We start from the raw sequence: 55,855 nt of genomic DNA, 5'->3' as shown, positions 1-55,855 counted from the left end.
CTTCTGCTGGGTTTAGACTTTAGAGAGAGGGAGAGAGAGAGAGAGAGAGAGAGAGAGAGAGAGAGAGCCGGATCTTCGGGGGACGGCAGAGGCGGGGATGGGCCCATTGTCATGTGAGAAACCATAAAACTATAAAAGGAAGAAAGTTGAAAGTGTCGGTAGTTGCCATCCCCTTAATTAGTTTAAGCTGGTCGGCAGTCACTGTTAGATTTACATTTCACCTCTTGGTTATTTTATTATTTACTGTGTTCTTTCTTGGAAGTTGGTTCTTGGATGGAATAGGTATGTGTGTTGTTCCTCAGCTGGGATCAGGATCTATCCAGAATATATACACAAACTCTCAATCCACAACTTATTTTGTTATCCCATTTTTGATGGGTTTGTTTTAGTAACACGTATGTTTTACTGTTTCTCTGAAAAATTTATGTGATGTAGAAGAGGGTAGAAGAGGGTTGTATGGATCAGTCTTTATCCTACTTTGTCTTAGAAATGTAAACCAGTAGTTTCATACACTGAGATAGATGGGAACTGTGATGTTGAAGTTTGGTGCATTTAGTACTCTTTTTCACATTTTCTTCTTTTTTGTGTGTGATTTTGGATTATTTACTTTGATGTGTGGGATGACATGGGGAATGAACGAACTTCTAAAGTTTTGGTTTGAGTCTGGTTATAAGTGGCTATGATTCAGGGATTGGGATATGTAATTTAGGGGCATTATGTTTTATGCTTGATACCTGAATTGTGTGAATCATTTGTAATGTTTGCCTCGTTTCTCTGCAGATAGTTGATTTTCCAAACTATGAAGTATAATAAAGAAGCAAAACCGGGTGCGCCGGACAAAGGCTCCAGAGTTCTTCAATTGTCAGTACTGTTTTTCGTGCTATGCGGGTTCTCATTCTATCTTGGTGGAATCTTCTGCTCTGAGAAGAACAGATTTGAGGCTAATGATGTCAAACAGATCGCAGTTCAATCTGCTAAGGAGTCACTGGTGGCCCCTCTCCAGATAAAAGCTGCGTCCTTCCCTGAATGCAGTGCCGACTATCAAGACTACACTCCTTGCACAGATCCAAGGGTATGCCCCTCATTTAATTTAGGTGCTGCAGGCTTTTGTGTAATCTTTGTAATACTAGATGTGTTTCATACTGTGATGACAGTGATCTATGTTTATGTACAGAGATGGAGGAAGTATGGCGTTCATCGTCTTACCTTCATGGAACGCCACTGCCCTCCAGTATTTGAAAGGAATGAATGCCTTGTTCCACCTCCAGATGGATACAAGTCTCCAATCAAGTGGCCAAATAGCCGGGATAAATGTTGGTACAGGTAAATTTTCAATTTCAATCGACAATGTATTTGTAGATTCAACTTACAGTTCCAAAATTCTATTTGGTAAGTTTGTCTGTCTGACTTGATCTTATGGATCTGATTTCAGGAATGTGCCATATGACTGGATTAACAAGCAGAAATCTAATCAGAATTGGCTGAGAAAGGAAGGAGACAAGTTTCTTTTTCCTGGTGGGGGAACCATGTTTCCTAAAGGCGTTTCTGCATATGTTGATTTGATGCAAGATCTTATTCCAGAAATGAAAGACGGCACTATTCGAACTGCGATCGACACTGGTTGTGGGGTGAGTCCAAGTAACCATCTTTTAAAACTTCTGATTTTATCATGTTGTTATGAAAATAAAAATTGCGGGTGGGTGAACAGATACTGTGTTCAGTAATTACTTGGCACTCATGTGAGCATGATATATGGTCAAACATGTGAACTGAGTTCAATCTATAGCAATAATCTTCATTTTATTTTTATTCTGCGTTAACTGCAATCCTGCATACAAGCAACACTTCTGGTATTATAAGTATCAAGTAATTCTATTCTGAGAGGGTACATTAGTTAATCTGTTTAATTGATTAATATTTAGGTTGCAAGTTGGGGAGGCGATTTGCTAGATCGTGGGATTTTAACTGTTTCTCTTGCACCAAGAGATAATCATGAAGCTCAAGTTCAGTTTGCATTGGAACGTGGAATTCCAGCAGTCCTTGGCATCATTTCCACTCAGAGGCTTCCTTTCCCCTCAAAGTCATTTGATATGGCTCACTGTTCTAGATGCCTTATCCCATGGACGGAATTTGGTACTTTCTCTATCCAATTGCTATCAGAATCTTTCCATTCTAGGCAGTGATGTTAATATACAGAGATTTAGTGATCAACAATAAAATGTCAGCTCATACCAGCTGAGATGGCGTACATGGTTCTCTTGATTTTTTGAAAGTGATGCATTGCATTTTACCCAATATCTAAATATGAAACAGATACATGATAAGTGAACATAAGGGTTCTCAACTTGCTTTAAATTTATACTGAGTTATTTCTAATGTTAGTTGTGTGGAACTTTCATGTCAGTGTATATGCTCCTGACAGTTGAACTAGTATTAAATGTTATTATGCTTCTGCCAGGTGGGATTTACCTGCTAGAAGTTCATCGCATACTTCGTCCTGGAGGTTTCTGGGTCCTCTCTGGTCCGCCTGTCAACTATGAAAACCGCTGGCGTGGATGGAACACAACTATAGAAGATCAGAAAACAGATTACGAGAAGTTGCAAGATCTGCTAACTTCATTGTGCTTCAAATTGTACAACAAGAAGGATGACATTGCTGTTTGGCAGAAGTTGTCAGATAATAGTTGCTACGATAAGCTCTCTGAACCAGATACCTATCCTGGAAAGTGTGATGATAGCCTTGAACCAGATTCAGCATGGTACACTCCATTGCGCTCTTGTGTTGTTGTTCCAAACCCAAAGCACAAAAGGTCGTCTTTGGACAGCATTCCTAAATGGCCAGAGCGGTTGCATGTTGCACCAGAACGTATTTCTGATGTTCATGGTGGGAGTGCTAGTGCTCTGAAACATGATGATGGCAAGTGGAAAAAACGATTGCAGCACTACAAGAAGTTGCTTCCAGCACTTGGGACAGATAAGATCAGAAATGTTATGGACATGAACACTGTGTATGGAGGGCTTGCAGCAGCCTCAATTGATGATCCCTTGTGGGTCATGAATGTGGTCTCTTCCTATGCTGCAAATACACTGCCTGTGGTCTATGATCGGGGCCTTATTGGAACTTACCATGACTGGTAAGTTTAAATTTATTGATCATGGAAGCTTTGATGCGCATGAATAGCATACTTTTGATGTTCCTCATTTGGCCATCCAGCAGTCTTTTTGTATTGATTTCATGGTTTCTGGTTGGCAGGTGCGAAGCTTTCTCTACATATCCTCGCACTTATGATCTTCTCCATCTTGATGGCCTCTTTACTTCAGAAAGCCACAGGTACTGATCAGATTATCCAGTATATTTTCATTTGTCGGGAAGCTTTAGTTTTTCTGAAAAAGCTAAATGCTAGATAATTACTGTCGGCGTTCACTGTGAATACTGAATACAAAGTATAAGTGATTCTAATGCATTGTACATTCCACAGATGCGAAATGAAATATGTGCTCCTAGAGATGGACCGCATCCTGCGCCCCAATGGCTATGCAATAGTTAGGGAATCGAGCTACTTTGTGGATGCTGTCGCAACTATTGCTAAGGGGATGAGATGGGGATGTCGGAAGGAAGATACCGAGTATGGTATTGAGAAGGAGAAAATATTGATCTGCCAGAAAAAGCTCTGGTACTCATCTAACCAGAGTTCTAGATGATGAACATAGGAACCCAACAACCAAGTCAGTCTCTTGGAGGGTCGCCGGATATAGGGATAGAAGAAGCGGAAGAAGCAAGTTCAATACCATTCACATTCACAGATAAAAATTACTTCATTCTATAAGAAGCCATGGATACTCGATTAAAGTCTCGGTACCCAAATAAGCTGGTTAATTGACATACAGGGCTCTTCGTATAGATATATTCTTTTATAAGGTGTCGACATGTACTCGGTATAATGTTTTTTTTTAGCATCCCTCTCATTTTCTGGCCATTTGTTTCTTTGTCATGTCTGAGCTGTATCTAATGACATCTTGATGATTTGAAAATATGCAAGGGGTTTGGAAAGGTTGATCCTGACAGCTTTGTATTTTCCCTCATGAACTCTTCTTGCTGCTTCTGATTTACGTATTACTACTGTGCTAGCTTCTTTGTATCTTTGAGCTGATGTAACTTTGAACAACCAATTTATCATTCATTGTATCCATACAGCAAGTGAGCTTATATATGAACACAATTGACATAAATTTCAAGCAAATTTGTGAACCAGAACAACCAAGAAACACCCTCGGCCACTCGACCACTTCAGGCCATTTCTCTTCTACTATTCCATGAGGTCGTCTTAGCTTCCATCAAAAATATGCAAACGGATGCATTGTGACTTGAAAAAGAAATATCCAAATAAAACACGAAATGACTGAGAATAACAGAAAACTGTTTGGAGGCAGACAATTCAATAACACTAGGTAGTTTTAGATAATAAAGGTTACATAATGTCACGAGCTTACTCTTTTGTTATGCAACTCGTGCGGCCTTAGCAACTCCCTTATGCTAAATCAGCCTTAAACTCGCAAACGCCCTGCTAGAACAATTGAAAGGCAAAGAAGAATATATTGAAAGAGAACTTATATTGAACAAGAGAGAACTTACAAGTATGCTTGATAGCTTGCTTCTTGCTAGATTGCTTGATTGATGAAATGAGAGGGGTGCTTGCTATTTATAGGCCTCCTCATCCTACTTGATTAGTTCTAGAGATTTCTAGGACTATGTACAATGTAGAGAATTCTAGAGAACTCTCCATAAGTCTATACAAGTCTTCATGACTCTAAGATGATCCTTGAGTGTTCTAGAGAATTCTTGAGTGGTCTAGTTCTCCTAGCCTCTCCAAGGTTCTAGAGATTTCCGGAAATGTCCCAAGGCTTCTTGAGACTTCTAACACCTTCTAGGTTCTTCCAAAGAGTTCCGTCATATTCCGGATCCGTCTAGAATGCTCAAGGTAAAATTTTGCTTAAGTTTGGCGGGATGTGAAAAGGTGAAAAATAAACATAGCAATCAAATTGAATCCTAATGGAATCAACTCAAAATCCAAATTTGCTTACAATAGTAGATGTAACCAGCAAATTAACATGATCATATAATAATAGTCGATCAGCAGGGTTGCAAACATGATAGCAAATTCTACTGCCTACAACATGATAAATGTGCTTTGGGGAATAGGCCGGGGATTATTCCTTAAGTATTCCATTAATCCATTGCGTCTTCTTCTGTGATATCCCTATTGAAAAGTGTTTTGTTTTCTTTCGACGATTTGCTTTATTTCTAGGCGCTCAGCTTCATCTAACGCTTGCATGAGACGAGCCATCGCTCTATCTTCCATCGACATCGTTTCCGTCTGAGAGGTTTCAACACCACCTGCATATACAATATTGGTTGGTTCAAATTGCATCAAGTTTCAAACCATCAACATAACATATGGTCCATCAAGTTTTTACCCAGATGATGATGTTTATGACCATAATTAAGGGAAATTTAGGGTTTTTTTATTAGGGTTTGGGGAAGGGAAGTGGAATTTGAGGTCTGAAAACAGATCTTTAGAAACGCAGATAGAATTACGTACTGATTAAAAAAACAGCTTATAATTGACTCACCTTATTGTTGATCATTTGCAAGGTTCGACATATTCCCAACTTCTTCTTTTTCTCGAGCTAGTGATAGTTGGCGAGGTTGGAATTTGGAGACGATTATATACGTCGATATACTGAAGATTTCATTTCATATCTAGTAGTTATTCCTAATTGAAAAAGGGTTGCGTTTTGCATTGCATAATTTTTCAGTGAATGATATATAAATTGGTCGTCGGAATCAGACCGTGGGCTCTAACTAATTAATATAAAAGTCAAATAAGCATTATCTCCCAAGCCTCAATGTTCAGTCCCGAGTTTAACTTGCCGTGATTGGAACCGGAAATTCTTTTATGCACGGTGTGTAAGTACACTGTACAATTATAATCATTCAAATTAACTTATACATAGAGACCACCATGCATATATATTTTATTATCGAATCTAGTCATTCATATTGTATAAAAAAGAAAACAAGTACTACAAAGAAAAACCATGATTACAATCAATCAAACCTCTCTTCAAAGGAAAACCATGATTGATTACAATGAATATAAGATATTATGGGATACTTGATTGAATGCATATATAAAGGTTTTCTTATAAATAAATTGAAGATACACATGTTTGGCCTCCATGGTGTTGATGAAGATCCAAAGGAGTGGAGATCAAGTTAAGGGGAGCATGGAAATTATTTCCTAGTTGGACTAGGAAATTGCCTAGAATAGCCGGTATGTACCTCACGACAATAGGGTTGTTATTGATTCCTATTATGGGTAGAATTATCTATATTTGGGCATTTAGAAATTGATATAGAAAAGGAGTTTGTAATATAAGGTGTATTCCTTATTTATATGGATTTTTTCCTTTTCTATCTAAATGTGTTTTATGAAGGGAATTGGACTTAATTGGTGCTAGGGTTTAATAGTTGTGCCGTGAGGTATAGGAGTATATATATATATAGGCAGTGGCTTTGCCATTAGTAGGAGATCGGATCTGCATAAAGGCCAATTAAAGAAGTTTCCTTGTTAGACTTGGAATGCTTCACGGCTTGGTTAGATTACCATAATGTTGAGTTGTATTAGGAAAGTAGGTTTTCCTATCTTTATGTAGACTTGAGCCATGAAGAAAGAGGTTATATATATGCAGTAGGTTTGCAGCCTCCAAGGACACACACGGAAAGAGAAGAAACAAGGTGAAACCAAAGAGAAGAAATTTCACAAAAAGGAGAGCTTAGTGCTAGGAGATCTTAGTGACTCCATTGAAGACCTTAGTGGCAACATCAACGTTCTTAGTGAGGTTGATCATGCGTGTGACTACAACGTTCTGAGTGAGGTTATATCGACACTTGAAGCAACGATCTTAGTGAGGTTGTATCGACACTTGAAGCAACGATCTTAGTGAGGTTGTTTCATACTTGATTGTGACTATCAAGTAAGAAGTATTTTTACTTTTGAGAATAACATTATCATAGATTAAGGTGTAATCATTGTAATATCGTTTATTCAATAGAAAAGTAAATTTCTTCTACATATTCCGCTGCTATTACTCGTTATTGTTCTATCTTGTATTTTCAATTGGCATCAGAGCAGGTACTGGAGGTGTCCGGTAGATCTAGCTCAAGATGGAACGTCAATGATTGAATCAACCACCTTTGCTCGCGAGTATGGATTTCGCTCAATGAAATACTACTGTTAACTAAAGAGTTTAACAAATTTTTGAATGAGAAAAATAATAGGAATAAACAAAATAATCAGAATTCTAAGAGAAATTTTAATAATAAGATTTTTGAAAAACGTAGTGATAATTTCTCTCAAAGGAAGTATGAGTATGGAAGTAGTAGTAACAACAATAAGAAATGTTATACTTGTGGTGGTATTAGCCACATTGCTACTGATTGTGGAAACATAAAGACTGATTTAGGTAACAAGGCTTACAAGACATCTTGGAGTGACGATGATATAGCTCCACAAAAAGGGACAAAACATTTGCTCTTGTATATTCTTTCTCTTTAGATTATCCAGGTTCAGAAACTGAGAATCAAGAAGAAGATGAAGACAACAACTATGAAGATAATGAGATGTTTGAATACCGAGCAAGAGTTATAAAAGATGCAGAGAACATTTCTGAAAAGAATCTCTTGTTAAAACAACAAGTGGAGATGCTGAAAGGGAAAAAGTGAAATGGAAAAAGGAGAAACTAAACATGAGAAAGAAAAATGACTATGGTGATCAAGTGATTGAACGAAAACATCTTTTAGCCAAAATTCAAATGCTACAGGATGAGGTAACATAAAAGAATAATTTAATTGACTTATTAAACTCTAAACTTGGCAAGTTGCAGGTTTTGCTTGATGGAACGGATAACAAGGTTGAAAAGTTTCAACATAGTTCAAAATCACTATCTGATATTCTGAGTTCAGGAAAAAGCTACAACGATCGAACTGGACTTAGATATACTAGTAAGCGTAACTCAACTAGAAATCCTAATTTTTACACTAATTTTGTCTGTGAACAATCAGGTTCAAAGGAATGTGAGAAATACATTGGAGAACATGTAGAATCGGAAAATATTCAGACCTCATTCAAATCAAATGTTGTCAACTCAAATGATAGGTATGAGGAAGATATTAAAGATATTCGAAGTAAGTTGAAAGAACATAGCCAACTTTTACTTGATATCTCTCATTTTTTTGGTTTGTCTAAATCATATAAAGAAACTAAACATGATGCAAACGTGGTTATGAGATATTCAGGTAAGAAGGTTTGGAGGAAAAAGGATAATCATGATTCCATAGAAGCTTTTTGTAATTTGTACCATATTGATATAGATTATGAATCAAATGACATTGAGGCTACGTGTAATGTTTCTATTACTGCTTTATCTGCTAGACAGGAGGACACTTGGTATATTGATAGTGGTTGTTCTAGACACATGTGTGGTAACAAACATTGGTTTTCTGACTTAGAAGAATCGGGTGTGTCAGGTGCTGTTACTTTTGGAGACGGGAGGAAAGCAAAAATAAGAGGCAAAGGCTCAATCAGATCTCATAATCTTACCTGCTTAAATAATGTTCTTTATGTTGAAGGTTTATCTAATAATCTTATTAGTGTTAGTCAATTAGCTGATGAGTATGAAGATGTTTGGTTTAATAAATGTCATTGTGTTGTTTTTAATAAAGATGGTACAGTTGTGAATGGAGGGGATAGATCAGGAGATAACTGTTATCATGTTGCATCTAATTTGAAATCTAATAACTCAGAATCGTGTTTCGGACTAGTTCAGTTGAGGAAACCATGGAACTTTGGCATAAGCGTCTTGGTCATTTAAACTTTCAAGATCTGCTTAGACTATCTAGTATAAAATTAGTAAGGGGCTTACCTACATTAAGTGGTCGTACTAATGTTGTTTGTGGATGATGTAAAACAGGTAAACAAACTCGTGCAAATCATAAAGTTGTGAATGCTTCCTCCTCATCTCAACCTTTGGAGTTGTTACATATGGACTTAATGAGACCTTCTGCTACTGTAAGTATGGCAGGTAAGGGATATATCTTTGTTGTGGTTGATGATTATTCTCGATTTACATGGGTTGATTTTCTAAAGGATAAAAGTGAGACATTTGATTCTTTCGAAAAAATGAGTAAACAACTTATAGTGGAAAAACAACAAGATAATCTTCAAATTGCTAGAATTAGATCTGACAATGGAACTGAGTTTAAAAATTCTAAATTTTTTAAATATTGTCGAGATTACGGTGTGTTTCATGAGTTTTCAACTCTCATAACCCCTCAGCATAATGGAATAGCTGAACGTAAAAACAGATCTTTATTAGACATGGCAAGGATAATGTTACATTCAACTGGTTAAGTGAGAATTTCTGGGCTGAAGCAGTAAATACTGCATGCTATATTGGGAATCCAGTTCTTCTTTGCTCAGGTACAAAGAACACTCCATATGAACTATGAAAAGGTAAGAAACCCGATGTAAGTTACTTTCATGTTTTTGGAAATCCTTGTTATATTTTAAAAGACCGTGAACATCTAGCTAAATTTGCTCCAAGATCAGACTCATATATTTTTTTGGCTATTCTCTAGACAGTCGTGTCTATAGAGTGTATAATAAAGAAACTCAAACTGTTATAGATTCCATAAATGTATCTGTTAATGATAATTTTAATGAGTCCACTTTATCTGAAGAAAGTTTAACTAGTTCAAAAGATGAGAATGTGCAATCACAGGAAGCAGTCACAGAAGTGGATAAAAATCTACAACTTGCAGTAAATTATCAAACTGGATTCAAGCAGGTTAGAAAAGATCATTCATCAAATGATATCATTGGAGATACTGGCGAAGGCATGCGTACAAGGAGGAAGACTGTTGAGATTACTTCAGCCACAGAAGATGACTCTGGATGCTCCAACACAGAGATTATGGAAATCAACAAAGCTCTAGTAAGTTTTGTTAAAGAAAAAGTTAAAGAAACTAACAAATTAAAGTGTTTTGGATTTGTTTCTGTGATAGAACCTAAAAATATCAAGGAGGTGTTGCTAGATGATGATTGGATCAATACAATGCAAGAGGAACTCAATCAATTTGAAAAGAATGAGGTATGGATTCTTGTTCCTCGTCCTGAGAATACTAATGTTGTTAGTACTAAGTGGATTTTCAGGAATAAAAATGGATGAACATGGCACAATTACAAGAAATAAAGTTAGATTAGTTGCTCAAGGATATTCATAGGTCGAAGACTTGGACTTTGATGAAACCTTTGCCCCAGTGGCTCGACTTGAATCCATCAGACTTTTGTTAGCCATTGCATGTCAATGTAAGTTTAAGTTATTTCAAATGGATGTAAAAATTGCTTTTTTAAATGGCGAAGTACAGGAGGAAGTGTTTGTTGAACAACCTCCAGAATTCAAAGATATTCATCATCTTGATTACGTTTGGAAACTTAAAAAGGCTGTTTATGGTCTTAAACAGGCTCCTCGTGCCTGGTATGATAAACTCTCTACTTATCTTATTTCTCAAGGATATTTTCGAGGCACTGTAGACAAAACTCCCTTTGTTAAACATGTTGAACGTCATCTCATGGTTGCACAAATATATGTTGATGATATTGTTTTTGGGTCTACTTCTGATACTCTAGTAAAAGAATTCACTAGAATTATGACTAATGAGTTTGAAATGAGTATGTGTGGTGAACTTACTTACTTTTTGGGTCTGCAAATTAAACAAAATCATAATGGTATTTTTCTATCCCAATCAAAATATGCTGAAAATCTCATTAAGAAATTTGATATGACTGAGAAGAAATCTGTTAGTACACCTATGAGTACCACCACAAAGTTATGTCATGATCTTGATGGTAAGTCTGTTGACCAAACTAAATATCGTAGTATGATTGGTAGTTTGCTTTACCTTATTGCTAGTCGTCATGACATATCTTACAGTGTAGGTGTTTGTGCAAGGTTTCAGGCTAACCCAAAAGAATCACATTTGGAAGATGTTAAACGAATAATTCGTTATGTTTTCGGAAGTATAATCTGTGGTGTATTTTATACGTATGACACTAATGCTGAAATTGCAGGTTATTCTGATGCAGATTGGGGAGGTAATCTGCAAGATCGAAAGAGCACTAGTGGTGGTTGTTTCTTCGTTGGTAAGAATTTAGTTGCATGGCATAGTAAGAAACAAAACTGTATGTCACTATCTACTGCAGAAGCTGAATATGTTGTCGCAGGTAGTTGTTTTACTCAAATGCTTTGGATGAAGAATATGCTTAAGGATTATGGTATTCCCCAAGGAAAACTTGTGATTTTCTGTGATAATACAAGTGCTATTAATATTTCCAAAAATCATGTTCAACATACTAGGACTAAACACATTGATATACGCTATCATTTCATTTGTGAACTTGTTGATAAAAATATTCTATCATTAGAATTTGTTTCTACAAATTATCAATGGGCAAATTTGTTCATCAAACCATTGGATATAGAACGCTTTCTGACATTACGTAATGCCATTGGCATTTGCTCTCAATATTGATAAAGAACAGCTTTGGTAAGTACCTATGTCAAGGTAATAACATTTCCTTATCCTTGATCTTATCTTACTATAGATGAGTTACTGCATTTTACCTATTAATTCTTTAGGACTCTTGACATTGTTACTTTGGATCACATATCCAGTGTTCTCGGATAGTATTCATGATCATTAGCCTTTTTGTTTGATTCTCACGTACACATACTTCATAGTGGTGGACAAATTTGAGTTGAGTCACCTAATCAGGAGCCTGTGTAGTTGAATACATGTTATAGATTGTGATTGCATGCAAAAAAAAAAGTAAGGATTGTGTGCATGCAGTCTTAGGCCATGCTAGTTTTACATCTCCAGGAGTTGACTAACTACTTGACTCCTGGAGGAATGGACTGGTTTGGTCTCCCCGGAGGATATGATATTTTTAGGCCAGGCTAGCTCTCCTCTCTAGGGATTGACTAACTACTCGATACATGTTGAAATGGGCTGGTTTGGTCTCCACGGTGGTTGAAAAATTGTCTCCGCAATGTTCTGAGCATATATTATCATTATCAAAGAAAAAAAATATAATACAAATTATGGTGTTACAAGGTGATTTTATGGAGAGATAGGGGGGAGTGTCGTTTAAGTTGGCTTGCGCATTTAATCACTCCTCATTTTCAGTCCCATTTTGAAGTATATTTAAAGACACATCTTACTATTGGCTAATGATCATGCATATTACTCGAGGCTGCATGTTTGTGTGATTGATAAAGTGTATTGTCTTGCTCAATGAGAATGTTCAGGTCATTGTTGTAACTCTTACTATAGTTGTATGTTATGCTTGGACTTGTCTAAAGTTATCTTGATATCGTGTACTCTGTACTTCCTTCAGTGTCATGTTGAGAGCTCAATGCGTGTAAGGTCCTAAATTGCTTCTGTTTCATAGAGTGGTCTGCTTATTTGATTTTTAGTTTCCAATTCTATGTATTACTAGAATCATACTTGTCTATGCATGCAAGTGGTTGTTGTGTTCACGTTGTTTTTTTTAATGTTTTGCCTACATACCGGTAGATACCGTGCATTGTTGATCATTTTATTATGGAAAGTTTTCTGATGGTATTGGTGGAACTCATTGGTTTTTGGACTTCTTTTTGCATGTATGTGTATTTCTTTTTGCCCTCATGCATCTATTACAAGATTAACTTGTGTATCAATTTCGTTCTCATGATTAGTATGATTGATATTTTGGCAAGTTCTCTAGGGTAATTTTTTTGTTTCATGGTTAGTTAAGCTTCCTTCTTGCCATATGCATGTGTATGATTCATCTCTATGGAAAGCTTATATTCCGTCTCTACATTGGTTCCCTCTATTTTCGTCCATCTTTTGGCTGGGTGTACTACATTGTGTGCTTCACCACTTGCATTCTCTACCGTGTGCATCTAGGTTTGCATGGTGCATGCATTGGCTACTCAGAAAAATCCTCTTGCATCATCTCGACTTGATCTTCTTATCTTCTTATCGATGATTGAGTTTATAAGATTTTCTCTTCTTTTCCACGGCATGTAAGAACTGCATGTAAGTTGATTGGTTTCCTTTCCTTTTGCAGCTAGGGTCCTTTTTGGTTTTCCTCTTTCCCTTTTCGCATTAGGGTTCATGCATTAGTGCCTCTATATATAGATATCTACTGTGTACTTGCTACCGCATCTTACTCTCTCCTTTGTGGTCTTCACGGTTTGTGTCAAGTGTGCAGGCATATCTACCATGAGTGGAACAAGAAGTTCCTACAGTGAGATGGAGGCAGCTCTCCGTGCTGCTGCCGAGGAGGACAGTGTTACTCGTCTTGTGACTCTTGCCGACATCAATCAAGCTCTTGGACGTGTAGGAGTGCAGTTTCAAACCCAAATCGATCGAGTTCAACTCATGCATGCAACTGGTCACGACAATGTCACTCGCCATCTTCATCGCCTCGAGGTTGTTGTGCAGTTGCTAGTCGATCTAGGCACGGAGACTCAATCCATGGTGGCTACTCGAAGTCCTTTTGGCTATGGCTCGTCCTCATCTTCCTTGCACTCCGATGCCATGTTTCCTCATCCTCTTCTAACAGAGGGGAGTCCATTATGGGATGCCATCTTTCAGGAACAAGAGCGTCGTGCCGAGCGGACCATGATTGCAACTCGGATGGCGTGGTTGGCTGATCATGAATGTCTTCAAGGACCTCAACCTCCTTCTCAAGAATCCCTTCTGGTGTTAGTTGTTGATGCTGCTCATCCTTCCCCTCCGACATCCAATGGTCATGCTGTTCAGAATGGAGAGATCGTTCCCCATGAATGGACAAATTACAACTCCATAGGTGGTCGTAGGCGGAGTGCTCGGCGAGGACGTGGCCACCGTGGTGGTCATGCCTAGGATGCTCTTTTGATCAAGACCTCTCCTCCTTTGGCTTCATCACCTTAGGGGGAGACATCAAGTCCCTAGTCCCTATTTAAGCTTTAACATGTTTTACTTTGCTAAGAACTATTTTCAATTAGTTTGGTTTTGCTATGCACAAACTATGTTTGGTTATTCATGTTTATTTGCATTCTAAAGTTTTTAATGATTTTTGTCTATTAGAACCTATGATCTTGTCACTTGATCTCTTGAAAAGGATGATAATTGATTCTTGATGACAAGTGACCTATTTTCATGTTTGAATATAGTGGGAGGTTCAACATGTTCGTTTTAAGTTTTTTTTATTAAACTTGTACTTATGATGTTCTTTGTGAGTGTGTAGGTACTTGATGGTGAAAGGTGCATGGAATGCGAAAGGGGGAGATTGAAGGTACACATGTTTGGCCTCAATGGTGTTAATGAAGATCCAAAGGAGTGAAGATCAAGTTAAGGGGGAGCATGGAAATTATTTCCTAGTTGGACTAGGAAATTGCCTAGAATAGCCGGTATGTACCTCACGGCAATAGGGTTGTTATTGATTCCTATTATGGGTAGAATTATCTATATTTAGGCATTTAGAAATTGATATAGAAAAGGGATTTGTAATATAAGGTGTATTCCATATTTATATGGATTTTTTCCTTTTCTATCTAAAGGTGTTTTAGGAAGGGAATTGGACTTAATTGGTGCTAGGGTTTAATAGTTGTGCCGTGAGGTATATGAGTATATATATATATATATATATATATATATATATATATATATATATATATATATATATATATATATATATATATATATAGGCAGTGGCTTTGCCATTAATAGGAGATCGGATCTGCATAAAGGCCAATTAAAGAAGTTTCCTTGTTAGACTTGGAATGCTTCACGGCTTGGTTAGATTACCATAATGCTGAGTTGTATTAGGAAAGTAGGTTTTCCTATCTTTATGTGGACTTGAGCCGTGAAGAAGGAGGTGATATATATGCAGTAGGTTTACAGCCTCCAAGGACACACACGGATAGAGAAGAAACAAGGTGAAACCAAAGAGAAGAAATTTCAAAAAAAAAAAGGAGAGCTTAGTGCTAGGAGATCTTAGTGACTCCATTGAAGACCTTAGTGACAACATCAACGTTCTTAGTGAGGTTGATCATGCGTGAGACTACAACGTTCTTAGTAAGGTTGTATCGACACTTGAAGCAACGATCTTAGTGAGGTTGTTTTATACTTGATTGTGACTATCAAGTAAGAAGTATTTTTACTTTTGAGAATAACATTATCATAGATTAAGGTGTAATCATTGTAATATCGTTTATTCAATAGAAAAGTAAATTTCTTCTATATATTCCGTTGCTATTACTCGTTATTGTTCTATCTTTTATTTTTCATAAATAAAAATGATAATTTTCCCAATTATCTTATATATTATTTTCTCCATAATAAATTATGAGTTAATTTAAAATACATGCGGCGATGTAGACACATCGAATGTAAAGCAAAACATAGTCGGATGCACCAACACATTTGAAAAATGAATAACTAATGTGCACAAACACATCAAAAATGTTGAAAGGGAATCATGTAATTAGATGGCAAACCATCACTTGTGCACTACATGTCACAAAACCATTGAAAATGTAAAAATAATCGTAACTAGAGCCGTGACTGAACCGATAACCAATGAGGCAATGATCAAGGTGAAAGTGGCATAAATATGGAATGCCCATGAAAGTTGAACCGTGCGAAACAGATTAAGTAAATCTTGAGCAATCTCAATGTCGCAATCCCAAAATACTTAAGTTGTTATTATTTATTTTTGTCATTTTGTGATGTTCGTTCAATTTGTAAAAATTGAAACTTTGCTAATTTATCTTTTATTAATAAAACAACAAGAAGATTTAGTTGAAGGAAAATACCATTAGTGTGTTTTCGTTAAAACAAATAAAGGAATGAGTTAATAGCGTTTATGGTCAACGGATGTAACAAATCAATCACCATTATGTAGCCTTAATTACCATTGTAATTATCATTTATTTCTATTGTAATCCTGACCCCTATATAAAGGGATTATCAATGAGATGAAAAGATCATTTCCTATTTTCCCTATAACATGTTATCAACACATTGGTTTCACCTTTGAGATTTCAGCCAAAGTGAAGAAAAAATAGAGAGATGTAAACCATAGAAAAATTCTGTCGAAAAATTGCAAAAGACAAACCCACTGACGATGCGATCTCCCGAGGGGCGAACTCCCTTCTGTCGCTGCTAGCTTGCAGACCCGGACACCATCGACGATGGTCCAACGCCTACACTCTTGGTCGGCGCACCCTGCACAACCATTTTTGCCGGCCACACGTGGTTGCCTTGACGACGCCACCGCAGGATGTGGCTCGACCCGGATATGTCGATCCACGAGCCCAACCCGGATCCGGCCCAGATCCAACCTATGACAAAAGACCTCAATCTGACGACTCCTAAACCGGATGTATCGACCCGACCCGACCCATGAAAAAAGAGGTTTTTACCTCTGGTTATTAAAAAAATTACCTCTTATGATAAACAGTCAAAGGTAATTATTTTGTTACTTTTGTCGCTTAGTGAATCATACTTACTATTCACTGTTATTGATCTCAATTTAACAACTACTGTGTAAATGGTAAATGTGCAATCCACTTTACTTTTTATATATTATTTATTACCTTTATTAAATAAGATAAATTAAAATCATATGCAATTTCATTACATATGATTAAAGTGACTAATCATGTAAATATTATTGTTTTTTTCATGTGATTTATTTATAACCATGTGACGAGCAACATGGAATCATGAGATCAATAATCGTTTAAATATGCAGTTTATTTGGCGGTTTTATTGCATTTCATTCATATAAATGAAATTATATATGTTATGTGAGCAAAGTACTCTCTAAATATTATTCATGTTATATGATATGCTTTTATCAAAATTTAATTACTTAGCATGTCATTAAATCGTGATGCTATGATTTAAATTTTTAAGCATTATATATTTAATTATTTATACATGATTACATGGTCATTGGCATGTATCATGAATACGATAATTGCCTAAGTTGTGTAAATTACTTAACCATGTTAAATGATATGCTATATTTGTTGCATATGCTATGTTTATATAATTTTTATAATTATGTTATTTAGCATATGATATGAGCATTGTCATGATAACAAAATTTCATGATAATTTTATAATTCAAAAACAAAGAGAGGACAAACATATTCTTGTGATAACGTATTTTCATGAAGCATAGAAAAATACGACAATTTTGAATTCTTGGTCTTGCAATCCGATTTGTATTTCTTGGAAATTAATTAAATTGTATATCTTTACTATGATAAAACAACTTCATAAAGCTCTAAAGTGGTCATAATGTATTTTGGTATGTTTAATTTTCGTATAAGTCTATTTATAATTTTAGATTGCGAAACTAATAAGTCTCGTACTCTATTTACAGTTGATTGAACCAACACAACATATATTGGACTCTAAATAATTTGAGTACCGACCTTCTCTACAAGCTAACCAAGGCTCAACCATGATCGAATACAAACATATTTTCATGCACGTAACTTTGAAGTATATTTAAAATCTTGAATGACAAAAAAATGTCTTCGGAAAAAAAGAGAGGATAAAATTCTCAGAACGAACTATGGATAATAATGAAGAAACAATCCTAAAGCAAAGGGAAAATATTATGAACATGTAGGTTCATACAACCGATCCATGACAATTGATAACAATGTACTGTTTGAAAAATGCATAGGGAATATGATATGAGGAATGGAATGTCCTCTTACAAAAAGAGTATAGAATAATGAAAGTACAACAATTTGAAAAAGTATATTTAATATCAAACTACAATGAGAAAGTTCCTCAAATTTAAAAGCGACACAAATCTATGTCAATTCAAATAGTTTGTCACTAATTTTCTAAGATATAATTGCAATAGCTATTATATATGCCTAAAATTTTGGTATTGGAGTACATTTAGATTGGACAAGACCTTGATGCAATCGTTGACATACAACCAATGTTATGAAATTTCTCAATGAATTGAGAATATTCTAATATTAATATACATGGTTCGATTTTTAATATGTTGACTTTGCGAAGTACTGTATAAAGTAAAGCAACTTCACAAAATATTAGTATGACATGAATACTGGAATATTAAAAAATGCATCATGTGATTCCCAAAAGCAATAGTATTGAAGAATAATAGTTTTTTTAGACGAGCATCCAGATAGTCCGCTATATTGCAACTTTGATAAGCGATCTCTTTTTCCGCTAGATATATGGAATATCACTTTGATGAGACAATCTTCTCGTCATTAGGGGGAGATAAGAACAAAGAATGTTCAAGTGGAACGACATGAATTGTTGTGGTTTGTCCTCACTGTGTCTAATCTTGATCCCCACTATTGCACAAAGTGATGAGATCACAAATATTATCTTCAAATATACTTGCAAGGTTCAATGTCCTAAGAAAAAGACATGACGCCACCCAAAAAAAATTGGGCATTGCGTTGCCACCATAGTTGGTGGCATGTTGACACCATAAAGTGACATATTGGTGTCATAGGCCGTGGCTCTCCAAGGAAGAGGGGGAGACCACTTTATGTTCGATATATACTCGATTAAAGAAAGAAAGCGAGTTTGGCACAATTGGATCCATTTATCCATAATCTCAAATCCGCCTCATGAGAATTCCTGGATTTTGATTATCACTGGGGGACACCTCAGATGTTAGAACAAATCCTTATATATGTATAGATCTCTACCAAATACAAACCACATGAAGATGTAGCATATTGAGTCTTCATATCGAACCATACTTCATTGAGAAATAGCAACGTAGTAATTTTGGCCCAATGGAAAGAAGCGATCTAGTATGAACTAAAGTTCACTAACAAAGAGATATGTATTTGGGTAGGTGAAGCCGACACCGAAAATGTAAACCCTATCATATATCTTTGTTAGGATGCGTATGAGAATTAAGAGTATAGACTCACCTTATGGCGCAAGATCTCTCACAAAACGCACTGGAATCGACTACGAGGAAATACTCTTTTGTAATGGACCATAAAGAGATATTCTAGTAATGGATGTCATTGCACTCCACTACCTTATCAAATTGGTAGTTTCTGAAAAACTGACAAATGCAGTTTATGTAAAATAAGGTATCTCTATGGGGATCGAAATTAAGAGATATACATGAAAGTCATAGAACAAACTTTCTCCACCCAAGAAATGGTTCTAGATCACGTAGCGTTACAAAAGGAATTGAAATGTTCACGAAGTAAGATGCTTGATTAGAAATATGGATCAGATGTGTTATGTCATTGCGCATTCAATATGGATTTGCAGAGTCTTTTAATGAACTAAAAAGATGTCGCAATTACAAATCCTAAGTCGAGAATGAAAAAGATCATTGGGTAGACACAATATCAAAATGGATCTTGAGGATTGTAATATTGAAGATTAAACTATAAATCGGCTTTTAAGCACTCTAAAGGTTAAAAGTGAGGCTTCCATAGCTCCTATGATCAGTCGAAGTTTTTAAAGATAGATCCGTTTTCGTCTAATTGAAAGATGACGAATAAGTGTTGAGAAATGAGATTCCCTATACAAATGCAAAGATGCATTATTGCACTTAATACAATATTTTTGACTCGACCTCTCATTCGTTGTATAGCTTAGCGCCCACGCAACAACAATACCTAAAGGTTTAGGTTTATAGTCCCTATAAAGAAAAAAGAAAACGACATAATGAGAATGAATACTATTCACGTCGATTGCATATTTTGCGTAAAGAAATACATGCCAAATAAGATGCATAATTAAATATGCAAAATTTATCAAAGCTCCCATGATTAATGTAAAGATTAGGGGGAGGAGGTGCATACATCAGGGGGAGTCTAGCACATATATGTTAATCTTAAATGTAATAAGTGTGTTGTGCTCTTTTCCCCTTCGACCAAGGTTTTATTTTTTCTCATTGAGTTTTGTTACTTGGCAAAGTTTTAAATGAGGCAACACCTTATGCACCATTATATATTTAAACTCGGCACAAGGGGGAGTGTTGAAGGAAAAACACTATTAGTGTGCATTCATTAAAACAAATAAATGAATGAGTTAATGACGTTTATGGTCAACGGATGTAACAAATTAATCACCATTATGTAGCCTTAATTACCATTTATTTCTATTGTAATCCTGACACATATATAAAGAGATTATTAATGAGATGAGAAGATCATTTTTCCATTTTTCCTACAACAGATTTGACATATTGACTGGTTAAATTGTTGAACCACCAAAATTGTTCAAGGTTTATTAAACTTTAAAATTTATTTGACTATGGTTTGAAAGATATGATCGTAATTTAGAAAATATAAAATTATAAAGAAAAAATAAAAGGAAATAAAAAATGAGAAACATAACTATTTTGAACACTTTTTTTTTTGCTATTAAAATTCTACGGTGGAAGCAATCAAATATGTATGATTCACAATGAACTATATGTATTATTTTGACTCTTGTTTCATCTGCATTTATAAGAAGAAGATGGCAATTGTTATTTTCTTTCCTTTTTAACTTATTAGTAATGTAAAGAGATCTGAAGTTTACAAGGTTATAAAAAAGTTAGGCGTTAATTGGGCGCACAGCTGAAAACCAGCGCTCAGAGGATTAATCGGAGATTAATTAGATTTGTATTTTTGTATATATTTTAAATTTTTAATAACAAATAATTATATTAATACAATTAAAATAAGAATATAATGCATGAAATTAATGTAAAAAAATATATAATGTCTAGAATATTGAAAATACATATGTTCTTAATTCTGAGAAATGTTCAACAATATTGATCTAATGATCTTAGCCTCTTAGGAAAAAAAAAGAAATACAATTTAACAACAATGAATTTAGGAAAATCAATAATAAGAAACACAATTCACCAACTATTTGGAAAATACGAAAAACAATTCAAACAATGGGAATGCATTCTTGCAAGCCTAATCTCTCGGAGCTCATCAAATTCTTCTTCTCCATATCATTTAAGTATTTCTTATGTATCCGAATCAAACTCAAAAGTCAGAACTTAAAAAAAAAGAAAAAGCCTAACCGCCCAGAATTCACCCAACCGCCTAGGCGAGCAAAAATCGGCCAGCCGCCTAACACCACCGTTTAACACAAAATCACGGCGGGAAGGGGTCTCTGGTTAGAACATTGGAAGTTCATAAGAACCTCAAATCAGTTTACTTTATTTTATTTTTACAATTTCTGCTGGAAAAATAATAACTAAATACAGTACACTGTGTCATGAGACTAGTATTAAGTAAAATGAATAATAACAGCCGGGCATTAGTAGGAGATGAGGACCCGGCAGTCCAGGCTGACCAGGGGCGCCAAATGACATAAATATCCTCAGATGCTAGAGCCTGGGACTCTGGGAGAGGTGGCTGCTATAAAATGAGGAAAGGTCGACCTAAATTAGGTAAATTTTGCTTGGATAGCACGAAGTTTTGAGCTGTCTCTCTCTCTCTTGGAAAAACAGAAAAATCTCTCGGTGGATTTTTAGGCAAAGTCGGTTATTGACATAACAGAAACTCTGGATATTCCATCTCCTCCCGTCCTTGGCGACGGTGGTTATGCCGCTTGGCTTTCTGGTTCGTTTTCCCGATCTGATCTCCCACCCCCTTTTTATTCGATTTTCCTTCCTGGTTATGGATTGATTCGATTTTGCTTTTGTGGTTTTCGATTCGATTTGATTTCGTGTGATTTGATTCGGTGCTATGTGAATCGGGGTTAGGGTTTCGGTTTTCGAATGTGTTGTTCGTCTCGATTTGATTCGAGGTGGATTGGATTAGGAATTTGGTCATCTGTGGATTGGTGAAGGCTTCGTGAAAATCTGGTGCTTGATTTGGAATATGTACGAGTTTAATTGATAAATTTGTTTGTTGTTCATATGTATTTTCTGATTTTCGAGTTTCCTATATGCTTTAGTTTATTGTATGTCTCTAAAATTGCATATAATCTTAGTTTATTGTAAGCTATAGAGAAGTTGGAATATTATGTGCACTAGTTGAATACTGATTAAACTGTTAGGGCTATAGAGTTTATAAACATGTTGGTTTGGATTAGTATGTGCAATATTCCTACATTCACCTGTATCTCATGTCCTGATGGTTGTAATTTTTTTTTATTTCAGGGTGTGCCGAGCTTGGAACTACAGAGCTGTGATACATTCCTTAAGACATGGAGCAAGTACGCCATTTGTCAAACTGCCACCAGTACCGAGTCTTTTCTTTCCAGGAAGTTCTTGACTGGAGATTTCTTGTCCTTGGAGATTTTCTTCTGGTTTCTTTTGTTAATTGCACTTAGTTGCCAGTTCCTCTTGCATGATCAGTACAAGAGACGTGATGCTATCTATTTCTAAGTTAGGTGTTGGATCTTTAGTGCATAGTGCATTGCTGATACAACATCCACTTGATTTTTCTGGGAAAACTTCTTCAGGGGTATGTCAAACCTGTCATAAATCTATGATTCCAATCATGGATTCTGAGTAGCTTCAATATTGTTAAACATGCTTCTTGTTTCTTATGACAGGGCTGAAGTCTGCTGATCTGTGACTGAAGATCTCTACATAGTTAATATTAGATAAATCAGTTACGTCATACAAAGCCTGTGCAGACTGTTTATTACATAGCTATTATTTTCTTTTTACTCTTGATGGGTACTGTGAGAAGCAAGATATCGGTTCCATACTGATTTTTACTTAGTATAGATGAGAAGCCAATTATTAAGTTTATGAAAGTTGAGTGACTGTCTTGAGCTAGGAATCGTTCTTGTTGGCGGTACCAATTGCTCTGTTCTGGTTTTAAGTCGGTATCGATATGTCCTCTGGTACTCGTCCTTTCTTTTCATCCATGCCATTCTGTAGTCTTGAAGCTGGGGAATTAGTAATGAATAAGGCTGTGCAGCCCATCCACCATAAGATATCTGGTTTTGTGCTCTTGCATATCTCCTCAGATTAATGTTGGATTGAGCTGGACCAGCAGGGCAGTTGTTTATATCTTACAGTGTTTTTAAGGATCATCTTCTGAAGATAAATGCGATATATCTTCTGCGAGTCTTTATGCTTTCACTGAATAAAGAAAGAGCTGCTTTGTGTTCCTCTGGTAGAATGGAGAGGTAAGTTTCTTTATCGTTTTACTTGCCTTAATTTTGTTAATTGGTGGTTTACTAAGATAAGTTTTTGGCTGGTATAGGTACAAATTAATAAAGGAAGTTGGTGATGGAACATTTGGGACTGTGTGGCGAGCTATAAATAGGCAGACTGGTGAAGTTGTAAGTCTGTTTTCGAGGTCCGGTCCTTATAATGTAGCCATGCGTCATATATTGTTCTTACTTAGAATCAAATGGACATTTTTACAGGTTGCAATCAAAAAAATGAAGAAAAGATATTATTCGTGGGAGGAGTGCATAAGTCTTCGAGAGGTTAAGGTAAGTTGACCAACTACATTTTGTTTAATAAGAACAATTTTATTACTAAATAAATCTTATCGCGTGTCCCTGTGCAGTCACTGCGTAGAATGAATCATCCAAATATTGTGAAGCTGAAGGAAGTCATCAGAGAACATGACATATTGTACTTTGTGTTTGAATATATGGTGAGCAGTGTCTCCAAATTTGCTATTGTCTTTTATGATTTTGATATTAACGAGAGTCATCGGCATCTCAAAACTTGATATCCTCTTCTATAATGGCGTTATTGATCGAGTGTCATTGCTAATGCTATCTATTTTAATGTAGGAATTTAATCTGTACCAGCTTATGAAAGATAAGGAAAAGCTATTCCCTGAAGCTCAAGTCAGAAATTGGTGTTTTCAAGTTTTTCAAGGCCTTGCTTACATGCATCAGCATGGATATTTTCATCGTGACCTTAAGCCAGGTAATTGTTACATTGTAACTTGGAAGGCAACCTTAGGAAAGACTTTTCTCCCAGAAGTCTGATATGATTACAAAAAATTACTTCGGTTTTAGAATCACTTTGTCAATTGCTTTTGATGTTTTAGATATTTTCATTTTATTGTTCTTTTACTCAGTAACCTTTAATTTGAAAAAGATCTTGGAGTTTGTTAATGCCTCTACGACCATGTAGAATATATAATTTGTCAGTATAAAAACCCTTTGGTTTTTTTTTTTGGCATTTATGGCCATGTAGAATATATAGTCCCGTGTATTTATATTTACAAGCCATTTTTTTGGGCCCTGTAGAATATCTCCAGTTGCAGTTTTGATCTTATTCTTGCGTTTACGATTCTTTTATTGCTTCAGTCAGGAACTGCTTACTGTATCCTTTTTTGTAGTCTTAGAGGAAAATCCATTGTTTTTTGTTATTATGTTAAAAAAGTCCACTCAGTTCCTGGATAACCAGACTATTTGGTAACATCATCCTACCTCAATCCCTTTGCAGAGAACTTGTTGGTTACCAAAGAGTTGATTAAAATTGCTGACTTTGGTCTTGCTCGGGAAATTGAATCCCAACCACCATATACTGAATACGTGTCAACACGCTGGTCAGTGTTTTATACTTAGATGTGTAGTCTAGCTTTATGACTATCCTCTGTGGATGCATAATTATTTCTTCTACATTGTGACTCTTGGTGGACATTTAGGTACCGAGCTCCTGAAGTGCTGCTTCAGTCATACCTGTATAGCTCTAAAGTTGGTGAGTTTTTGATTGGAAGCAAATTTCTATTGAAGTAAAGATTTATCATTCATTAATAATGTGGATTCCCTAAACAACTTGTACTTAAACTATCAGATATGTGGGCAATGGGTGCAATCATGGCTGAGTTGTTTAGTCTTCGCCCTCTCTTTCCGGGTATTAGGTATCTATGCCTTACCGACTATCAAGTTGGCCCCTTTCATTTCCTTTTGTTATTATTTATGCTAGAATTGTCTGGTGGTATCACTTTGTTTGTTTGTATGTTCTCACTTTCCATCATGGTTGCAGTGAAGCAGATGAGATACAGAAAATTTGCAGTGTGATTGGCACTCCAAACAAAGATTCATGGGCTGGTGGGCTTCGTCTTGCAAGGGATATCAACTACCAATTTCCACAGGTTATTCTTCTATGTATTTTCTTTAGAGTAAGCATTTGTGTGCATGCGTGTGTTTGTATGAATAATTTTAATGAGGTTATTGTCTATCTGATATTCACATGTCAAAGAAGTTAAAGTTGGATTTTTTGTGTGCACCGTATTCATTGCAGTTTGCTGGTGTTCATCTTTCTTCCCTGATTCCATCAGCTAGTGATCATGCAATTAGCCTCATTGGAGTAAGTCCTATTTTTGTATTTAATATGTGCATGGGTTAAATGTTGGTTGTAGAGAATAATATTGAAAATATATTCACCAGTAGCAATTTGACATGTGCCTTTCTTACCGTGTGCTATATCTTCTTAAACAGTCACTTTGTTCTTGGGACCCTTCCAAGAGGCCAACAGCTGCAGAAGCCCTCCAGCATCCTTTCTTCCAGGTAATGTTTTGGAACAGTGAGAACAATAAATTGTTGTATAAATGTTTTGTACTCTGAGGCGCGCTTCCTTTCATGTGGCAGAGTTGCTATTATGTTCCACCATCCCTTCGTCCCAAAACGACAACTGCTAGGACGCCACCATTTGGTTTGTTGTCTAATCTGATAAATGCTCTGTTAATAGCTGGCAGTTCCATATAAGTATTCAATTTTAACTTGGATTTAAACTTCCTTGCTTTGTCAAACAGCTGGAACAAGGGGAGCATTGGAGCAGCAATCTGCTAGAAAGGTCTCTGGGACTTTATCCAATTCAAAGCTCACTAGCAGTTTTCCATCTCCAAAGTTGCATGCTTCTATAGGCACGGGTAATTTTGAATCACAAAGTTACCTGAACTTAATTTTTGGACAACTCCTTTTATCATATTGTTGTGACAACACTTTTCGAGTCATTTGCTAAGGGCTGGCAAAACATATATTTTCAACTGTGGCTAGTTGTGATGAAATTTGTAACTTTGTTTTACCTTTACTTTCAAAGGTATTGCTTGTCATTGATGGAATTCACCACTTTGCTCTGGGACCTTTAGGTTTATCACGGGATTTTATCACTCGTTGGCAAAACTATATTTTATAAATGTGCAAAGTTGTATAAAAATTGTATATTCATTTCAGTTTTAAAGGTCTGCAACAGTTCAATTTCAAGTGAAACCAGGGATGTTTTCATCAATTTGCCTATTGAGCTATAATTTTTCTAATTGACTTATGTGTGATAAATGTTGCAGGAGTGCATCGGAAGCTGGATATGGCTAACCAGGTAAATGGCCCTTCTATCTGATCATGGCAATCATGCTCATCCTATATATGCGTTTTCTGTTACTGATTATTCCTTATTAACTTCATTAGGATGCTAAGAAGAATGATAAATTCTTGAAGAGCTCTGCCAACCAACAAAAGTATCGTCCCCCTGGAAAAAGCAGTCCTAGTAAGTGAATACATTATTTTGAATTTTTGTGATGTGCATATTGCCAGATGGCCTTTTACAATAACTATGGAACTTGTTGGTTAGCAGCCTCAATGAACAAGGGAAGGGTTGCACGTGAAGTTTCAGATGCATCTGAGAAGCTATCAAACATGACAATTGGTTCCCGCAGGCAATCTGTGGGGCAACCTCTGCGCCCACCTCCCATGAAAGCTGGAGCCCAATGGATTGGTGAGACTGGAAACTTGTATCTCAGACCCGTTCCGGAGATCCAACCTGGCAGGGCCTATTCTCGTAAAGTCGCGGGATGATCAATGATGCGCATTATCTGAGCTATACATACATGTATTGTCTACCGTATCTATCACCTACTGCTGATATCTGGATTTGTCCGAGTTTCATGTTACAACTGAACTATGTTTGCTGCCTTGGCATTTTTGTGGTGGTGTGTTGCGAGTTTTTAACTTAGTAGTGGCATGTTCTGCTGCCTACTTATTGTAAGGGTATGTGTGTTGGTTCAGTTCCATACAGTGGTGTTTTTGAACTTGCCTGTTGCTTCCGAACACTGTCCTGGTTTACCTGAGAAAATAAATGGAAGCATAGGTTTGATCTCTGAGTGAGATAACTTTCAGTATTCAGTATCTTCTAATAAGCAAATTGTTTTTTTACTTGCTTTTGGTACAAAGCTTTACGCCTTATGATGCTGCCTTTTGTTCGGCGAATAGGGAAAAGAATTCACACAAGATCTCTGATACATCAAAAGCTAAACTGTAATACGTTTGGATAGTGTCATTAATTAGTGTGAGATAAATGTGGGCATCATTCAAGTAACTTGAATCAAAATATTCTTCAACTTTTGGTTGCTACACGCCAGGGGAGATGGGTTGCGCAACTTTGCGAGTGACCGATATGATCGATCTTTGGACTTTCTTCCAAGTAGTCTGATGCGCATGCATATATATCTAGCAAGCTTTATATTGGCCGGAGGAAAGTTTCTTATGTGAACAAAAAATAATTGCTCAATTTTCTTTGAATTGAATTACTCGACATCCAGCCATCGAGGCTCCCTCATGGCTCACCTTCTGTCTGTGTGGAGAAGAAGAGCTAGACCATGTCATATGAGCGATGATTTAGAACATATGAGGGATTATCTCATATAACAACGCAGTTGGTCTCACAAAAAATATGTTTTGATATATGCTATAGCCTACAATTCTTGGTCATACCATTTGAAATATTTGCTTGAGGTAGGTCAGCTCGCTTAAGCATTTCGAAGCTCTCATAATTCATTAGCTCCAGATAAAAAATGAGCATTTCTCATTCTATCATTCTGATTTTCATTAGATTGATATAAATAATAATTCATTTTTGGTAATTGTGACTTGGTTGGTTAAGTAGTTTAACTAACAACATTGAGGAGGTCATAGGTTGAAACCTTACTGATATGTGTAAGGGTGTGAGTTATTTAGTAATTTTTTTTTGTTTAAATCTTGTTTGAAGACTCAAAACCCAAAATGAAACATGTATAATTGTGAAATGTACTCTTAAATTTTCTAACAGTTCCTACCCATAACCATGATGATAGATTTTTCTGTCCCTCTAAAATTCTCACAAATACTCATCAAAAACATAGTTAAGGAATCTTTGATTAGAAAAATGACCAAATACTTGCCAGATACTGTTTGTGAATTTAACTCAATTTTTTCCCTCACTTAACCTCATGGTAAAACTGTCAAATTTGTACCATGTAAACTCACTCACGTCTGTGTGCTACATTTTTACTCTCTTTATATTTCCGGAAAACGAATATGGCCAGACCCCTCCCCATCTCTCCCATCCTCTCCGCCAAGGTAACCGCCTCTCTCTCTCTCTGTTGACCCAATCGTTGACTGAGATTTGGTTCCTTCTGTTAGCAGTGATTGCGGAATGAGCCAGTCGTTGGTGGGCGGTGGAGGCCACGCGCCGCTGTTCACAGTGTCGCAGTTGGCGGAGATGGAGCATCAAGCCTTGGTTTTCAAGTACCTCAAGGCAGGTCTTCCTGTTCCTCCTGACCTCTTGGCTCCTATTCGCAGCAGCTTCAATCTCATCCACCCCGATTTCCTGCGTCACCCCTCTCGTGAGATTCTCTCTCTGCGATTCTCATAAGTTTTCTGCTGAATCAAGCAACCTAGTGTCCTTGGTTGTGAAGAATTAGAGTCGTATTTTTAGGTTTAGCTTTGAGATTTGAACATGAAATTTAGCTTAGATGATTATATATGTTGCTTTTCTGTGAATTACTTGTTTCTTTTCGCTCCGAGTAGCTTCGATGTTGTTTCTCTGGTTCGTTTCATGCTTTGAACCTCGGAAATGTGCAGAGGAAATTAAACCGAGTCTTTAGTGTGATCTAGGTTTTCGGCTTTTGGTGATATGAATTGACTTCTATTGATCTGTTGCAGTGACTTATGCTTCCTTCTGTGGGAAGAAGATAGACCCGGAGCCAGGGAGGTGCCGGAGGACAGATGGCAAGAAGTGGAGATGCTCTAAAGACGCACATCCAGACTCAAAGTACTGTGAGCGGCACATGAATCGTGGTCGCTACCGTTCAAGAAAGCTTGTGGAATCACAAAATGCTTCTCAATCATTGTCAGCTGTGGCATCGTCGGATATAAGGACAGGGAGCAGTGGCCATAGTGGGACCTTCCTTAGTATGCCCTTGCAGTCGGCAGGAAACAGTGGGAATCTATGCTTTGGAGGTGATGTGTCTGAGTTGAAGATGGAGCCTGTACCCTACGGGATAGTGAAGCATGGTAACAGGTATACCTAATATCCTATTGGATTATTAGTAAAATTGCCATGACTTTTGTCTGTGTTGCTTCCGTACATTTTTTAAATGCTTTGGCTTGATGTACACTTTACAACAAAAATATGTAGTTTGTGCATGGTAGATTTGTAGTGTTCTAAAATGTTATCACTTGGGAATATACTTGTCTCCCCTTTTGGCTCGTTCCAGAAGTATCGGTGACCAAAGTCTAAAACATTAAAGACAATATTAATACTATGGATCTATCCTAGGTTACGCCAATAACAGATGATGGTCCATCTTGGAGTTTTGTTCAGTAATCGACTGCTGTAGATTTACATTGCAATAAGATATATTGAGACATCATCTTGGAGTTTTGTTCAGTAATCGACTGCTGTTGTTTTACATTGCAATAAGATATATTGAGACATCACCTTTCACTACATCAGTCCTGAGCATGTCAAGGGCTTGATAATAAATGCATAATTACTAGGGGACTGATATAGTGAGGGGTGATATAGTATAAGATTTAATTTGAAGCGTTAACAGTTAGCATAGTTGGTACAGTCCAACTGACAATACCCTTGTAGATATAGCTCAGGGTTTGAAAGGAGGGTCTGCTTTGGATGACCACCTCAGAGATACGAGGAAGTAAGAAATGATTTATATGCTAATTTGGTGTATTTGTCCGGCATACTTCAGCAAAGCAAGTAGTTTCCATTTTAAAAAGGCAGCTTTTGCCTTTTGGTCATCTTATAATGCCACATTTCAATATGCCAGTGCTTGAGGATCCTTTGTTTGGTGTAGTTTTTACATGACTACCAGCATATTGTTAATGTAGTTCTTCTCTCATGTTTATGCCCGTGTGTGTGTGTGTCTATATTTCTCTTGCGAATTTTTGGTAGTTTGAAAATGTACATACATGGAGACTTGGAAAGGTTGAGATTTGATGTGGCTCAACCCAGTTTCCAATAATGACGAGTGGAAACATAGGGGATGGGTTTTTAAAGATTTTAGAATGGTCTACATCATGGTTTTTTTTTTTAACTGATGTCTTGGCAGTTGGTGTTTCAGGCCAAAACGTTCATTTTGATTGAGGCCTGCACCTGAATAAATAGTTCAAAAGTGTTATGGTGGTAGATATGGAGGAAAGGTCTCTGGAGTCCCTTTTCAAGGGTTGTGGGTCATGGGTCGTGGTATTGGTGTATGACCTTTTGAATAATTGAAGTCTTTCTTTTTGTCCAACCCATGGTCTTTGAACTTACCCATATATGAAAAGAGTTGGGACGTTATGGCTTGAAAAGGGATTCTGATAGCATGTCTTGGTTCAATCAGTTTTTGTTTTATATATGCCAAGCAGAATAGCCAAATTCGTAGAAAAGTGAGGCTTTTTATGGGAAAGGGATGGGTGTAATTGTGAAGATCCATTGAGGGAGTGTAGTGCAGTAAAACAAGAATTGGTTGGTGATGGCATACTCATGTTAAAATTCGGTTAAAACACAATCTGGAATTTTTTTTGGTCCTTGTATTATTATAAAGTAATAAAATCTCTTATCTAAATCTTTGATGTTTAATCCAGACAACAAGCAATTTTTTTGATGGGTACTTGAGAGTTTGAGAAGTTTCCTTGTTATTAGTCTAAGCATGGTCAATGAAAATTAATAAAATATGGGGTGGTGCCCATAGGCTGTCTTGGACCCAGCCTAAAGTTGGCCTATACATCGGGCACCACTGTAGCACAGCCAGCACATAGGCCGCCATCTTTTTTATGAGAGTGAGTTTTTGGGCTCCAACTGTAGCATCAGATGGTGATAAATAGTTAATTAAAACCTCAATTTGGTCAGGTTTTTAATTTGTTATTCCTGTCTTTAGGCGTTCAGACCCTTGCACCCACTTTTTGGAATTTGTTATTTGATCTTCAGATTCTTGTGCTGTTAATTGTGCGGAAGTTTCTTGTGTTGCTTTTTCTAGTTAAAGAAACGACCTAAGTCAAAACAGTGGTATGATACCATTGGTTAGTATGGTGTCGACTTGTAAACTACTGTACCCAAAGAAAAAGAGAAACAAATGTCATATGTATTGGAGAAAACTCTATTCTTTCAACTGAGGAAGCTAGGAAAGGAAGGCTGGATTGGCAATTTTCTGTGTTTATTGGAAGATTGGTTAAGTAACTTAAGTGGTTTTAGAGGGCCGCTTGCATGCTCACATTATATTGTCTACCACGACAATTGAATTTGAAGCAGTTCTCTTGTTTTCGTGAGTACCCCTTTGCCTTTGCTCTTCGAACCCTGCATACATGTATCTACTTTGTTGTTGCACAGAGGAAGGATTTGAGACTTACTGAGGAGAAACAGAATTGTATGGAAGTTGAAAAAATTAGTTCAGGGAGGTTTCTTCAGTGGGGCTTCTATTTGTTTCTTGCCTTTTTTTCCTGGGCTAGAGGACGTAAATAGTTTTTGGATTGATTGCTTTTGTTTCTATTTATATATTATCATGTTCATTGTAAAATCTTGGAAGAGGAGGATTGATTTCTTGGACGAAATATGATTTTTGTTTCTTGGTGTTGGTTTCTATAATGGTTGTCTTGATATTATGGACTGCAGGGTGCTCGATGGAGCAGAGGAGCATAATTTTATGTCAGAAGCTTCAGGTAGTGCAAGATCTGTTGGTGTGGCTAGTACTGTAGATAGTCCGTGGCGTCTTATGACATCTCAAGTTCCCTTGAACTCGTCTTCTGAACCTAGAAATGGTTCTTTTCTGCTAAACAACTCCCAGATGCAGACATTACAAGATAGTGAAGCATTGACTGTTGATTCTGCTATGTCCAAACAACAGCAACAACAATATGTTGGTGGAGAGTTTGGCGTTCTGAGATCCATAAAACAAGAACAACATCCTCTTCAGCCCTTCTTTGATGAGTGGCCTAAATCAAGAGATCTGGGGTTCCAACACACTGATCCAAGATCAACGAATAACTTGTCAAACACACCTCAGCTGTCTATGTCTAACCTGATGGCTCCCTCCAAATTCTTCAAGGAGCGCTAAATCACCCAGTGGTATGATTTTTCTGCAGCCGTACCATATTCTAGATTATTCCATTCTGCACAATGAAAACGGACAGAGTTAATCACTCGATTTACATGATTATGCAGATGCCTATGCTTGAACCTGTGAGCTAAATGTGTGAATCATCTTGTGTCTGTGCTATGTGGGTTTCCTGTTTCCTGTAATTTTTAGCTCTCATGTGACCACTATTGTTTATTTTGTTTGTAATTCCGACATTCATGCATGTACTACAGTAATAACGAGTTTAGGACGCTCTGAAGTCTGAAGCATGAATGCAGCTTTTCTCTCCATGTCGGGGGTACTGCACTATTCATGCTTCCCAGAGATAAAAGCTCTTGTATAATTAAATTTACGTAGGCTATCTATTTGTAGTTTCACTTGCGCCTGTTATGGTGTCTTGTAGCTAATTAGTTGTTAAAAAGTCCCTCTTCTCTCAGCGTATCAGTGCATGATATATATATCGTCTACAGGAAAACCCCTTGACCTCTAGGATTACTCACCACTAGATCCCAGTATCTCGATGTTAGCAAAATGAAGACAGATACTAAAGTGCTACATATCGTCCACAACAAACTTGTTAGTTGTTAATTAGGATGTTGAAGTTTGAAACCTCATATGCAACTTCGTAAAGCAATTTGGAGTTGTTTTACTGTGGAAACGATCTTACCTTCCTGGCATTGAGTCTTAAACTCTTAGTTTACCCCCACCCAGAAATCATTTCCTCTTTTTAGTTGTATAGGTTATGGCATAAAAGAAAAAAAAAACGTAAGCCTTTAGTAATTTCAGGGTGATCTATTTTTCTTCTTCTAATAGTAAACTCTGAAGAAAAAAACAAGTAGAATCGGATGAGCACAGCAAGATGTAATGAAGTTGCTTGTCGAAAAAAAAAAAAGGTGTAATGAAGTTGACTGAAACCACTAAAGAAATGCCTTTAGAATTTCTTAAGAAACTTCCCGACCTTCGCATGTAAAATATAATTGGCTTTTGATAAGCTCTTGTAGTGATCTTAGAATATAAGATTAGCTACGTTGGTCAGAATTTGTGGCAGTTGGACTTCAGAACTCCACCTTCGCTTTCATATTGAAAACTTGATTCGTTTTCAGTGTTAAAACATGTCCACATCTCTGCTGAAAAAGTGACAATGCACAGAATGGAGAGAACTCGGTTCTTCCTCATTTTGCTGTTACACTCTTGTATGGCTAGCTTAACTGGTGTTGTGGTAGCAGCACAAAGAAACAATGTCGACACAGACCAGACAGCTCTTCTTGCTCTTAAAGTTCACATAACAAGTGATCCTCAGAAGATCATGGCTAACTGGTCCATCGCCACCTCAGTCTGCAACTGGGTTGGCATTACTTGTGGTGCTCGTCACCTTCGAGTGGTGGCCTTGAATATCTCTTACTTTGGTCTCACAAACACCATTCCTCCAGAGCTAGGAAATCTGTCATTTCTCGTTCAACTGGACTTCACCAATAACAGTTTTCATGGCACTTTGCCTACGGTGTTGTCTCGCTTGCATCGATTGAAGCTGATAAGTTTTGGATACAACAACTTTATTGGTACCATTTCAGCTTGGTTTTGGTCCTTTTTTAAACTTCAAACCTAGCTTCTATTCTTTAGTAATCAGTTTTAATTTTCAGGTTCCTTACCCACTGAAATCTTCAACCTATCTGCACTGGAAAAAATTGATCTGACATATAACCAGCTATCAGATACTTTCAGGCTTATATAACTAAGAGTATAAACTTTCACATGTTGCATAACAATTGATAATACAAGTTTACGGTACTCCAACCCATTAAAACGGTACATCTTAGTTCTCACTGAATAAAAGACAATTTCTGTTGGATTTCAAATTTGGTCTGCAAGATAAATACAAAGGTGCATGCAAGTATCTCTTAACAATAGGTGAAGTTTATCATTGAATTCATAGATTTTGCATTTGCAGTACACATCTAAGATTGGCTCGAACAAATGCAAGTATCAAAATCCAAGTCCATCTTTTTATGTGCATGTAATTACGTATTAATTATTAAAGCTTGCAGCTGCAATGCAAGGCCTATATTTCCTTTGCTTGGGGTCTTTCCTTCAGTTTCTTAAAGAAAGGTTTTGATGAAGCAAGACATGCTCTCTCAGCCATGTTAGGTTTAGTTACTCTATTAATGATGTTGTTTGGTTGAAACTAAAGGCAGTGTACCGAGAGAAATCGGGAACTTAACGATGCTGAAGGAGATAATCCTTGAAGGTAACAACTTCAAAGGTATGGTTCGGCTTTTTTTACAATCCAGTGTGTGGTAAACCACCTATATATGTAGTTGTTAAATCATTTCCTTTACTATAGACCTTCTGATATTTCATATTTCCAGGAATTCCGAACGATGCACTAACTGGTCCTTTGCCTGTTGCTGTCAAACTAAAGATAGACCTTCTGATATTTCCTTTACTATAGCACTTTAGCTCAGCTGGAGGTGTTGAATGTGCAAAACAATGCACTAACTGGTCCTTTGCCTGTTGCTGTCATCAACTTGTCTTCGTTAACCCAGATGGGACTAGCAAAGAACAACTTGACTGGTAGTATTCCAGACAATATATGTGAAAACATTCCCAGTATTCAAGCGCTTGATTTGTCATACAACCAGTTTGATGGTTCACTTCCATCCAAATTATGGCAATGCAAAGAGCTTCTCTATCTATCACTGTCATTGAACAACTTCAGTGGAGGCATACCCAGAGTATTGGGAACTTGACCAGTTTGGTTCAAATTTATCTTGCGGCAAACAATTTGAAAGGTATTTTCTCCAACTTGTCAACTCTATCTACTATTTTTTGTTCTGAATTTAAGCTACCATGTAGGTTCATGATTACACAACATTTTAAATGCCTATTTTCAAACAGATTTAGGTTAGTCTCTTAAAATAGTTAATGTTAAGGAGTCTGTATGGCTATGAAAGCAGACTAGTTGTTTTATGAAGAAGCTAAAAATAATTGTCATCATATTATACCAATTAAGTATAGTATAAATGAAATATATATGAAGCATCTAATAATCTTATGAAATATAAATTCTGATAGCCTAAGGTTTGAAACTTAAACTTGGGTACAATGTGGCAGGTACTATACCACATGAGATTGGTGATCTATCAAAAGTACAGATTTTATCACTTCCAGGTGTTAATGTTCACGGTGTTATCCCACCCACAACCTTCAACATGTCCTCTCTGATAAGAATATCATTAGCTAGTAATCAGCTATCAGGTAGCCTCCCAGTAAACATAGGCCTTGGGGTTCCAAATCTGAAGCAGCTTCTTGTATCAGGGAATAACCTCACTGGAGCAATTCCCAACTTCATCTCTAATGCTTCTAACATCATAACCACAGACATGGCTGCTAACTATTTTTCGGGGTTTATTCGTAGCAGGCTCTGTGCCTTGCCAAACCTTGAGCGCCTAAACTTATCAGATAATCAATTGAACGTTGATACTTCTGCTCCAGAAGTAAACTTCTTCTCTTGCTTGGCCAATCTTCGAAACTTAGGGACATTGTTACTGGCGAAAAATCCACTAAATGCCCTGCTTCCCATTTCCTTTGGTAACCTCTCTACATCACTTCAATATATAGATTTAAGTGAATCCAATGTGAGGGGTGACATTCCTTATGATATTGGAAATATGAGTAGCCTGTCAGCCTTATTCTGAGGTACCAATCAATTAGGAGGACCAAGTCCAACTTCAATAGGAAGCCTACAGAATCTCCAAGCTTTGAATTTGAAAGAGAACAGATTGCAAGGGCATATTCCATTTGAAGTTTGTCAACTTCAGAATCTAGCCTTTTTACTAATTGGGGTAAATCAGTTCTCTGGTTCAATACCTTCTTGCTTGGGCAATTTAGCTCCATCACTAAGAAGTCTATATCTTGGATCCAATTTTTTAACTTCCAAAATTCCATCTACATTGTGGGGACTTACATATCTCTTGCATATAGACTTGTCATCCAATTCTCTAACTGGAACTCTCCAGGAAGATGTTGGTACTCTGTAAGTTCTGATAGATATAGATTTATCAAACAACCGTTTATCTGGTAGGCTACCGAGCAGCATTGGCGTTCTTCAGGATTTGGTCACTCTTGCCTTGGAAAATTAGAAAATTACTTAGTGGTACTAGACCACATTTGACTAAAAACTCACTTTTCATATTTCTTATACAATTTAGGAAATAAGTCCAAGCCCAAAGAATAAGTTAAACAAAATTGATTAATTAATTAATGCAAAAATATTTAAAATACTCTTATTTTCGTGAAAATTACCAAATGCCACTCCTAGATCTAACAAATTTATCTCTCCTCATTTTTTAGTTTTTTTTTCTGGCAAATTTAAGTTTTATGGCCAAACCACCGGCAATTTGGAGGTGTGTCAATATATAAAGTTGTTTCTTATGTCATGTGCTTTCATTTAAGTATCATATTGCATATGTTTTAAGAAATTTTGAAATTTTGAATTTTGCTCACTAAAAACCACAGTAGCAGTTAGTTTCTCAGTCGACAATAGCAACTAGATTTATAGTTGACAGTAGCAGGTACATTTCAAGTCGACAGTAGCAGGTGGCTTCCAAGTCGACAGTAGCAGTCTGTTTTTATAGTCGATAGTAGTAGTTCGTTTTTATAATCGACAGTAACAGATAACCTCTTTATTGATAGTAACAAACATTATGGGTCAAAAATGGGTAAAAAAGTAAAATATTTTATGACATGTGGCAACTTGTCATCATTTGGTCCTTATTTGTAAATTTTGGTCCTTATTTGCTTTATCAAATTAAGTAGTGAGTTATTTATAAACTAAATTGTTACCTGGTACTTTTGAGTAGTTTGTTATTGGAAAATAATAATTTTGAAGGCTCTATTCCTAGTTCATTTGGGAACTTGCTGAGCTTGGAACTCTTGGACTTGTCTAAAAAAATCTCTCTGGAGTGGTTCCATAGTCCCCGGAACAAGTTGTTCATCATAACTATCTGAATTTGTCTTACAATAGACTAGAGGGAGAAATTCCAGCAGGAGGACCTTTCAAAAACTTCTCTTCTGAATCATTTGTCCCAAATGGTGCGCTCTGTGGTGAACCCCGACTAGATGTTCCGTCAGTTCAGTTAAATCATCTTCAACTAAGGCTAGTAGATCCATCTTGAAGTTTATTATACCGGGAATACTGTCTGTTATACTCCTAGTGGCCTCCCTATTGGTGTTATACTACGCAAGAAGAAGAATGTGAATGTTGCAATGGATACCACCTTGTTATCTCAACCTCTTTGGAGAAAAGTTACGTACTTGCAACTTCAAAGGGCAACAGATGGGTTTAATGCAAGCAACTTACTTGGCACTGGGGGTTTTGGCTCAGTGTATCAACTATCAAGGGACACTAGATGGGATAGATGTGGCGATAAAGGTTTTTAATTTACAGCTAGAAGGGACTTTCAAAAGTTTTCATACTGAATGTGAGATGCTAAGTAGAATTCGCCACAGAAATCTTATCAAAATCATCAGTTGTTGCAGTCAAACTGATTTCAAAGCAGTGGTACTGAACTACATGCCTAATGGGAGCCTTGAAGAATGGATGTATTCTCAGAGGTTTTTTTTTTTTAACATCCTGCAGAGGTTGAATATAATGAATTAATGATAGATGTTGCTTCAGCATTGGAATATCTGCATCATGGTTATGGAACACCTATTGTCCATTGTGATCTGAAGCCCAGCAATATACTACTAGATAATGATATGTGAGCACAAGTAGCTGATTTTGGTATTGCAAAACTCTCTTAGGGAAAGGAGATTCTATGACACAGACAATGACCCTCGCCACAATAGGGTACATGGCTCCAGGTGATGCACTGATACTACTTTATCTTTCAGTTCAGATATCTTGTATACTGTAATAATGAACAAGTTTAACTTTGGATTTTCTTTCACTTGTGTTTGTTAAACAGCGACAAACGTTGCCCGTGAACCAACTGTACCGATATTGTCCCAACTTAGTCACCTCACAGGTGTTGGGTTTTAATCACAAAAGACCTCGGTACAATTGATTATTATCCACCCACTTATAAGCTTTATTTTCTTTGTCACTTCTTAGATGTGAGATCTCTCCTCTCCAACACGCCCCCTCACGTGCAACCTAATTTTTAGGTCTGCACGTGACAAATTAACATCCCACATACTGGGATGAAAGAAACTAAGGTCCAGTAACTAACGATACTTAGTGGCCATCCAATCGGAAATCCTCCGATGACATGACAAAGTGGCACTCAACTAGGGCTCACGAAAGATTGGAGGCGCGACTGGAGAGGGACTCGCTCTGATACCATGTTAAACAGCGACAAACGTTGCCCGTGAACCAACTGTACCGATATTGTCCCAACTTAGCCACCTCACAGGTGTTGGGTTTTAATCACAAAAGGCCTCGGTACAATTGATTATTATCCACCCACTTATAAGCTTTATTTTCTTTGTCACTTCTTAGATGTGAGAACTCTCCTCTCCAACAGTGTTCATTTCAGAATTTGGAATGGAAGGAGCAGTTTCAAGAAGAGGGGATGTGTACAGTTTTGGTATTGTACTCACTGATGTTTTAATCCCTTTGTTTTATCACCTGGGAAAGTTCCTGACATGAGGTAGATAATGTGCCCTTTAAATTGGCTGCTCTCTTCTTCCTTCATTGGCCTTGATGAATTTAAATGAACAAAGCTATTTCAACTTGAACGTACAAAGTGTAGAACAAGAGCTAATTTGTATTCTCGCCATCCGATCAGAATTCCTGTCTATTTTGTGGTCTTCATCCTGAAACTATAGAACATAAACTTTCTGCTTTGCACTTGGGTGAGTCAAGCTTAGCGTAGTCATCCAATTGGATATCGTCCTCCTCTTGAACAACTGTCCACTTTGGATGTCTAGTTACCCCAATGACTTTCCCTGTATCTGCTACAACGCACCAAAATGAGTTTTGAGTGCATTCTTATGGCATTTGGAAGCGCCGTTGCTACTGTGTGTTCAATTTGTGCAAGCCCTGACACCAAGTTGGTTTCTTTCTTGGCTATTGCTGCTGCTACTGAGTTTCTTGAAGTGCATTCTACAGTTGCTGATAGTATTTCTGTTTATGTTGTGCCTAAATGGCGCCGTCCTCCTGTGTCAGCTATCAAGATCAACTGTGATGCTTCTTGGTCACATCACTAATTAACTTACCAGCAATCTTATTAACCGAACAGTGGTCTCAGCTACTAGAACTCTCATGAACTCACCGTACCACAACCTACAACAACCATTTTGATTGATTTTCACCAATCCCCCATCTCACTCATCTGAGTAGCGATAATCACTAACATCTCTGCACTTCCAGTTTTCATACCCACGTCTAAATTTCTATGTTGTGCCCATTTCTGACTAGTTGCCTGACATGAGTACTGACCCCCACAGCCTCCATTTCTCTTTATCTTCTTCTCAGCATTAAGAACTCTCTCCTTCAAATCCCCTATTCCCTTTAAACCCAAAGTCCACTCTTTATCTTCTCAAAGGCCAATTTTCTCTGCCCTGGTTTCCTTCTCGTCCGAAGCCTTCATGTCCTCTTTTCCCACCCGGGAAATAAGTTGCAGTTCTCAACAATGTTAAAGTGTACAGACTATCAGGCCCTTCTTACAGACAATGTTATGCAAAATGCAAACCAACAATAACAAAGAAAGTTTTGCAACAGAGGAAAAGTATTTTTGAAATTCAACCAACAATAATATCACATGAGAAAGACTCATAACTGAACAGGTACTCCCCCGCAGAGATCGATCTCTACAGCCTCTTCTATATTCTAATTCTAAACATCACTTATTAAATTCTGGTCTACAGGGGAATTCCCTATACTCAATTCTGAAAACAAAACTTTTCACATAATCCTTACAACGGCCAAAATGATAAAAAGGAGAACTTGGGAATTATGGAAGTTCTCAACTAGTTATTGACTATAATATAACTATCAAGCATCTGCAGCATCGCCTGATTCTTCCTCCATGGCCTGTAAATTTTGAGCTAACATCCGTGCCCTGTTCTGTGCTTGTCTTTCCACAGCCACAAAATACAGGCCTAAGAACAAAGTCAGTACCACTATTAGCAAGATAAGAAGGTACCACGAAATCGAAAAGACTCTAAGAAACAATAACTTTGTTGGGAATATATGCAATTTTTTCCACTCCAAATTACACTGGATTTTAGTTTCACTACCAATCCAATCTGTTGAGTAAAAAGCAATCAGCATTGTATGAATTTAACTTAACTCGTCAGTTCAGATCTAAGCTCTTAAATTTTAGTTCACAAATTATTATAGCAACACAACGTGCTTGGTGAATCCAACAGAGGAGACATGGGATTGTTATGATTGTAACAAGTACTATCTACTGTGCCTGTTCGTAAACCAGAAGACAAGATAACACCAAGCATACTCTGGATAAAACAAATATATGAATGAAAAGGTCAAGGACTCATACTTATACCACTTCCAATAGCACAGGCCCAGAGAACCCTCATGGACCATTTATCAGAAATAACTCCTCTGGCTCCCATACCTAGCTTGCTGCCAATACCAATTTGATAGCATCAGATTCTAAACTTTATTTCATTGCTCATCACATAATCTAGTGCAAATGTGGAAATGAACCAAAGAATAGCATCACAAATATCCATCAAATTAACGATAGATAGTAAGCTTCTATCTAACGGCTCACAAGTCATCTTCAATCAATGAAGTCACTCAAATCACTGAGTAGAATCCAACTATAAAAATACTCTAGAATTGGAAACCAAACCCATCAGGCATTTTACAATCAAAACCCATTATCAGGATTATTCAAACACCACAAGACTTTGAAGAACATAAAGATGGAGAGTTTAGAGTTACTCTGTGTCTGTGTGAGAGGGGGAAACCCTGCGTTAAGTGATGGTAGCAGAACGAGAGAGAGCGAGAGAGAATGATAAAATGGTATTATTGACAGTAAGCCCATTTAAAGCTTCAGGCCCAGTTTCCCAAAGTTGTTCTTAAATATGGAAATGGCAACGGTTTTGCATTTTTGGCCAAATTACTTACCACTCGTGTGAGTAAGTAATTTCAAATAGCTACATTCCACTTGCGTTTTTCCACACAATCCTATTGTCTTTGAATATCTTAGCAGCTACAATGATATTTAATTAGGTACTCACCCAATAATAAATCCAAGGGGGATTGAGATATACACCTCCAAATTTAGACTAATATTATATTACACCCACCTCTTAAAATTACACTTAATCTATTTATTAGCTTGATTTTGGACTTGAATAACAAAAATTTATTTTGCTGGTATTTACTAGATGTGCCACTCACCAAACACAAAAATCATAAAATCAAAAAAAGATATGTTTCGCATGATTGAAACATCTGCCTTTTTTTTTTTACAAATCCAATTATGAATGAGTAAACTGAATTCAATATCTAGTCATTGATTGTAGCATTTGATATTGATTTCATGCTTATATATGAATAATATAATCAAAGCAACAAAAATCAATATAGAGGGATCTTGAGATTATGTAATCTCCTCATATGAACCTAATTAAGTAGAAGGACTTCTCCACCTTTATTGATGATATATGTGATATAAATGGATCGCTCAATTGGTTAGTGGCGTTGTTTTGTCAACAACTTTTGCATCTGCTTATTCTGGTTTATTTTTTTATCTGCTTAGTAGGTATTAATTTTCTAATTGTAGGAGTTGTTCGTGTTTGTGGTATTTGTTGTTATGGGGTTCATGTGCTATAGGGTATGACTCAAATTTGAGTTCTATTAAATAGGTATATGTGATTCATTGTTGAGTTAAATTTACTGGTTAGGTGTATTCTACCTAGGAAATTAGTTGGTGTACCTGTGTGTTAGGCAACAATGTGTGAGGGTTGAACATGGAAGGCAAGTGGATATTAGGGTATGGTACTTGATTGTTTTTTTCACCTATGGAATAGGTACGTAACTTTTATTTAGTAGGTTGGGATGTGTAGATTGTTCTTTGCACATAGGTTAATTATTATTTCCACATAGGTAAATCTTATGTCGTATAAGACCCTACCTCTAAGGTAGGAAATGTGGGTTCTATAGATAGAGCGTGTGGGCAACATAGGTACGTAACTTCTATTCAGTAGGTTAATTTTGTGGGATGTGTAGATTGATGTAATATCCCAAAAATTTATAATTATTTTCAAATTATTATTCGGAGATATTTAAATTGGTGGTGATCCGATTATATAGTACAAGGGAGAAAACGAAAGTGTTCGAGCGATTTATACTCAGAAACGTTACCGTGAGGGTCAAGAGTTGACTTTTTATCCGTTAAGAATCTCAGAAAACTTCATTCATGAAATTCGTAGAGTTCGTCAATACGAATTTGTGGACACGTGGCACGCCTAAATCAGAATTCGTATGAAGAAGTTACGAATCAAAATGTATTTTGACATTTTTGGAAAATAGTATAAATAGGGGAATTAAAGAGAAAAATGGGGAGAAAAATAAGAAATTCGGATCGGGTACTGTTCATGGATACTGTTCACCTAAAAACTCAGATTTTTCCTCTCGAGCGGCCGACTTTGGGCCGCTGGATCTCCGCAGTCTAGTCACCATAGACCAGCGCACCGGTCCCGTTTGACAGGTTGATGCGTCCTCTGTCGATTGGTGGCAGTGACACCCGCTATCTCGCCGCCTTTTGAGAGTGGTGAAGCCCGGAAGTTCCCCCGAAAGTGCACAGTTTCGCCGAACTTCACCTCGCCGGATCTCCCTCCTCCGGCCACCAATCGGTGAGATTCTTGTCCCATTTTGAAGGTCTCCTTCCATACTACAAGCCCTCCAAAACTTCTAGGTTTTGTGCTAAGAAAATCGAAGAAAAGAAATCCTAGGTTTTAAATTGGGTCTTTTCGGTTTTTGTCAAATTGAAGTGTTTAGGCTTGGAATTAGACTTTTTGGTGAACTAGAAAGTTGTTAGGAATGTCATTTAAATTGTAGTGGTGAAATTTTGTGGTCATTGGTGGTGGTCGGAAAACGGGCGGCACATGAACAGTGTTCTGTGAACAGTATTTATGAACAGTGTTCAGTTGCAATGAATCGTCACATGAGATTTTACGTATGGTTTTCTAAGCAGTTTATCATGCTATTAGGTGACCGACGAAACCTGCCTCGGTGTCGTGAAAGTTGCACGCATGAAATAAATGATTAAGTGAACTTGATCGTCTACGGTTCATGGGTAAGTGAAATACTATTTTAATAAATGATTTTAAAAATGTTTTAGTGATTATGGACTATGGTGAATGTGAGTAAATCTCACTATGACAAGTCTACCATTGGCGGTGACTTATATTTTTGAATTATTAAAAAAAGTGAACTGTGACATTTATATAATATATTGGGCTGTGTATGTGTACGAAAATGGTAAATACGATACATATATATGGATTGCTATATTATATAATATTTCGGTTTTATTTCAAAGGTGAGATTATAATGTTGTGAATATATTCATATTGTTGTGCAAGAGTCGCTTGGTTATAGCACAATAACATGTGTGGATTGTTATTGTACGTGGTTTTAACATTGAGTTTTGTTAAAACGTTTTCTGGTCTTCGGACGTTGTTGGCAATAATCGGAACCAAGCCTTTGCCTGGTGTCAGTTACGATTCAGTTAGAGCTCTAGTCTATCTACCGGTGTACTGCATGAGGAGTAATAGATGGGTTGTCTGAGTCTCATGAGTACCCATGTTTTTGGGTGATATTGGGTAACAAATGGGCTGCCCAGTGTCTTTCAGTGTACTGCATGAGGGGTAACAGATGGGTACTTGGGTCTCATGAGTACCCATATTTTAAATGATTTTGGGTAACCAAATGGGTTGCCCAGTGCATGTCGGTGTACTGCATGAGGGGTAACAGATGAGTACCTAGGTCTCATCACTCATGAGTACCCATGTTTTAAAATGATTTTAGGTAACAGATGGGTTGCCAAGTGTCTCATGATTACACATATTTTTAAATGATATTGGGTAACAGATGAGTTGTCCAGTGTCACATGAGTACGTTTGTCTTTAAATGTTATTTGTCATATTTCCTTTGTATGCGATGTATGTTATACTGTTGGTTTACTCAGATAGACTGAAAAGCTTACCGGGTTTGTGTTTACAATCCTGGTGCAGCAATTCGATGGTGTAGGGGATAGTTCTAGAAGTGGGAATTAGCAGATTCTGAGGGCTTACTCTGAAGATTTCTTTCTTTTGTTTGTGGTGAGGATTGAGTGAATTTTACATTTTTATTGGTTATAATACTGAGATATAAACTGGTTATGTATTATTCAAGTCGACTGAGTCGTGTTGTGGACTCAGTTTCGATACACTTTTATTATAAGATGATTTCAATATATTTGAAATTGTTTTAGAGCTTTCATGACTTCGAATTCGAATTTTTATCATTCGAAATTTCGGGACTGTGACAATTGATCCTTGCGTATAAGTTAATTATCATTTCCATAGAGGTAAATCTTCTGTTGTATAGGATCCTACCTCTAAGATAGGAAGTGTGGGTTGGAAAATTATACAATAATAAGAAAAGAAAATTTTGTTTTTGAATAGAAAAGAATATATATGCTGAAAAACATGATCATATAGTCTTGCAATAGAAAAAAAATTAAAAGATAACTTGGTAGTTTTTGACATTCATGACTTGTTTTGATCTATTGTGACAGTAATAGAAATAACATAATTTTTTTTATTTCGTTGACTATTCCTTAAGATAAGGCTGATTTATCAAATTAAACATTTAATTTATATTTTGTTCCGGAAGAATTACTATTCTACCATTGTGTGTGTTTTAGCCTAATAGATTTCCTGTTAAGAGATAGATTAGCATCTTCGTAATAGATTAGGACTCTGAATTCTACGGGATTGTGGTTTTGTAATGCCTATATATAGGCCCCCATATCATTCAATAATACACAATTGTTTCATCCTGAAACATATTTATAATTGTTGCATGTTTATAGCATTTGAAAAATTGAGAACTATAGTTATGGAGATATTTGCTATTTTATAGCTAGAAGGGCAAAAAAGTGAACTCAATTAAATAATTTAAATATATTAATTATATAAAAAAACATATAAGGATGTTGGCTTTTTTGGAAAATGGACTTAAAGAATGGGTTTATCACTAATTTTCTCTAAATTTAAAGTGTTAAGAAATCAAAGGGTGTGAACATATTACATATATCGGACTGTGAAAGAAGTAGCATTATAGAAAGAAAGACAAAGAAAAGGTCCAACAGAGAACACATTCAAGGGGTGCGTGAGACAGCAGAAAAAGACTGGGAGACAAACTGAGAACCCTGGCACACAAGCCTTAGCTATACCTTATACCAAAGTAAACTTCATCAAAATATATATTCTTCATTATGTAGAACTTTAAAGATTTTAGAACCATTAGAGGATCAGGCCTTAACACCCAAGTCAATGAACAAGCTAAGTATCCTGAAATGTGGTAATTACCAAAAACTGAGTCCCTGCAACTATAGGTTCTTTTGCAATCCAAGCCAATATCCCTTGATCTGCCCGAGGAGAATCCGAGTGAGAGCAGTAACCAGCACGGTAGTAGCCAGTGTCAGCAAACTCTTAGCTGAACTGATTACAGATAGGTAGTGCATTCTATGAGTTAGTGTAGTGTTCTATCTTAGGGGTAGTGGTACTGTAGCTTGGCTATTGATCCCGGTGATGGAGCCCTATCATTCAATCAAACAAGTAAAGGCCGGGTAAGGGTTGATAGAATAGCAAGCATGGTAACTTACTGAAGCAAAGGAAAAGACCCTTCTGGCCAAACGCCAAGATTTTGTGTGTAATTCTCCTTGTATAGAAGCCCTAGCTAGAGTCAACAACTACCAATTAGAAACATACACAAGATTGTGCCCCTGAACAAAATCAGAATAGCCAAATACAACTTCAAGCAGTGTTCAACCATCTGGTGCCATACGCTTGATCAAACATATTTACACATAAACCATACTTCCAATACAAAAACAGGCTCACTAACAAGACAACTTATTTTCCAGGAATGTCTGGTTAACTTGGAGGACCATATACTCTTCCCTCTGGGTTTTCTCTCTACCTCCACCGCCAAAAGCCTCCATCCCGAATTTCCTCCCTCTTCTCTCCATGCCGAGTGCAGTCGGCTCTGCCGCTGCGTCTCGGTTTGGGAGAGGTTGTTTTCCTTTAGGTTTGCTTTTTGTTTCCATTCCACACACCGATCTGCCTCAGATCTCTGAGTTCGTCGCCATAGTTCTTGGTGTTCAGGGTTTGTCGGCTGCTCCCATCTCCTTGCTCCAGATCTGCGTTTGGCCTGGGTAGTTCTACCAATAACCTTTGGCAGGCCTGTGTGTGGTTTTTCCTTTTAAGTCGGCGTTTGGATCCAGGTCCGGTGACTCGATTCGAAGGCGATTGATTCTCGCCCTTCGTGGGCCTTTCTGCCCTCGTGGCTTTATATCCTGTGCTTTCGTCGCTGGAAGTGGTGGGCACTCCTGGTGCTTCGGTGGCTTCGGGCGTATCACTCTTTTTTCCGGTGGAGGTCGCAGCATCTCCCACCATGCGTGGATGAACTAGTTTTGGGTTTGGACTATCCGAGATTCCGGTAAAAGGCCTTGATTGCTGAAAATCCCGTGCTCGGGTTCAAGCTGCAGGGCTGGTTGCAGTCATGTTCTTCTCTTTTCATTTCCTTTTTTTTTCTCTACTTTATTGTATCTTTACAGATTTCCTTACTGAAATCTGGTCGATTGTTCCTTCCTGTTGGATTCAATCTCAAACTCGTTGCACTTCCTGTCTTCCTCTTTAGTGAATGAAGTAATATTTGATAAATAAAAAAAAAGACAACTTATAACCTACGGTTTGAACACTAGTTGTATCCATTTTCTATCAAACAATGCTTATTAGTTATACCCATTTTCAAAAATATGTGCATCAAGAATCAAACTTTCAGGGCAAATATCCAAATCGTTGAACTTACACCCGTATTCTAAAACACCAATTTACTCTCACAAACTAGTACAAACAAGTGTTAGTGCTAGTTAGTGCAATTCACTTTAGCATGATTAACTCCACTTGTAATTAACTTATATATAGATCATCAAATGTATGTAATCAATAAATCAATAAACACTTATCGACTTGGCATCAGAGCCTAGTTCTTCTATTTTCTGGGTTTGGGTGTCCTTACCTTTTTTTAGAGAACCGGCAGTGTTCTTGCAGGAGCCTCGGCACCTTTAGTATTCTTGCAGGAGCCTCGGCGCCTTCCTCTCCTCGTCGGAATCATCCGACGACGTCGGCAATCCGCGGTGCGTCCTCCTCGCCACTCTCTGCTTCCACCACTTTTTCCCCTCTGCCTCCGCACCTCGGCGCTCACCTCTGCGTCGCCTCCCAGCGACACCAAGCCTCGGCGCTCACCTCTGTGTGGCCTCCCAGCGACACTAAGCCTCGGCCCTCACCGGCCCGCATCGGAGTCTCCACCGGCACTGCTCCACTTCGACCTCACCGGCCCGCATCGGAGTCCGGCCCGCATCAGCTCCACTTCGACCTCACCGGCCCGCATCGGAGTCTCCACCCGCCGCTCCACTCTAGAGAAATTCCAGTTTCTGGAAAATTTGGGGTGTTTCAGCAATAAATAATACCCGGATCAATTCCAATTCAACCCGGCCCGGAACCATTTCGACCCGACCCGACCCGGAGATCAGGATCCGACCCAACCCGGAGATCAAGATCTGACCCGACCCGGATATCAGGATCCGACCCGACCCGGATATCAGGATCCGACCCGACCCGAATATCATGATCCGACCCGACCCGTATATCAGGATCCGACCCGACCCGAAGACCCGAATTCTAGTATTTTGGTTGTCAGTGTAGGTTCACTGACGGTGTAGGTACACACATGACAGGTTCAACTCCACTTCATTCTATTGTGTTTCCGCTGCATCAATCCTGTTTTTTTTTTTCGTTTTCAATGGGTTTTAGAGATGACACAGAGAGTTCTCAGTTCTATTGTGTTCCTTGCTCTTATTGTTATGATACTAATCATGCTCGGGCAACATGTTGGAAGTTGTATCCACACCTTAGGCCTAAGCGGCCTAATTATCATCCACATGCGCACGCCGCCATTCAATTCGTCCACGAACCAGATATCTATGATCGGATTGGACATGATCCTCACACAGTAGGAGGAGCTATACCTACCGCATCCATAGCTGTTCGTAGTAAAATTGGTATGGCTTTGAATATTTCTCACTTTGTCGGTTTTGATACATGGATTATTGATTCTGGTGCATCTGATCATATGACTTATGACAAATCTTATTTTACCGTATTGTCTCCTCCACCAGTACCCTATGTTACTAATGCTAATGGTGAGGCATTTCCCGTATTAGGAAAAGGGTCAGTTCGTATTACTCCCACAATAGAGCTTCACAATGTGCTCTATGTACCTGCTTTATCTCATCATTTGATATATGTTCCTCAATTGAACACTGACGCTAAGTGTTTTGTGACATTTTTCCCTATGTATATTATATTTCAGGATCTTCTCACCGGGGAGTTAATTGGTCGGGGGTATCTGAGGGGCCGGTTGTTTCATCTGGATCAAACATATGCGGGGGAGAAACCAGGGGCACAGTCTCGAACCGCTTTAATCTCCACTTCTGATAAGCTAAGTGAAATTTGGTTATGACACCGTCGCTTAGGGCATCCATCTTTTAGTGTTATGAAAAAATCTATGCCTACTTTGTTTTTCAGTGTGGATGAGTCTTCTTTACATTGTGAAACATGTGTTTTGGGCAAGAGTCATCGGTCTACCTATTCCTCTAGTAAATCTAATAAAAGTACTCTTCCTTTTGAATTAATTCATTCTGATGTTTGGGGACCTTCCAAAGAGTCTACTGTGTCAGGAATGCGGTACTATGTGTCATTTATTGATGATTGCACCCGTCTTTCGTGAATTGTTCTTCTTAAAACTAAAAATGAGGTTTTCCCGGCTTTTCAAGCCTTCTATACCACTGTGCAAACACAATATAATGCCACAATTAGAGTCATTCGTTCTGATAATGGGGGGGGGGGAATATGTAAATCATGTCTTTTCAGGAGTTCTTTAACTCACACGGAATTGTTCATCAAACAACGTGTCCTTACACACCCGAGCAGAATGGCGTTTCTGAAAGGAAAAATCGTCATTTACTTGAAATGGCTCGGTGTATTCTTTTTAGTGCCCATATGCCTAAGTATCTTTGGGGTGATGTTGTCATCACTTCCGCCCATCTCATTAATCGTCTTCCTTCTCGTGTCCTTCAGGGTAAAATTCCATATGAGGTACTTGCATCCCATGTCTCCTTACCCTCTTTTCATAATCTTCATGCCCGTGTTTTTGGTTGTGTTGCTTTTGTCCATCTTCCAAAACATCAGCGGTCTAAATTGGATGCCCGGGCGGTTAAATGTGTGTTTGTTGGGTATGAAGGCCATCAAAAAGGGTACCGGTGCTATCATCCACCTACCAAGCAGTACTATGTCACTATGGATGTTACTTTCTTTGAGGACATGAGTTATTTTGCCCCTTCTGATACTGCTCTTCAGGGGGAGAATTCCTATTTTGAAGAGCTGTATCATGGAGAGGGGAAGACAAGTAAGCCAGTAGATATGGTGACAGGTTCAGTTGAGATTACCAATGTAGCAGCTACACAGGCACCACCGGATGGTTCCGGCGGTATAGTCACTCCAGAGATTCAGGAACCAGCAGATGAAAACACAACTGCCCCTCATATCTCCCATACTACTGTTTCTACACCTGACCAATGCTCTCCTGGTACAGAAGATCACTCACCTGAGGTTAGTCATTCTATTAGAGCTACTAGTAGACAATATGTTTTGCCAAATAGGTCTACTCGGGGTCAACCAACAAAAAGATATGAACCTACCCTTCAGACTACAGCCAAGTATCCGGTAGCGAATTTTATATCTACCAAAAGATTATCTAAGTCATATGAGTCATTTGTGAATCAAATATCTACTGTATCAGTACCTAACAAAGTGCAGGATGCATTGCGAGATCCAAAATGGAGGAAAGCAATGGAGGAAGAGATGGAAGCATTACAAAAGAACAATACTTGGGAGCTTGTACCTCCACCATATGGCAATAAGACAGTAGGATGTCGTTGGGTGTTTACAGTGAAGCATAATCCAGATGGGTCAGTAAGCCGGTATAAAGCACGCTTAGTAGCGAAGGGGTTCACCCAGACATATGGCATAGACTATGATGAGACATTTGCACATGTTGCAAAGATAAACACTATCCGGGTATTGCTTTCTGTCGCTGCTAACTTGAACTGGCCACTTAGGCAGTTTGATGTTAAAAATGCATTCCTTCATGGAGAACTAACGGAGGAAGTATACATGGATCTTCCGCCTGGATATATGGCTGCTTCTCCAAGTAACTCCGTATGCAGATTGATAAAGTTTTTGTATGGTCTTAAACAGTTACCTCGTGCTTGGTTTGGAAGATTCTCACAATTCATGAGGAAGATTGGCTACAAACAGAGTAATTCAGACCACACGTTATTTCTCAAACATTAACAAGGGAAGGTAACAGCCCTAATTATATATGTTGATGATATGGTGGTTACTGGGAATGATTCTGTTGAGGTGGATAAATTACAGAAACAGCTTGCCACAGAGTTTGAGATGAAGGACCTAGGTACACTCAAGTACTTCTTAGGCATTGAAGTAGCCCGGGGAAGTGATGGTATCTATCTGTGTCAAAGGAAGTACATTCTTGATCTACTAACAGAGACAGGTATGTTGGACTGCACTCCCATTGATACTCCTATTGAGCAGAACCATCGGTTAGCAGAGTATCCAGATCAAGTCCCTACTGACAAACCTCGTTATCAGAGGCTAGTTGGACGTCTGATTTATCTATCACATACCAGACCAGATGTTGCATATGCAGTAAGTGTAGTAAGTCAGTTCATGCATAATCCCAGCGAGAATCACATGGATGCTGTTGTAAGGATCTTGAGGTACTTGAAGTCAGCTCCGGGGAGAGGAGTAATGTTCTCTAAACACAATAAAATCCTTGAAATTTGTGGCTTTACAGATGCAGACTGGGCTGGAAATATTACAGATCGGAGATCCACATCAAGATACTTTACCTTTGTTGGGGGTAATCTTGTTACATGGAAGAGTAAGAAACAAAAAGTGGTAGCCCGATCTAGTGCTGAGGCAGAATATAGAGGTATGGCTCAGGGAGTGTGCGAATTGTTATGGCTGGGAAATTTGCTACAAGATTTGGGTATTGAGCCTAAGGGTGCTATGTAGCTGTACTGTGACAACAAAGCAGCTATTGATATTTCACATAACCCTGTGCAACATGATCGTACAAAACATGTGGAAGTTGATTGTCACTTTATAAAGGAGAAGCTAGACACAAAGATCATTAATTTTCCTTTTGCTCTTACAGAAGAGCAACTTGTCGATATGCTCACAAAAAGAGTGTCTAAAAAGGCTTTTTATGACGCACTTAGCAAGTTGGGCATGGTTGATGTATATGCGCCAACTTGAGGGGGAGTGTGTTAGTGCTAGTTAGTGCTAGTTAGTGTGTGTTAGTGCAATTCACTTTAGCATGATTAACTCCACTTGTAATTAGCTTATATATAGATCATCAAATGTATGTAATCAATAAATCAATAAACACTTATCGACTACAAGAAACCAAAGCAGCCAATCTTCAAGAGATTATAGATTAAATGCATAACCTTTCAGAAATTATTTTTATTTCTTCATATTGACTTGGGGGAATAAAATGCTATTACTATATGCTATGTATTGTTGTTGGGTGTATGCTGAATCTGCAAACCCAAAACCCCAATCAACATCAGCAAGAACCCCCCCCCCCCCCCCAAACTTAAAACCCTAATCAAACTTATCACCAAGATCATTTCTTTTTCATCATTCCAATTCACTACGACTTACAAAACCACAGAAACATTTCAAACAAAAATTGAAACTTTCTACTCAATACCAGTTTCGAATTACACAATTTTGATATCCAATTAACCGAAAAAGATTACCAAAGCATCTTAAATGGTAGAAATAAGAAGAACCTGACTGAGGCTGAGCTCGGCGTCTTAACTTTTCTCGGAGATTGGTGCTGAGAGCAAGGCCAAGGAAGATCCTATGATATTCACTCTTTCAAAAAACTTCAAATTTTAGTTCAAATGTTTTTACTAGACGGGTTTTATATCAATGTTTCAGTTAATTGTGACGTCAAAATTTTGATATTAAACATAGTAAAGAAAAATTGACTTCTTGAGTAAAACTGTAAAAAAGTAAAGAAGGGAAGAGTGGAAGACTGAAATTGTACCCTCATGTTTGTGTCATGTCAAGAAAGAGCTCTCAGTTTATCCTCTTTAATGAATAGTTTTCGTTTCTTCTAAAAAAAAGAGAGAGAGCTCTCAGTCAGTTAGTTTAGAGGCTTCATTATGTCTCGATCTGGTTAGTTTCCCTATATTACAGCCTGTGACGCCTATAATGTGTCACAAATTTGATATTAGAAGTGTCGGAATTATCGTGATAAAAATAAAAAATCATGTAAAATATAATTATATTGTGTATAAACCAAACTAATTGTAAAACAGGATGATGCATGAATGTAGGATTATTAAGCTAGATTGTTTCATTTTTACTGTTGAATTTGAATTATTGAGTGGCAACTAACCGAGGGACAATTATTCATAGAAAACATTTTGTGTTGCAAGACATATGCTTAGAGGCACTTACATGAATTAACTAGCTCAAATACCTATAATACGGGGGAAAAAAAACTAGATCAAATACCCTGGTCACCGGAATTTCAATTTTCCCGGCAGTCAGTTACGATATTGGAACCAAATACTGAAAATAGCTCATGGTAACCGTTGGACGTTTGGGATTTTCAAGTGGATGTGAAATCCGACGGCATCCGCATCACCATGCATGGCCCGCCCAGATATATATGCAATATCTCCAACCTTATCCTTCTCGGCTTCTCCTCTTTCATGGCCCCTCGAATCAGAGACATGGTAAATAATCCCTCACCTCCTATTCCTTACTGAAGCAACAACACTTGCTTCTGTTAGCTGTTCTGCTCCATCTTCTTCAGTCAAGAAACTCAATGGCAGCTGCTGCAATCGCAGGTTCTTGGTATTCCAAGCCCTCTCCAATCACTTCGCAACACCCACCATTATTTTCTAAGGTACGTATCACCAAATCTCTCTCTCTCTCTCTCTCTCTCTCTCTCTCTCTCGATATATAGACTTTCTTCATTGACTTCACCAGGGAAATGAACACGATATGCACCGATCATGCAAAGTTTCGAATTTTGATTCAAATATCAATTTACCGTTGGAAGTTGACTTTTGGAACTGTAGTGTTTATATGATGAAGAAAATCAAAATGGAAATTGCGTTATAGCTCTATGACTTGTAACTATGCATGGCACTGAAGTGATAGACAATGTGTTACAGAAATTGTAGTTCAGTTCAGTTCTTTGATTTTGTTATATGCAGATAGGTCTTAAGCTTGCGAACCCGAGCCCAAAACCCAACTACCTCATTTTCAGAACTAGAGATAACTACTTTCGATCATCCTCCACACGGTTAAATGCGACTTTGAAGAACCCTAAAGGCTTTGGACGCTCACCAAAGAGAAGCAAGAAGACCACCACCAAGAAGAAGACGGAGCAAAACAATGAAGATGAAGAAGAGGATGACGACGAAGATACTGAAGAAGAAGAAGAAGAAGAAGAAGGCATAATACCAGAGATAGTGACCAACAGGATGATAAGCAGAATGGGATTCACAGTTGGGGTCCCATTGTTTATGGGACTATTGTTTTTCCCATTCTTCTACTACTTGAAAGTTGGCCTCAAAATTGATGTGCCAACATGGGTGCCCTTCATTGAGTCATTTGTGTTCTTCGGGACAGCTCTTGCGGGAGTGAGCTATGGGATTGTGTCCTCTAGTTGGGATCCTATGAGGGAAGGATCACTCTTAGGTTGGAATGAGGCTCAGAAGAATTGGCCTGTATTTTGGAGATCTCTTAGGGGTGGATCAAGGAAGAACTAGGATCATTTATACTATAGTACTTAGAAAGCCTTCTCTTTTAATTTATTTCAAATTTTGATGGGATCAATTTTCTTTCTTGGCAAGATCTTGTTTATATTTATTGAACAAAAATTGTTAATAGTTACTCCAGTCCGGGGACTCTTAGCCACTTGACTACATGGACATGTCAAAGAACAAGACATCATCCATCCGATAATAGAGATAAATGTTAAAGGAAAAACATTATTACCTTATTAGTGTGTCTTCATCAAAGTAACTGACGGAAGCAATTAGGCAATCAACATTTATATTTAGTTAATTACGGATCTAAATTTTGTAACATATCAATTAGCGTTTATTGTCATTAAAATAATTGATACATTTGCATGTAATATTTCCCCCTTATAAAGGGGGTTTGTAATAATACGAGTAGACCAATTCTGTTTCACTTTTACACGTTATCAGCCCTTTAGCTTTATTCTAAGTTTTTAGCCAAACAAAAAAAAAACAGAAAACCCTAGTTTTTGTTTTCGGCCACCGCTAGCCTCGCTAGCAGCAGCTGCATAGCCTGCTCCGGCCAACCCCGATCGGCTACCCAGATCTCGCACCCAATCTTTGCGGCGACACAGCTCGGCGAGATCGGCGCCCCGTTTCCTTCCCTGTGACGACACAGCTCGTCGAGATCCACGTCGACGCAGATCGGCGATCCGGATCTCCGACGACCCGAACGGTGACACTTTCCGCCGATGCTTCACCATCAAACCATCTCAGATCGGCGCGCCTCGTCCTGATCTCCGACGAGACCCCCGACCCGCGATCCCCGACGCCGCAAGCAAGATCGGCGACGACCTAGATCAGAGATTATCTCCATCGTCGCTCCACTATTCCCGATCGGCCAAGAGCACATCGGATCTCTTCTATTGCGGCAGATCCAGCGACCCGGACCCGCGACCCGTTTCAAAAAAAAATAGAAATATTTACCATTCTGGTAAATTAAGGTTAGTTTTTCACAATTTTTATTCTTGGTAATTTATAGTACTTATTTACTTTTACAATCTCAGGAAATTTAAATAGTGAATGTGAAAGTTTGGTTACTGTTTTTACTATATGTGTTATTTATTTTAAGGTAAGTAAATATGCATGTCTACAATATGATTTGTTTGTTGGGTTTACTGCATATGTATATGTTATGTTGGTAATGTTTTCAATTATGCATG

At 37.6% G+C, this 55,855-nt stretch overlaps 7 protein-coding genes and 1 pseudogene across 10 annotated transcripts in view; 7 read left to right on the top strand and 1 right to left on the bottom strand.

Moving 5' to 3' along the window:
* The window catches only part of LOC126793211 (probable methyltransferase PMT20), a 4,816-nt gene extending 751 nt beyond the window's left edge, over positions 1-4,065 (top strand). The window contains exons 2-8 of the mRNA XM_050519670.1: positions 781-1,072; positions 1,175-1,323; positions 1,433-1,628; positions 1,923-2,133; positions 2,459-3,134; positions 3,254-3,331; positions 3,480-4,065. Coding sequence (XP_050375627.1) covers positions 800-1,072; positions 1,175-1,323; positions 1,433-1,628; positions 1,923-2,133; positions 2,459-3,134; positions 3,254-3,331; positions 3,480-3,702 — 1,806 coding nt within the window. The 5' untranslated portion in view covers positions 781-799 and the 3' untranslated portion in view covers positions 3,703-4,065. The remainder of the gene's footprint in view (positions 1-780; positions 1,073-1,174; positions 1,324-1,432; positions 1,629-1,922; positions 2,134-2,458; positions 3,135-3,253; positions 3,332-3,479) is intronic.
* A 17,533-nt stretch (positions 4,066-21,598) lies between these two features.
* Positions 21,599-27,240, top strand: LOC126793219 (cyclin-dependent kinase F-4). 4 transcript variants are annotated; one of them, XM_050519680.1, is made up of 18 exons: positions 21,599-21,765; positions 22,308-22,614; positions 22,706-23,290; positions 23,368-23,446; positions 23,534-23,602; positions 23,680-23,769; positions 23,912-24,050; positions 24,576-24,678; positions 24,778-24,830; positions 24,927-24,993; positions 25,119-25,227; positions 25,377-25,442; positions 25,574-25,642; positions 25,724-25,787; positions 25,888-25,998; positions 26,419-26,450; positions 26,540-26,618; positions 26,706-27,240. In XM_050519680.1, the coding sequence occupies exons 3-18, from the start codon at positions 23,235-23,237 to the stop codon at positions 26,924-26,926; spliced, it is 1,407 nt and encodes a 468-aa protein (XP_050375637.1). In that variant the 5' UTR covers positions 21,599-21,765; positions 22,308-22,614; positions 22,706-23,234; the 3' UTR covers positions 26,927-27,240. The 4 variants fall into 4 exon arrangements, with proteins under 4 accessions (XP_050375637.1, XP_050375636.1, XP_050375633.1 ...); XM_050519679.1 differs by having other exon boundaries at positions 26,703-27,240; XM_050519676.1 differs by having other exon boundaries at positions 25,888-26,004; positions 26,703-27,240.
* A 1,239-nt stretch (positions 27,241-28,479) lies between these two features.
* Positions 28,480-32,841, top strand: LOC126794657 (growth-regulating factor 5-like). The gene is made up of 4 exons (XM_050521420.1): positions 28,480-28,731; positions 29,051-29,408; positions 31,998-32,450; positions 32,547-32,841. The coding sequence occupies exons 1-3, from the start codon at positions 28,542-28,544 to the stop codon at positions 32,437-32,439; spliced, it is 990 nt and encodes a 329-aa protein (XP_050377377.1). The 5' UTR covers positions 28,480-28,541; the 3' UTR covers positions 32,440-32,450; positions 32,547-32,841.
* A 760-nt stretch (positions 32,842-33,601) lies between these two features.
* On the top strand, positions 33,602-34,909 carry LOC126795568 (LRR receptor-like serine/threonine-protein kinase EFR). The gene is made up of 3 exons (XM_050522380.1): positions 33,602-34,019; positions 34,649-34,720; positions 34,827-34,909. Exons 1-3 carry the CDS (start codon positions 33,602-33,604, stop codon positions 34,907-34,909), a joined length of 573 nt encoding a protein of 190 aa, XP_050378337.1.
* A 216-nt stretch (positions 34,910-35,125) lies between these two features.
* LOC126795567 (probable LRR receptor-like serine/threonine-protein kinase At3g47570) lies at positions 35,126-36,155 on the top strand. The gene is made up of 2 exons (XM_050522378.1): positions 35,126-35,249; positions 35,572-36,155. Exons 1-2 carry the CDS (start codon positions 35,126-35,128, stop codon positions 36,153-36,155), a joined length of 708 nt encoding a protein of 235 aa, XP_050378335.1.
* A 1,570-nt stretch (positions 36,156-37,725) lies between these two features.
* On the top strand, positions 37,726-39,112 carry LOC126795566 (probable LRR receptor-like serine/threonine-protein kinase At3g47570; annotated as a pseudogene).
* A 1,053-nt stretch (positions 39,113-40,165) lies between these two features.
* LOC126794833 (uncharacterized) lies at positions 40,166-41,208 on the bottom strand. The gene is made up of 3 exons (XM_050521617.1): positions 41,205-41,208; positions 40,968-41,053; positions 40,166-40,566 (listed from the first exon to the last, which is right to left on the bottom strand). The coding sequence occupies exons 2-3, from the start codon at positions 41,041-41,043 to the stop codon at positions 40,460-40,462; spliced, it is 183 nt and encodes a 60-aa protein (XP_050377574.1). The 5' UTR covers positions 41,044-41,053; positions 41,205-41,208; the 3' UTR covers positions 40,166-40,459.
* A 12,396-nt stretch (positions 41,209-53,604) lies between these two features.
* LOC126794828 (protein PAM68, chloroplastic) lies at positions 53,605-54,738 on the top strand. The gene is made up of 2 exons (XM_050521611.1): positions 53,605-53,788; positions 54,102-54,738. The coding sequence occupies exons 1-2, from the start codon at positions 53,708-53,710 to the stop codon at positions 54,657-54,659; spliced, it is 639 nt and encodes a 212-aa protein (XP_050377568.1). The 5' UTR covers positions 53,605-53,707; the 3' UTR covers positions 54,660-54,738.
* The last annotated feature ends 1,117 nt before the right edge of the window (positions 54,739-55,855 follow it).

The sequence above is a fragment of the Argentina anserina genome, chromosome 5 (genome assembly GCF_933775445.1).
Source record: "Argentina anserina chromosome 5, drPotAnse1.1, whole genome shotgun sequence".
NCBI lineage: Eukaryota > Viridiplantae > Streptophyta > Magnoliopsida > Rosales > Rosaceae > Argentina > Argentina anserina.
The sequence above is the reverse complement of the archived record's forward strand: the minus strand, read 5'-3'. Positions and strand labels throughout refer to the sequence as shown.

Bases quoted from the DNA above. Each gene is read 5' to 3' on its own strand.
- LOC126794833 (XM_050521617.1), bottom strand. From the start codon at position 41,043: ATGGGAGCCAGAGGAGTTATTTCTGATAAATGGTCCATGAGGGTTCTC. The intron at 40,567-40,967 runs GTATGAGTCCTT...CTTTGTTCTTAG, and splicing joins TGCTATTGGAAGTGGTATAA to GCCTGTATTTTGTGGCTGTG.
- LOC126794828 (XM_050521611.1), top strand. From the start codon at position 53,708: ATGGCAGCTGCTGCAATCGCAGGTTCTTGGTATTCCAAGCCCTCTCCA. The intron at 53,789-54,101 runs GTACGTATCACC...TGTTATATGCAG, and splicing joins ACCCACCATTATTTTCTAAG to ATAGGTCTTAAGCTTGCGAA.
- LOC126795568 (XM_050522380.1), top strand. From the start codon at position 33,602: ATGCACAGAATGGAGAGAACTCGGTTCTTCCTCATTTTGCTGTTACAC. The intron at 34,020-34,648 runs GTACCATTTCAG...TTGAAACTAAAG, and splicing joins TGGATACAACAACTTTATTG to GCAGTGTACCGAGAGAAATC. The intron at 34,721-34,826 runs GTATGGTTCGGC...TCATATTTCCAG, and splicing joins TGAAGGTAACAACTTCAAAG to GAATTCCGAACGATGCACTA.
- LOC126794657 (XM_050521420.1), top strand. From the start codon at position 28,542: ATGAGCCAGTCGTTGGTGGGCGGTGGAGGCCACGCGCCGCTGTTCACA. The intron at 28,732-29,050 runs GTGAGATTCTCT...GATCTGTTGCAG, and splicing joins TTTCCTGCGTCACCCCTCTC to TGACTTATGCTTCCTTCTGT. The intron at 29,409-31,997 runs GTATACCTAATA...TATGGACTGCAG, and splicing joins ATAGTGAAGCATGGTAACAG to GGTGCTCGATGGAGCAGAGG.
- LOC126793219 (XM_050519676.1), top strand. From the start codon at position 23,235: ATGCTTTCACTGAATAAAGAAAGAGCTGCTTTGTGTTCCTCTGGTAGA. The intron at 23,291-23,367 runs GTAAGTTTCTTT...TGGCTGGTATAG, and splicing joins TCCTCTGGTAGAATGGAGAG to GTACAAATTAATAAAGGAAG. The intron at 25,228-25,376 runs GTTATTCTTCTA...TATTCATTGCAG, and splicing joins TCAACTACCAATTTCCACAG to TTTGCTGGTGTTCATCTTTC.
- LOC126795567 (XM_050522378.1), top strand. From the start codon at position 35,126: ATGGCAATGCAAAGAGCTTCTCTATCTATCACTGTCATTGAACAACTT. The intron at 35,250-35,571 runs GTATTTTCTCCA...ACAATGTGGCAG, and splicing joins TGCGGCAAACAATTTGAAAG to GTACTATACCACATGAGATT.